This window comes from Nanorana parkeri, unplaced genomic scaffold (assembly GCF_000935625.1).
Source record: "Nanorana parkeri isolate BGI_ZX_2015 unplaced genomic scaffold, ASM93562v1 scaffold141, whole genome shotgun sequence".
NCBI classification, from domain to species: domain Eukaryota; kingdom Metazoa; phylum Chordata; class Amphibia; order Anura; family Dicroglossidae; genus Nanorana; species Nanorana parkeri.
Window position 1 is genome coordinate 648,250 of NW_017306409.1, and position 63,728 is coordinate 711,977.

Below are 63,728 nucleotides of genomic sequence, written 5' to 3' on the forward strand. Positions count from 1 at the left end.
CCCCCCCATGTTAATGTCAGCACTTACCTTAAATGATGTGTCTTAATCCGATCTTCTTCTTCTTTCCCAATGTTTTTATCTGTCCCTCCAGTGGTGCGGCGGCTCTCCAATCCAGCGCTGACTCCTCTCTGCTAGCAGGCACTTCTGATCCAGTGGTGTCTGCATGCGGGTGCATGCGTCCATAGACTTACCTTACGTCTCTGCTCGTCTCCCGGCCAAGAATCCAAACTGCGCATGCGCCCCCGCCCCAAGAGCCTTAGCGGCCGCACAAGCAGTTCCGGATTCTCGTTTTCATGAGCGCGCAGCGGTAATGAGGTAAGTTTAAACCGCTGTTAAAGCATTTTTTTAAAAACTTTTTGAATAATATCTACTGCTTGCTAGCAGTAGATATAGGCAAAAAAAACGGAGGCTTTAGAACCCCTTTAACCAGTTGACATCCGCGGTGTTAATGGCTCAATAGATCGGGAAGTGAGCGAACACTAGACATGTGCGATTCGTTTCGTTCCGAATCGAAATTCGGACGAATTTTCGTAAATTCGGACATTCGGATGTATCCGAATTCCGAATTACAGACATAACGAATGCAAACGAATACGAATTTCCATTTCCGAAATTCGGTAGCGTTCGTACGAACGTTCGTTTCGTTTTCGTTTCTTATTCGTTTCGTTCGTTGGAGCAAAGTGACATTAGAGAAGGAGAAAAATATTTTTCCCCCTATGTGATAGCATTTAGCTGGTGACAGGTTATTTTTAAGGAGACATTAGGGGCCTATTAGACCTCTAATGTCATGTTTGCTGTTCATTGAAGTTGATTAAGCACAGATCAAGCTTGATTGTGCTTGCTCAGCTTCTTCCTCAGAGTCTGTGGCTGGGGAATGACAGCCCAGAACCTGGAAGTGACCAAATTAACATAACTTCTGGCTTCACCCAGCAGGGAGATCATCAGAGAATGGATGTTCACTGGTCTCCCTCCCCTCTTTCAGCTGCTGCTATGTCAGTCCCGGGCACACAGGTGGGGCCGAATCACTTCCAATGTTTACACATTTAAACAGAAGCCGGGAGTCTGCTTACAGGGCCCTGCTGCTGCTGGCGTATGGCATACATCAGCGGCAGCAAAAGGGTTAGTACTCTTATGTGACCAATTGGATAGACACAATGCAAAAAAAACACAAAAAAACGTTTACACAATGTAACAATTTGCATTTAAAAAAAAGGTTTTAGTTGCATAACATTTGATATATGTAGAAGTGTAGTGCGCCCTTGATCTATCGAAAATGTTCCAACTCGTTGAGATCTCCAACGACCTGACTTCCGGTTTAGTTAGAAGTAAGCGCAAGAGGTAGCCATATTGAATGGGGCAACGCAGATTCCTGGATTAGTCTGACCCTAGTTCATTTTAATACTTTATTGTTGTGTACTACGTGTATAGGGAAATGGCGCGGGTGGCGCACGTGCAGTACAGCCTTCTTGGCCAAACCTCTTACTTCTAACTAAACCGGAATTCAGGTCGTTGGAGATCTTGATGAGTTGGAGTTTTTCGATAGATCACCCTAAGGCCTGGTTCACACCTGGGTGTTTTACAGCGCGTTCCTACGCGCTGTAAAACGCTCAACATGTGAAAACCAATAATTGCCTATGGGCATGGTTCCCACCTGGGCGTTTTACAGCACGTAGGAACACGCTGTAAAACGCCCTACGCCCAAAAAAGTACAGGAGCTTCTTTGGGGCGTATTTGGATACAACCGGATAGCCCTCGGAAACGTGCGTTTGTCGCGCGTTTCTTTTACCGCAAATCGTGGTAAAAACGTGCGGCAAACACGCATATTCCGTACGCCCAGGTGTGAGCCCAGCCTAATTCTAATCTATGAGAGCTGAACAAGACAAATCACTCGATTCTCCCATCCATGCTGTTGCGCAGGTGGAGGAAACTCCCCCGCTGCTTGGCCATAATCCGAGTTGTGTATGGCCAACTCCAGTATCTTTCATGGGTAGGCAGGCAACCCAGTAAAGTGGCAAAGAGAAAACCAGCATTTGTTGGCTTTAAAAGGGACTGGTGGTATCATTTAATAGCCTAAAGACATTTACATTATTGTCCAACTCGGCCAACAGCCAGATTGAGGGACAGTTAACCAATGTCACAAGTGTGAATGTTAATGAGAGATCCCCTTTGGAGCAGGTTAGAATAGCTGGGGAAACGTATTCGGCAATGGGTCCAACCTGAGCCAAGCTGAACTCCAGGCAGATTAGATAAGACACAAATTAATGCAACTCTGTGTTCATTAATACACTGTATTGTTTAAATTTCTAGGTGCATAGAGTGTACGTATCTGAATTTGGTACCAGCCTCTTCCAGTCCCTGTACACCAACATTCAGACTGGGAGAAGGAGAAGCAGCACAAGGAGTCAGTCAGGAGTGCTTCAATGCTCATGTGCTAACAAGGAACATGGTGGTAGGAGGAGATAACAGAGTGACAGAGAGATGAGCTCATCAGTCTGCTGCTTCTCCTTTTACTGTCCAGTCACAGATTGGGGGAGGGACAAGACCTGCAATAGTTACTTAACTGCAGCAGAGAAAAGTTGGATCTCCTCCCCTGCCAGACAGGGCTGTGCTGTGTGGTAGAGCTCTGTAAATCTTAGGACTGGATGGCCTAAAACACAAATTCCTTTTGGCAGGTAAAACAGCTCCCATATACATAAATTTCAGCTGTGTATTTGCCTGGATGTCAGCTTCGAATGGTCTGTCTCGTTGTCCTCTTTATTTTATGGGTGACCAGAAATCTCAATGATCTCTCATTTGTATTTATAAATAGTGTTAGTTTGAAAGTCATTTAAACATTTTCAAACTCCATACTTTTTATTGGAAAGATGGCTCTGCATCACAAAAATGCTTTAAAAACAGAAATCAAATTAAAGTTAATTGTCGCTGTGTGTTATTTGTTAAACTGGTAATTGCTGTACCTATATTGTCATTATTCAGGTAGTTTTCAGCAGCATTAATTTCTCCATGGATTAATTATATGAATGTGCAGTAATAGATAGAAACAAGGGATTTCTTTTTTACGATTATTATTCAAATCCTTATTGGGTTTACAACGTCTGACTATGTCAGGCAAAGGCATGAGGACTTCCAAAATTCTAAAATGTTATTTTGAACTATAATAGATCCCAATAAATATACATACATTAAATGACCACAATGGCCTAAATAAGTAATAATAATATTAGTTATTATTACTATTAGTGACAACTGAGTGAGTTTAAATTTAAAATTGAATATTATAATAATAACAATAATAAGAATCATTAATATTATTATATTATAATAATTATTAATATTACTGTATTCTTATTATTGTTCTTCTTCTTATTATTAATAACAACAACTGAGTGAGTTTAAATTTTGTGTAAAATTATCCTCATTCTCATACCATAAGGGTAAGGTGTTCTGTAGTCTAGCAAGGTAGAGCTCAGGCAGGGCTGACAGCGCTCTTTAGGATTTCATTGTATCAGATGCAGAGTTGCCAGCTGCCACAAATCCAGAAGCTCGCTGGATTTGTGGCAGAATCAACAGGGACAAAACATGAGTAAAAGTGAATTTATTGCAGAAATTTAAATATGTTTTTGTTTTGTTATGTTGCCCAGACAAATATATTTATGGCCTCTACAGGCATCATAGAACATTTCTTTTGATTCAGCTGTTTACAGTACGATCGGGTAACTTTATTATGTCTTGGCACTAATGCCTAATGGTACAGCAGAAAGGGGGTTCAGGGAGGATTCATTGACTTGATGGATTTTTACAGCCAATGGCTATTTATTACCCAATGGCAGCACCTGAAGTGCTCATCCTTCCTCTCATAGGTACAAACCTGCAAATTCAATGCATTTTTTAACTACATACTGGCAGCTCTTCTTATCTCATTGCTGATTATAAACAACATAATCTCTGCAGTAATCATTGGTATACAGCAGGGATAGCGAATTAAAATATAAGGAGGTCCAGGAAGTCACATTTTCATTGAGCCAAGGTCTAAATCGCAGTCCGGGCAGCACGGTCATTCAGTCCGTACCGCGGCCCACCATTTAGTCTGGATTCATGCTAGCAGCTGCACTACAACGCACAGCTGCTGGTATGTGTGCACAGGCACAGTACTAATGCATCAATCCAGGAACGTCACACTGTTTAATTTATTTTTTATGCTAGAACTCCCCCCTCCCCGTTTACATACACATGCATGCCTTACGTGCACATATTTATTCGATTCAGATGGTGGGGGCGGCAGGGTTGGTTTTCAGATTTTTTTATGTTTAATTTATTTTATTATTTTTGACTTTTGTACTTATCACCTTTTTTTTAAACATTTATTTAACTTAACGTTTGCTATCACAAAGCTCCTATGTGGAGGTGACAGGTTTTCTTAATAGAGACATCTGGGATCTATTAGAACCCTGATGTTTCCACTGTACCTCCAACATAGAGATGAAGCACAGGAATGTGCTTCGCCTTCTGTTTACCTGGAACTTCATCCGACTTCTGACTGCTGAAGCATTGAGGGCAGTGCTTCCTGCTTCAGTGATCACAGAGCGGATTCGGGAATGTTCCACGGTCTGCTCCCGATCTCCATCCTGACACTGTGCCATGGTCTTGGGGCCCCCAGAGGAGCGGTGGACCTAAAAACTTCAGCGGGGGGGGGCACCATAACAACCTAATACAAGTGATCTGGGTATATGTACAGCTGCCCAGATCACTTGTAATTGAAGAGCCGACCCTGTCTGCCTGACATAATTTCAGCGGTCCTAGCAAGCAATGACTGAAGCAGAGGGGAGGAGACCTGCACTGGGTTATGGCTGGCAGTGGAAACACTGGCCTTGGACATAACCTAGCGCAGGTAGGCGACTGCAGTCCACACAGAACCACAACATGTTCCATATCCGGCCCTCGGTCTGCCATTTAGTGACCCCAGATATACAGAAATCATGTGATCTTTGCTGCCTTGGCTGGGAATTAGGGATCTGCTGTTTCGAATTCATGGCAAGAAAGAGGGACTTTGTCACTCAAATACAAAATATATGTACTGTATAATAACAAAATGTCAAGTTATAAAAATCATTTGGTAGTGTTGGCCTGATTGATTTTGATATTGGTAATAAGTCCAATTTAGCTTTAAAAAAATACATAATAAAAATGAAGGAAAATATCGAATTTGATTTATTTCATAGGACAGAAATCAACAAACAAGCTTTAACATTTGAATATTACTTCTACATATTACAAACTATTTTTCTCATTGCAACCTGCAATTCCTTATTCCTTAAGCTGTATATGATAGGATTGAAAAAAGGAGTGACAATGATATACAGCAACGACAGGACTTTGTTGATGCCGGTGAAATGTCCTTTGGTAGGAACCATGTAGACTATAATGAGAGTCCCATAATACGTGCACACTACAATTAAATGGGAACTGCACGTAGAGAAGGCTTTCTGTCTTCCCGCCTTAGAGGGAATCTTCAGTATCGTCAGAAAAATGTTGACGTAGGTCATCATGATGAAGAAAAAGGGAAAGAGAATGATGGGTATTGAACACACAATTATTTCTGTTTCTACCATATAAACATCAGAACATGAAAGTTTAAGGAAAGGGGCCAGGTCACAGAAGAAATGGTCAATTGTGTTAGGACCACAGAACTCTAATGTGCTCACCAGAAGTCCTGGTATCAGTGTTAAGCAGAAACCTAAAAGCCAAGACCAAGCAACCAAATGGAGACGGAGATGGGCGCCCATGATCGAAAGGTAATGCAGAGGGTAACATATGGCCAAGTATCGATCATAGGACATCACCGTAAGCAGGAGCGATTCTGTAGACGTTGAGCAACCAAAAAGGTAGAATTGGAGAAGGCACTCTGCCACAGGCATGGGAACCACCTCTAACAGTAAAATATGTAGCATGTTTGGTATGATATTGGTAGTGCAAAACACATCACAGAGTGAGAGATGGCTCAGGAAGAAATACATAGGTGATCTGAGTTTTTGACTCAATAATACCAGCACCATGATTAGAAAATTCCCTAACAAGATAATAATGTAAATTATAAGAAAGAAGCAGAAGAGTGGAATCTTGAGACTTTGGGCATTCTGAAACCCTAGAAGCTGGAAATACAATACGGAAGATTGATTCTTCTGCATGGCCTGGAATTGTGAAAACAATGTTCATTATTAAAGCACAAATGATATGTACTTGATATCTGTACCTTTTAAATATAGTAATTTGGACTATACCACTTAAAGCAGGCACTGAAGAGTAGATTCCTTTATCAACACCAATTGGAGTTGTTGGCATAATTGCTTTGAAATCATGTACCTCTTGTCTTCATAAAACACTTACAGGGTTATTCATAAAAGGGTGAAGGATTTGGAGAAGACAGAGAAGTGAACAATCTAGGAGAACATAGCTGATTTTGAAAAGTTCTACAATTCAGCTCACTTTCCAGTTCAGCTATGTTGTCCTAGATTGTTCACTTCTCCTGCCTTCTCCAAACTCTTCACCCTTTAACGAATAACCCTTTTTAATTTTCTAAAGAGAAAATGAAAGAATACATAAAGCGTATGTAAACCCTAAAAATGCACCTCTCTTATTTGTTCCCTTTGAGTTAGTTAACTATAGTGTTGAAATAGTTTTGCTATATCTGTTTGATAAATGCAAATACAAATACCTGTTAGAAATTCAGAGTTGCCCTATGAGATGAGGAGAATCTCCAACAATAGGCAGATCGGCAGGGTTGACACCAAGGGCTCTGTTCTTAAAAATATTCACATAAATATCCATTTAGCAAAACTGCACATACATTGGCAGGGTGATTCACAAAAGGAAAACTAGAAAAAGATGGCAACCGCATGAATCTATAACCAGCCTTTATAGCAGGGCGCACATGGGAAGGCTTACAACAATGCAAAACACAAAAAGATCCCCAGCACACCTGCCAGCTAGCCTGCAACAAAACGAATTACCCTGTCAACAGTATGCGTTAAAAACAGAGGTTTTAGTGGCACAAACTTTTGGCCAAAAATCTAGGATAAAATAGCTGATTTGGAAACATTCTCCAATTCAGCTCACTTTCCAGTTCAGCTATGTTGTCCTAGATTGTTCACTTCTCCTGCCTTCTCCAAACTCTTCACCCTTTTGTAAAAAGCCCTATGGGTCTTTGAGAATTACCCAGCTGTTTGTGGGAATGGTGCACAAATAATGGTTCTTAAAGTGTATAATCTCTTTTGTAGCCAAATCGGGATTAAACCTACTTTATATTTCCTACATGTGCCCAATCACAGGAACCAGGTAACCCTTGCAGTGCGGGGTAGCCCCACTGCAAGGGTTAACTTTTTGATTGCCTGGAGTTCTTCTTTAAATATGGGTCTTTCACAATGCTCTTTGTTGACATTTCTATTGTGTGATCTCCTTCTCTGACAGCTATGTAGGGTGGGTAGAAAAAGAAAACATATACATTCAAACCTACTGAAACAATGAAGATATCAGCAGCCATAATGTTATAGGGAGTCTGGTGGACAGCTGCATAAAATGTGTATCAGGATGAAGATTTGGGCATCAAAGAAACAATCCCTGGTAGTGTCATATGACAAGCTTCTCTTCAAATAAAGGGTATTGGAATACAAGAATTGCTTTTTCTTTCTATCAATTCACTTACCAAAAATTGGAACCTGTTTTAATAATGTCCATAGAAAAGAGACATATATTTCCATTTATCAAACATAAGACAGAGACATAATCAATGAACAGAGGTACACCTATACCAAGACTATATCAGTGTTAATACCTGGATTGTATAACATGTTCTTACAATTTGTACTAATAGCTGCTTATATATTGGTGTTTTTCTACAGTCAATCAGGTAGTTCCAGGAAGATTTTCAGTCAGTCCTCTGAGAAATTAAAATGTTTACTAAAATTGTCTTATTACAGGGAATACATCAATTAGGTACAATAACAACTAATTATAAAGACTGCACAGGGAATAGGTGTGCTACATGTGTATCAAAAAAGATCAAATACATCAACTATAAAGTTTAAGGGAATGTGGTGTGACAGCAAACATATGTCTATATTGATCAGAATAAGAAATTACTATGCCAGTTTGCACGCTCATCAAAGGTTGCATGCAGAAAGAAAGATATACATGTACTAAAAGCACCCATGTATAGTAGAGACCCATAGATATTTATCAGGCTAATGTTAGCTGCTTTGTTGTAAAAAAAAAAAAAACTGTTTACAGAGCTCTATAGCTTAAGCTGAAATTAACACACAGAACTGAATAAGTCAATGGAAAGGCTCACACTCTACTCCATGTCTGCTCTGTACAGATCAAGCTATATGGAGTCACATGAGGTATAAACTGCAGCAGTAGTCTCTCCGTCATGGGTGCACTCTGTAATAAATGTTTATTTGTTAAATAAAGAGTTTATGTTAAAAAAAAATAGCAATATATAAAACAGCTTACAAAAATTGTAATCTTAAAAAATAAAATAGCTTTATTGCAAAACCATCATAGCTTGTAATTAAAAAGAGAGGTACATTTGGGGTAATGGTTTAAAGCTGATCTCCGGCCTACCCTCAGACCTGCACAGTTGTACCAGCTGAAAGCTGAATGTAAACAAAGGGGTTGGGAATGCTTGCTGACATCATTACCTAAATATGGCAATGCCCATATTTGGGTAATGACCCGCCCCTTTGTTCACATTCAGCTTTCAACTGCGGAATCTCCTGGCTGGCAGCTGAATGGGGAGAGGAATGCATCATTGGTTGCTAGGACACTGTTGGCTGTGCAAACAACAGCATCCTAGCAACCAATGATGCAGCTGAACATACTTATATGGCCAGTGGGCATTGCTGGATGGGTGATATCGAGAGACTAGTTCTTCATCAGGTACGCCTTCCTTGTGAGTAATTGATGTTGGAAGTGGGCCAATTGTATAGCTCCTAGACAGACTACTAGTGGCTATGGAATTTGCCTTCTGCTGTCCACTGTCAATCACAAGGAAGGCATAACTGATGCGGAACTAGTTTTTCAGTTCCCCATCAGGCTCTACCCACTGTAAAGTTAAGGGGAGGTGGACCTTATGGGTAACTAGTGTCTCGTAAACCAGTCTCTATGACACTTTTTATGAATTGCAGGGAATATGTGGTGGGATTAAGAGGAGAGAAGTCAGAAATTGTCCAACACCCTGCCCCAGCTTGCTATAGATTCAACAAGCAGTAATGTGAGTGTGACCTGAAGAGCAAAGGCACTGGTTGAACAGCAGAAAGCAGAAGGCACTGGTTGAAGAAGCTGAAGATGCAATGGTATCCAGTGGAAGCTAGAATCAAAACATAACTTGGTTAAATGAAGGTCTCTCATATGTGCCTACATTTGTTGTATAGTGACTTGTAAGCATCCCTTTGGTATAAGTAATGACAACATTTTTGTGAATACAGTATAGGTCCATTCAGTAGCATAAATGTGGAAACTGAAACTGTTTGAGTCCATAACAGGTACAAATATGCTAGTCCTAAAGTAATTAAAGCAAAGAACTTCAAAGCATTGCCGCTGTAGAGCCCTTTCATGGATGGTCCAGCCCTGGTCATCGCCATGGGAGTGCTCTGTAACTCATACTGCCTGAATCAGGGATATACTGTATATATGGTGGTGCTGGGTAGAGCAAGGTTGTTGCGCAGTAGAGGACTACAAGAAAAGAACATGGGCAAACAAATGTGAGTGTTTGGGGACTTGAGCTCCCCTTTAGGGTAGCGGGACTACTAGCCCCAACTAGTACGGGCAGGGGAGAGGAGTTAAGGTTTTATACTGAAGTATGGAGTTTAAGGATAGAGCAAGCAGCTGTGTGAGTACTAGCTGAAGTGGGGAGAGCATGTGACCCCTGTGCCAGTGGATAAATGTGAAGCAAGGGTTAACCTAGAAAGCCTTAGACTCCCAGTTTTGGGAAGTAGCTGTGGGGCCCAAAGCAATATGGATAATTTCTCCCCAGGACTTGATCAACAGGAGTCAGGCATTGTACAGAAGAGGTGTAAATCCCATCGTCTGAGCCAAAACTCCAAAAGGCAGCCAGCAGGGAGGTACTGTCCACCTCCTCCCAAGCACCCCTACATGTGAGGGGAGGGGGTGGACAATAAGTCCTTGTTGGCTGGCTTTCGCTCAGACAATAGGCTGGTCTGATGACCTTCTTTGGACATCTCCTTAATTACAGTATATCAGCATTTCTTCTGTATACATCAGATTCATCAAGAACCATTAGATACGTGTAAAGCCTCCATATACACAAAATCTGTGATGCATCCATTTATAGGGACCTTGGTGGTGAATTAAAGATTGGACAGGTCAAAAAATAGACAAAGACTATCACAGAGGGACCTTGCTTACCATCCCTAGAAACCTAAATCTGAATTGTATAAAAGATATAAGAGGAAGCTGAAACAATGTTCTGTTGTCCATAATGTTCTGTGGCATATTGTCTGAGAATAGTCTTGTTTTAAGTGAGCACATCAGTGTCATAGGAGTGTTCAATGTCTTTTTTATTATTATTGCTCTTGAAGAGGAAAAATGGAAGAAGAGATTTACAATTAAATTGTCACCAACATAAGAGTGCTTGGGCATACTACACGGTACTGTAGTTCATAAATCTGACTATGTATGATGTTTACTTAAGTACACAGCATGAATATAAAGGGGGTCTGTCCTGAGGAATTGCTGCCCTTATCTGAAAAAATGGTAGTTGCTTGGCTATCTCTGACTATAATGTATTCTGAGTCAATGACATGGAACAAGCACCCAGCCAGGGAAGCCAGAGTAATGTAAGAACTCAATATACATATTGTACTTATTCTGGGACAGTGGATCAGACAGCAGGATGTCCAAGTCCAGCATTGTCCATTTGTGACAAAGGTCCGAAACACCTCCAGGTAGAGGGACCATACTCAGGGACCCAGATATTGACGACTGCCAATTTTTCTCTCCTGGGATGTGCATGACGGACAAGAAAACATTAATATTCTCCCAAGCCAGGATCAGGTCGGCTTCTTTTTGAGCTGCATGGCTTCTTTTGGCTCTCTAATGGTCTATAAAAGCCGTGGCCATGGTGTTGTCAAACTGAATCCTGGTTGGCTGGCCCTTTAACTGAGGGATTCAGTATTGAAGGGACAACTGAATGGCCCTGAGCTCCAGGATGTTGATCAGGAGATGAGATTGCTCCGTAGCCATGAAGCCATAGACTGCCAGGCAACAGGTATAATAAGAAAGAGAGGTCGGACCCCCAGAAGCAGCTCTGCATTTATTAATACATCATTAAATGTATTTTCTTTAATGCAAGCACTGTAAGTATCTGAATTTGACCTGATATTGCAATCTACTGTATAGCAAAACTCAGAGAGAGGCACAGCACAAAAATCAATCAGTGGTGCGGCAGTGAAAGTAACACACTGATTGATGAAGAGAGCAGTGTGACTGAGTGATAAGTTCATCACTGTGTTGCTTCAGAAAAACATAACAAAATACAGCACAAAAGACCTCAAGGTCCTCTCTTCCCTATTGTGTGCCAAAACCCTGTAAATAAATGCCCTATATGGGTGCTTAGCCTTAGGGGGCTCTCTCAGCGCTTCTAATTCATCACACCCTGCTGTTTCTTTTAACCATAGGCTGACAAATTCACAATTTTTTTTTTTTTTTTACCCTTTTCTATTTTTTAAAGGCAGATGTCAGTAACAGTTCGGATTGAGAGTCAACAGCCATGCAAAGTGACCGCTGACGTCTCTCAAAGGGGGACGTTTATAAACATAAACTTAGCATAGGGCATTGTGCTGGGGAACACTGACAAACAGAGTGTAAGTGGAAAGGGGCTAAAGATGGCTGACAAACTGACATACCTTGAGGATCTATATAACGTATTACAAGAAAATAGGCAAAAGTGTTCTCTAGTGTTAGCCAATCAGCTGAATTTCCTTATTATTCTTTAAAAAACTTTTCACTGCTAATCCATTTGGTGCTTTTCAGTTCATCAACTGAAGAAGCCACTTGGACAAGAGGTAAAACCTTTATTTACATGATGACTAAAAACCTTCATAAAACAAACATTGTGTTTTTTATATTGCAGATTTATGGATTTGATCGACATGATGTCTGGAAAGAACTATACAAAAGTCTCAGAATTCATTCTTCTAGGATTTGGAAACCTTCACGGTTTAAATGTTCTATTCTTTATAGTCTTCCTAATCATCTTTGTATTCACCATTACAGGAAATCTTGTGATCATTGTATTAGTATCCATCACCCCAGCCCTTCAGTCCCCCATGTATTATCTCCTAGGTCATCTCTCATTGTCAGACCTTTTGATTTCCACCAACATTCTTCCAAACTTGCTTGGCAGTCTTCTTCTTGGGAAGGAAATAATGACGTACAGTGGCTGCATCACACAGTTTTATTTTTTCAGTGCTACAACCATCTCGGAATGTTTGATCCTCTCGGCCTATGATCGATTCCTTGCCATCTGTAACCCTTTGAGATATTCCAGTATCATGGACATGAAGTTTTGTGTCAATCTTTCAGCTTGGCCATGGCTGTTGGGTTTTACAGTAACTCTTTCAGGCGTTCTGCCTATATCTGAGTTTGACTTTTGTGCTGATAATGTCATTGACCATTTCTACTGTGACCTCTACCCTCTTCTGAAGCTCTCTTGCTCGGACACCTCTTTCGTTGAACTTGATAGTTTTGCCCTTTCCATGCCAATATTTATTTTTCCATGTGGTTTTATCATAGTGACGTACATCTACATCTTCCATACTATTTTCGGCATACCATCTACAACAGGCAAACAAAAAGCATTTTCAACCTGCAGTTCTCACCTTTTTGTGGTGGGGACATTTTACGGGACACTGGTAGCTAAATACATGATACCCTCTAATGGATACTCTTTGCTGCTCATTAAGATTGTATCTTTACTTCACACTGTGTTTACTCCTTTATTTAACCCTATTATATATAGTCTGAGGAACCAAGATATCAGGACAGCACTTCAGAAATCTATTCAGAAATAATCCCATTTAAAGGGTCAGTCCTGATAAACTGATATGATATCTGTTCTCAGGTTTAAACACCTGCTGTGCCCATTATGAGGGGTTCCCACTCTCCATGCTGGATTTCTGTTGATTCTATATTATGGACAATGTAACACAAGTAGCTGGGACACACAAATGAGGACAGAGAGCAACTACAGGAGTAATAGGGGCTGGGTGTAGAGCAACATTTGGGGCAGTGGTCAGCGGTGAAGTGGTAGATACCTTGTAACAAAATGGACATTTTGGGTTAGTAGAGGGAAAGTAGAAGGTGGCAGAAAGGTAGTACAGGAATTAAAGAAAAAGGCAAAGTGTGACAGTGTGGTGGTGTGACGGTAATAAGGTTGTAGCACCTGAATATTAATTTGAACATTCCTATTCTTCATATTTTCCTAAAGCTCCTAGTTTGAATCAAAACAGGCTACCCCGACACTGATGAGTTCAATTTTGTGTAGGCCATCTCAACATTTCAAAGAAAACAGATATCTGCTAATCTGGGCCTGTGATCTTTATAGTGCTTAGCCCTAATCACCTAAGTGAGGTACCAAGCATAATCTCATAAGTCTTTTATGGCTACCTTTAATGAAAAGTCAACAGCCAGCACTTGTCAAACTCAGCTAAAGATTGCCTGGCTTGATAACAAAAGAACCGACGTTTATTTAAAACTTTGGCCATAAAATGTGAGTCCCAATATCACCAAATATTCATGTTTTGGAACCTGGAGGAATTATCTGAACAATAACTGTTTAAATAGCTGTCTCTCGTCAAGAGAAATCTGCACATATCAATCATGGGTGGGCTACAATGGTCAGAGGCCTGACAAGTCACATTAACCCTCCTGGGCCAGCCATAATTCACCCACATGCCAAGTATGGGATTGATCTGAAGCTAATTTAATGACACACAAAATTTAGAGGTGATCAGACATTAATATGTAAGAATATTAAACTATGTTGATAGTTATGAAATTGACAGTTTGAGAGAAGCAGACTTCATAAAAGCTTAGCCCTCCTGCTTACCCTCCCCAGCCCTGGTTTAAGGGCCAGCTCCGTGACACCCACTAGAGAACTGACAAAAAGCTGCTGCAAGGGCAGCTGGGAGTCTCTAATAACATCAAGAAGTTTGTAACACCAAAGCTTGTAATATCAGAAGGAGATGCTCATGTAACATCCAAGAAGAGTTCCCCTTTAGCATCAAGAAAGAATCTTTGCAAGCCTTACTTGGAGAAAGAGCCATTCCGATCCATCTTCTGGGCATTGAACTGGATGCTGTCAGAACTTACAAATCCCAGGACTGTTAGTAATCTTAATTGTATTCCCCTTATTATTTTCACTGGTGTTATATATTTGTTTCTTCTTTTTTTTTAAACATCTTTTTCTGTATATTTTTTTCCAGCACCGTTTCTTTTATTAAAGGACAATCTTAAACATCGTAAAAGCTTATCTCTATGCTCTAAATAAGAACTTAAAGTATCTTTGTCTCCATAAGAGTGCTACTTATAGCCAGTGGCGTAACCAGACTTATTGGCGCCCGTGGCAGACATTTTTTTTCCGCCCCCCCACATTATATAAACATCCACTGGAACTGTACCCCACACATATATATCAGCTAAGGAACTACAAGTCCAAGCATGCTATCAAGTACAATGCCATTATAGAACTAAGAATAGAACATAAAATAAAACTTTTTTTTTCTTCTGAATACTCACCTGTATTCCTGGATCCACCAACAAGCGCAGCCTCCCATCTCCCACGCTGTACAAGTAGAGGGACAGCACGGGAGTTATTGGAGGTAGTAGAGCAGTAAAGGAGTGATGGTAATAAAAAGGTAGAGGGGCAGCACAACAGTTACTGGGAGGTAGCAGGGCAGTACAGGAGTTGCAAGGAGTGTTGGATGCCTGCATCCCCTGATGTACGCTGGTTTCTTTCTCTGACCCCTATGTCACTACAGGACCAAGCAATTACATCAGATTTGGATGAAAGAACAATGGCTCGCAGCAGGGGACACATGCAGCTAAAGAGGCTTTCTGTGGCTCTAGAGCTGAATAGGAAGAGGTAAAAGAAATTGCCCACTGGAGAGGTGAGTATAAAGTGGAGGAAATTTATCAAAACTGGAGCAGACAACATTCGGAGCAGTTGCCCAATTGTAACCAATCAGCTTCTAACTTCAGTTTGTTCAGTTAAGATTTGAAAATAAAATATAGAAGCTGATTGGTTGCCATGGACAGCTGTTGCAAATTTTGTCTGCTTCAGTTTTGATAAATTCCCCTAATTTTCTTTTATTGCAGATGAACGCAGAATTTAAGGGCTAACTCCATCTTTAATACCATGTCCCGTGTTACACCTATATTTAGTGGATACACACATCAAACAAAATCACATTAATAGAATAGAGCATTAGAATCTGTCAGGTTGTTATTACTTTTCTGGGTAGATTCCCTTCACTTCTTGGTTGATCACTGGACAGGAAGTAAGGGGCAAATAATCTCCATTTGGGACACAAACTGAGGTGAAAGCCTCCCAGAGGTTCTCCCCCTTTCCCTCGTGTGGCCAAATAAAAAAACAAATATTGTCTGGAATTGGACTAAATAGAGTCATATCTGCTCCTTAGCATGTACAAGTGAGAGATATTGTAGGGATGACTTGGGAGGCTCCCAGCCAAATGATGAAGGCAGTACTCACTCTAACAACTGCACAGACTGACAGTCTTAAGAGTTAATAAAATGTGAAGGACTCGTACCTCTGACACGCTCTACATTCTGCACAGCAGGCAGCTCTGGTCACTACATAAGGGGTGCTATACTTGGCGTTCTGCATGACTAAGTAAGATACAATTTCAACTTTTTATCTCACTGACAATGGTCAGCATTCCCAGCTGGGATACAGACAACAATAAAAAAACAGACAGAGGGTGTAACCCTTCCCCACTTTTTTCAATACGAAAAAACTTTTTTCCTTTGTGTACGCTTTGTGTAATCTGCAATAGTGTAATCTATTGCACTGATTCACCAGGTTTTTCACCGTTCTCCTCGACAGTACAGTTCTTCACGGTGTAATCTACTTCTCTGACAGCTACTTAGGGCCCATTCACACCAGATGGAATCCGTTCCCTTTTGGAGCTGCATCAAACGCGCAGCACAATGCTTTCCTATGGGATTCTGGTGTTATGTTCACACCAGACTAGTCTGTTCAGATGCAGCCAGAAAAAGTACTGCTTGCACTATTTTAGCTGCATCAGATCACGATGGAATGCATCAAAACTCATCAAAAACGCACGTAAACGCATGCAAATGCAACGGAACGCACTTGAAATCCTATTTTACACCAAAAAAAACCACCCCCAAAAAACGACAAAAAACACATCAATTGCTGTAAAATCGCAGAAAAACGCATCGCACCGCAGGTGTGCAAACACATGCGGGTCTGATGCCGTTCTGGTGTGAACTAGCCCTTAGGGTGGTTAGAAGAATGAAACATATATTTTTAAAGTTATTGAAATGAGAAAGATCTCGGCAACCATAATTTTAGAGGGAATAGGGTAGCCAACTGCACAAGATGTATAACAGGATGAAGAGATGAGCAACAAAGAAATAATACCTTGGTAATGTCTTGTGACATACTTCTCTTCAAATACAGTATATTAGAACACAAGCTATCCTCTTTGCTTTCCATTATTTCACTTGCCAAAGATTGTGACCTGTTTCAAAACCCATTTATTCAACATAAGCACCAGTTCATGCCTCCCCTATATGAAATGACCTCTGTTCGGGTATCTAAATGTTCATTATAAGGTAAGCCTCCCCATTCTGTGAAGTCTTGGGGAAGCAGGCTTCATTATCCTAGAGTCTCTGTGGCTGCCTCTTCCATCATGGTGTCACATTCAGGACACCAGTTCACTTCCTGGAGGGTTTTAGGGCTGCGTGTCTGTAGATGGACCTGGTCATGTGCAGTTAATGCGGCCCAGATTGTGGAAGCTATTGGTTCATGTCAACAGAGGACACATTAGTCATGGATGATGACGTGGCATACTTGAGCATGATGACGTAGGGGACCTCAATTGCCTGGCATAGCAGTGGGAAATATATTTTTCAAAATCCCACCATGCCACAGACACAAAGATTATCTAAATTCCAATTTCTTCAGTGCTTCCCCATCTGGGAATAATTGGCTCATGTTGCTGGACAGAGAGAGAAGAGAGAACCTCAGTAAGTTCATCAGAACATTATAGCAGATTTAAATAAGATGAGAATGAGAAAAAAAGGGAAGAGATATGTCACCTTTAAAAAGGCTGGATGCAGCCCAAACCATCAGCCCTCACCCCAATGAGTCACAAATAACCAGCAGTTTATGCCAGGCATTAAATGTCTGTGCACCAAGGGAGCCCACCTTCTACCTGGTTTACACAGGAGCTTCCCACCAGGAGAGGCTGAACCTGGCAGGTAGGGTAGAAAGAATCAAACAATCAAGGAGAAAAAAATGAACATGGGTGAGGAGTATTTTATGCCTTTAATGTACTAGTTAGTCCTTTGAGGGTCAGAGGGCAGAACTAACCTGTAGTGGGCTGACACAATAAATGCCAGGGGACATCTGTTGATCTTACCAGAAATGCAACGTCTTTGTCACTTCCTGTGAGCTGAAAGAAAAGAAAAGTAAAAACAATGCTATCTTGTGTAACTACTAATCCCTTCTAACTTATAATGGAAATGGACAAAGGCAGACACGTTTAAAGTCCAACCTGGGTGACAACTATGGCTCCCTCCATAGATACAGTGGTGATGAGTGTAGTAAACAATGGACAAGAAGTGTGTTCTTCACAGGATCAGCAGGTAAAGATAAAGCCTACACGAAAAAAGGTAAATCCGCAGCCGACAAGCATGGACGCCTGCTAGATCGGCTCCGCACCACCCGGGCGTGTGATCGTTAAAAAACCGATCACTTCACCTCCCATCCACTCCCCACCTTACCGCCTGACTCCCTGGACACTCTGACTCCAACATGGGGAAGAATCCGCTGCCGACCCGACCCCCAGCAGAAGACGCCGGTCCGCACGAAATCGCGGCCTGATCCCAAGATGGCGGCCGCTCCACCCTCGCCGGCTGGTCTCTCACCCGAGCTGCTGGAGCCAGCAAACGACTCCTCTAATGATGGCTTCTCCCCCAACCTCCAGAACCACACCAGGGGACCGAGGTCAGGGACGCAGCCCTCCTGGACAAGTTCAAGATCCTCCTGCAGAGGGAACTGAAGGCGGCAACAGACAAGCTGGCAACGCACTTATCCAAAGACATCAGGGAGCTGGGGACCAGGATCCACGACATTGAATATAAGGTAGATGACATTGTCACTGTGATTGACTCATATGAGGAAGACCTACACAATGTGAAATCTGACCTTTCCACTGCCCTGCTGAAACTTGAAGACCTGGAAAACAGAAATCGCAGGGGTAACCTTCGCATCAGGAGGGTGCCTGAACACGTGGACGACCTATCATCTACCGTCATGGCCATGTTCCAGGAACTACTCCCGGGCTTCCCACTGGAATGCCTTGAACTGGACCGTGTACATCGCGCCCTGGGCCTGAAGAGGGTTAATGGACCCCCCGCGACATTATACTCAAACCCACATTCTACAAAACGAAGGAGGCAATCACTCAGGCTGCATGGAAACAACGCACCCTACGCTTCCAGGACTTTGAATACCAGATATACGCTGACCTGGCCCCGCAGACCCTCCTGAAACAGAAGGCGTTAAGGCAGTTCCTCATCACCCTACAGGGTCACGCCATCAACTATAGATGGGGGTTCCCATTGAGGGCTACTTTCACCCTCGAGGGTAAGTCATACTCCTTCTCTTCCCCCGAGGAAGCGGGGCCACTCCTGGAACAGCTACACTTGTCACCCCCACTGGCCTCTGAAGTGCCCCCCCCCCGCTGACCTCCTCTCCCCCGACGGACATACGCCTAGCCCCTCTGTGGGAACGCAGACCCAGCGACAGCCAAGACGCCCCAGGGAAGCAGCGACCCTGAGACTGCCTGGATGACGGAGACTGACCCCCCCGGAGGCAATGTGTGCTGCCAGGTACGAAAGTGGAAGTGGGGGAGGCCCAGGCCACTGTCACGTTTATGTGTATGTAGAGTGAATCTGGACACCCTGGGACGTCCTGTGCTCCAGACGAATGAGACAACCTGGGCCTGGAACCTCTCGAGGTCCTTTTAGGGTACCGGTATGGGCAGAGTGCGAAAGAGGTATAGCAGCTTAGGGAGAATGGTCATTTTGACCGCGTTAATTTTGCCCATCCAGGAGAGTCTGTGTCGTGTCCAGGAGGACAGGAGGTCCCTTAGGGATATATATTGCCTTGCCAATCAGTCCGGTTGGAGAGCTGTTTTCCTCCTGTTTCCGAGACTCTCCCGCCCACGACTTTGACTCCACCCGTCTGGATCCCGTTTCCTGTGGTCCGTAAGTTGTGATGTTCCTCACTCACGGTTTTGGGATTACCCCACTCATAAACTGCCCAGATGTCCCTCGAAGCCACGGTGGAGGTTACCGATATTTTCCCGAACGTTTTTCTTGTTATTATGTTGTCAGTTGGCCCAGAGCCCCATCTACCCATGCCGGGACCCTGTCCCACCTCAGGTGCCCAACCCGTCACGACCCCCATGTCTGCGGTTGGAGGGCACGGACGGCTCTGGGGCTTGATGACCGGTGCTCGGTGCCGACCTGTTACCTGGCACTTCTTATTAGCCCATTTTGCAGACTTCATTTACCTCTGCCACTGTTGGCGCTGTTAATGTTTCACAGTTAATTTTTATAATGTGATGTTATTGGATTATTTCTGGGCCCATGTGCCACCTTGTGGGCCACACGCTGCTCCTCACTTCCATCTCGCGGCTGCCCACCCCATGGAGGTGTGGCAGCGGTGATTGCCCTGGGAGTGGGGACCGGGGTCGGCCTTGAGACCACGCTGTTGATTTTTTTTAAATGTATGCCTTAGTAGGAATGCATGTCTTAGATATTATCTTGTGAACTGCTGTGACAACCCCCTGGTTTCACTTCCCCCCCTCCCCGGCTCTATATAACCAAAAACCTCATCCATCGTATGCTCCCATGAAATAGCGGACCCCACGGGTAGATACTTGTTGTTAAACGGCACAATATTTCATGTGGAGGTGACCCTGCTCACATACTATGCTCCCAACACACACCAAACCTGCTTCTTTTCTCACTTATTGACAGTAGCCGATAAACATAGAAAGGGTCCCCTAATAGTGGCCGGAGACTCCAACCTGGTCCTTGACCCTAAACTGGACAAGTTGGGACCCACTATACCTTCTCCCCCCTCCCGGTCCACTCCAACTCTCTCCCCCCTCTTTCGCACACTCTTACAGGACCGTAACCTCATTGACGTCTGGAGGGACCGCCATCCAACCACCAGAGACTATACGTTTTACTCCCACCCCCACGCCAGCTCCTCCTGTATAGACCACATTTTTGTAATGCCCACTTTTCTCCCCTCTGTCCTGGACGCCCGCATCCTCTCTGCTTCCTGGTCGGACCACTCCCCTGTATCCCTCACCTGTAAATCCCTATTCCCTGCCTCCTCTCAATTCAGCTGGAGACTGAACGACTCCATTCTCTCTTTTGCCGACTCAGCCCAACATGTACAGCTGTACCTCTCCCGCTACTTTACAGAAAACGCACTGTCAGTCACCTCCCCGATCACTATCTGGGAAGCCCACAAAGCGACCATGCGTGGCGAGCTCATCAGTCTGGCTTCCCGACAAAAGAGAGAACGCACCAAAAGGGTGTCGGACCTTTCATCTACGCTGGAGGGGCTCGAGTCTGACTGGAACCTGGTCCCCTCAATCACCCTGTGGAAAAAGATTGATTCAGTTCGGCTGGAACTAAACCTCCTACTGAACGACTCGGCGGAAAAACAGCTCCACTGGGCCAAACGCACATTCTACGCTTGTGCTAACAAACTAGGCCCTCTATTGGCCAACATGCTCAATTCTAAACCGAAGGCCAGGCCCCCAGTCAGACTCCGACTCCCCAATGGCGCCACTACGGCGAACCCATCCACCATCCTCAACCGCTTCACCTCCATCCTTTCTAAATTGTATGGCAAGTCCTCCGCCTTCCAAACCCACAAGGCTGATGCACTGTTCACTGGGGTAGTCTTGCCGTCACTCACGAAGCACATGAGCACCCTTATGGCCCAGGACATTACCCCTGAGGAAGTCCTTCTGGCCATCAAGTCCCTCAAAACCTCCAAAACGCCTGGCCCGGACGGATTTTCGGCATTTTACTATAAGAAGTATTCAGACACTCTAGCCCCTCACCTGACAGCCATGTTCAACTCTCTAAAAGCCCACAACACTCTCCACCCGTCCTCCCTATTGGCCCACATTGTAATGATCCCCAAGCCTGATAAAGACGCCCTTGACCCCCACAATTACAGACCCATCTCCCTACTGAATATCGACGTCAAACTACTAGCAAAGATACTGGCCAATCGCATGAATAAGATCCTCCCTGACCTAATACACCGAGACCAAGTGAGCTTCGTCCCTTACAGGCAAGCGTCAGACAATACGTGGAAGATCATTCACCTCGTGCACCACATGCACTAACACCCCTGGCATGCTCCTTTCCCTAGACCTCCAGAAGGCGTTCGATTCCATTTCCTGGGACTACCTCTTCTACGCCCTCCACAAATGGGGTTTCCCGAACGACTTCCTCCTCTGGATTCGAGCCCTATACAGCACCCCAACAGCATCTGTCCGATACCTTAGCTACCTGTCACCAGCATTCCCTATCCTGGGTGGCACTCGTCAGGGATGCCCTCTCTCACCCCTCCTTTTCCTCCTGGCCATCGAACCCCTAGCACAACTAATCGGCACTAATCCCAATATCCATGGTATTGTCCGGGGAAATACTGACTACAAACTTCACATGTTCGCAGACGATATCTTGCTCACCCTCTCCCAACCCATTGTATCCCTTCCCAACCTGCTATCGCTTCTACACTCCTTTGCCTAAGTCTCAAACTTAACGCTGACAAATCCTGCGCCCTCAATATCTCCTTAACATCACAACAAGTAACTGCTCTTAGCCACAACTTCCACTTCAAATGGCACGCCTCACACTTAAAATATCTTGGAGTTAACATTTCCCGCACTTATGACACTTTATACTCTACTAACTACCCCCCACTTTTTAAATCCCTAAGGGACCTCCTGTTCTCCTGGACACGACACAGACTCTCCTGGATGGGCAAAATTAACGCGGTCAAAATGACCATTCTCCCTAAGCTGCTATACCTCTTTCGCACTCTGCCCATACCGGTACCCTAAAAGGACCTCGAGAGGTTCCAGGCCCAGGTTGTCTCATTCGTCTGGAGCACAGGACGTCCCAGGGTGTCCAGATTCACTCTACATACACATAAACGTGACAGTGGCCTGGGCCTCCCCCACTTCCACTTTCGTACCTGGCAGCACACATTGCCTCCATAGTCAGCTTTTTCCAATCCCCCAACAATCCACTCTGGGTTGACCTAGAGGCAACTTCGTGTAGCCCTTACTCATTGTGCTCCCTACCCTGGTTACCCCCCAACATGCGTCCTCATTCCATGAGCCCCATACTGAACCACACATCCTCCCTCTGGGATTCCACCAGATACTCCAGTAACTTCCAATCTCCACACCTCCCATTGCTCACCATACTGGGAAACCCGTTATTCCCCCCGGGGCTGGACTCCCCTCAGGCATTCAAATTGTGGTCCTCTAATGGGTTGGCACATTTGTATGACCTGCTGGACAACGGCTCGGTCCACAGATGGGAACATTTCCAGGACAAGAAGGGAGCCCCACCATCTGAATACTTCAGGTACCTCCAAATTCGCCACTGGGCCACTTCAACGCTCACATGGTCTTCTACTCGGGCGGGCCTAACGGTGTTTGAACACACCTGTAAACGCAACCCATACAGCCCTAAACTTGTTTCACAGATCTATACCCAACTTAACACATTAACCTCCCCAGACACTCATACGTAGGGAAATGGGAACGAGACCTAGGGGAACAGCAACCACTGGAGAATTGGCAGCAGATCTGGAACTTAATGGCCACGTGCTCAATCAATATTTCTTCCATGGAAACGACAGTAATGCGGAGTATGTACCTCATACGTTATATAGCCACACACTTTAAATCCAATTCTTCTAGTTCCAGCTGCAGAGCCCGGTCCTGTTTTTGCCTATAGCAGTGGTTCTCAACCTGTGGGTCGCTGTGCAAGGTGAGAGTCCTACTCAGCTCTCTCCTAGCGCAGCAATGTCAGTTCTCCTGCCACGCCTCCAGATGTCGCTGCAGCAGCCGCGTCATCCCTAAATTTTACCTTTGGGGGTCACCACATCTTGGCAAATGTTACCAAGGGGTCACGGCCCTAGAAAGGTTGAGAACCACTGCTTTAGAGGCTGCTCATTTCTGGGCGACGTCCTCCACACGTGGTGGTCTTGCCCCATGATTGCCAGACTTTGGTCGAGAGTTTTCCGTTTGCTGGACAGCCTATTCTCGGTAAAGCTTCGCAAGGACCCATGGATGGCCTTGTTGCACCTCAAATCTCCGCTCCTTGTGAAAATCCAACATCGTCTAGCCACGCATGTCCTACTGGCAGCTAAGCAAACTATCGCCTCTGCATGGAAAAAACAATTTGTATCTTTCGGGGAAGTTACACGGCGGATGGACTTTTTCTGCCTCAACGAGAAGTTGACTAGCATCCTCTCGGATACTAACAAATCTTTCGTGAAGATCTGGCAACCCTGGATAGACTATACCCACCCCTCTCTGGCCCCAGCTAGCCTATCAGCCCTTTAGGCTACCAAAATAAAAGAGCTCATTCCAGACAGACCCAGTGCCCTCCGTCCCACTCCTCCTTCCCCCCCTCTTTCTTCTTTACCCCCTTGCCACCTGGCATGCTGCCTTCCGGATTCCCTTATCCGGACAACCCTCTTTAAGCGGGATCAACTCCCGTCTTGAAGAAACTGGAGCAACTATGATCTCCATTACGACCCACTAGACAACAGCCAATGTCTCCGCGTTCCTGAACTACTTGCACCACTGTATTGATTGTTGTATTATGTACCCTACCTAATGTCAAAACTCAATAAAAACTTTAAAACAAAAAAAAAAAAAGATAAAGCCTACACTAATGCAGCCCCTGCATCTACAGACATGTAAATTACATGATATTTATTGGCTTAGATACACTTTAAGATTTAAGTTTTTTTTTTTAACTTTCACATAACTATCAAAATTGCAATGAAAACGATTTGCTTGTATACTGGGAATATATTTAATGAAGGTTGTAAAATAAACAATCACAGAGGGACCTTGCTCACAATCCCTAGAAACCTAAATGTGAATTGTAGAAAATATATAAGATGAAGCTGAAATAATGTTCTGTGACATACAGCCTGAGAAGAGTCTGGTCTGTAGTGAGCACATCAGTGTCATAGGAGTGTTATCATTGCTGTTATTTATTGCTATTATCGCTCTATTTATAGAAAGGAAAAAGATATTTAAAATTGATTTGTGACCAACATAAGACTGCTCAGACACACTGTGCTGTAGTTTACAAATCTGACAAGGTACGATGTTTCTTTAGTTACGCAGCATGAATATAAAGAGAACCTGTCTTGAGGAAAATATGGAAGCTGTTACTGCTGCCCTTCACAATTCTAATTGCCTGGCTGTCTCTGATTTTAATACATTCTGAGTCAATGATCTGGAAAATACAGAAGAGTCCTACCTCACTCCTTACTGGTATGTCCCTTGCGGTGGGTGCTGTAGTGACTGCGGATGGCGCCACTTCAGATTCAAGTAGTAAAGTATGTCACCGTCTTGTCACATAGCAACGTTTCGGGGCCACTCAGGGTCCCTTCATCAGGCATGCCCCGAAACGTTGCTATGTGACAAGATGTATGTGCATCAATTAAATGATCACTTCTTGAAGATTTAACCACGGTGTGCTAGTGAAATACTTTACTACTTGAATGATCTGGAAAAGGCACATAGCCAGTGGAGTCAGAGTAAAGTCAGAACCCATAATCTACATACTGTACGTATTCTAGGACAGCGGATGAAACAACAATGAAGCCATAGACAGCCAGGCAACAGGTACAGTAAATTCAGTACGAGGGGTCAGACCCCCTTCTACTTGCTTGGTAGTCTTTGGCTCCAATATTCTCTGTGTCCCTGACCTGGAACAAGCACTCAGATTAGACATTAGGAGGTAAAGCTGAACTCCAGACAGATATAACAGACACATATTAATGCAGCTCTGTGTTCAGTAATACATCATTAAATGTATTTTGTTTAATGCAAGCAGTAAACCTGAATGTGACCTGATATCAGCCTTTTGAAATCCACTGATAGGGAGAAACAACACTAAAACCAGTAATTGGTGCTGCAGTGAAAGGAACATGCTGATTGCTAGAGATAGCAGAGTGATGGAGAGATATGCTCATCACTGTGCTGGTTGAGAAAAACATAGCAAATGAAAGCAAAAGGCCAAAACTCTGTCAATAAAGGCTCCGCACATCCATGTTTCTTAATGGAGGATGTCAGTGACAGCCGGGATTGAGAGTCAACAGCCATGCAAAGTGACCGCTGACGTCTCTCAAAGGGGGACGTTTATAAACATAAACTTAGCTTAGGGCATCGTGCTGGGGAACACTAATAAACTGACTGTGAGTGGGAAGGGGCTAAAGATGGGTGACAAGCTGACATACCTTGAGGATCTATATAACGTATTACAAGAAAATAGGCAAAAATGTTCTCTAGTGTTAGCCACTCGACTGGATTTCCTTATTATTCCTAAAAAAAAAATTTCCCTGCTCATCCAAATGGTGCTTTTCAGTTCATCACCTAAAGAAGCCACTTGGATAAGAGGTAAAACCTTTAGTTACATGATGACTAAAAACCTTCATAAAACAAAAATTGTGTTTTTTATACTGCAGATTTATGGATTTGATCATCTTGATGTCTGGAAAAAACGATACAAAAGTCTCAGAATTCATTCTTCTAGGATTTGGAAGCCCTCACAGTTTAAATGTTGTATTCTTCATAGTCTTCCTAATCATCTTTGTATTCACCATCACAGGAAATCTTCTGATAATTATATTAGTATCTGTCACCCCAGCCCTTCAGTCCCCCATGTATTATCTCCTTAGTCATCTCTCATTGTCAGATCTCTTGATTTCCACCAACATTCTTCCATGCTTGCTTGGCAGTCTTCTACCTGGGAAGGAAATAATTACGTACAGTGGCTGCATTACACAGTTTTATTTTTTCAGTGCTACAACCATCACAGAATGTTTCCTCCTGTCAGTCATGTCCTACGATCGATTCCTTGCCATCTGTAACCCTTTGAGATATTCCAGTATCATGGACATTAAGTTTTGTGTCAATCTTTCGGCTTGGCCATGGCTGTTCGCTTTTACAGTAACTCTTTCAGGCGTTCTGCCTATATCTGAGTTTGACTTTTGTGCTGATAATCTCATTGACCATTTCTACTGTGACCTCTACCCTCTTCTGAAGCTCTCTTGCTCAGACACCTCTTCGGTTGAACTTGTAATTTTTGCCTTTTCCACGCCAATATTTATTTTTCCATGTGGTTTTATCATAGTGACGTACATCTACATCTTCCATACTATTTTCGGCATACCATCTACAACCGGCAAACAAAAAGCATTTTCAACCTGCAGTTCTCACCTTCTTGTGGTGGGTACATTTTACGGGACACTGATAGCTAAATACATGATACCCTCTAATGGATACTCTTTGCTGCTCATTAAGATTGTATCTTTACTTCACACTGTGTTTACTCCTTTATTTAACCCTATTATATATAGTCTGAGGAACCAAGATATCAGGACAGCACTTCAAAAACTTATTTAGAAATAATCCTATTTAAAGGGCCAGTCCTGATAAACTGATATGTTACCTGTTCTCAGGTCTGAACACCTGCTGTGCCCATTATGAGGGGTTCCCACTCTCCATGCTGGATTTCTGTTGATTCTATATTATGGACAATGTAACACAAGTAGCTGGGACACACAAATGAGGACAGAGAGCAACTACAGGAGTAATAGGGGCTGGGGTTAGAGCAACATAGGGGGCAGTGGTCAGCGGTGAAGTGGTAGGTACCTAGCGACAGAACAAATATTTTGGGTTAGTAGGGGGACAGTAGAAGGTGGCAGAAAGATAGTACAGGAATTACAGAAAATGGCAAAGTGTGACGTTGTGGGGGTGTGACGGGAATAAGGACGTAGCACCTGAATGTTAATTTGAACATTCCTATTCGCCATATTTTTCGAAAACTCTTAGTTTGAATCAACACAGGCTACCCCCACACTGATGAGTTCAATTTTGTTTAGGTAATCTCAACATTCCAAAGAAAACAGATATCTGCTAATCTGGACCTGTGATCTTCATAGTCCTTAGCCCTAATCACCTAAGTGAGGTACCAGGCATAACCTCATAAGCATTTTATGGCTACCCTTAATAAAAAGTCAACAGCCAGCACTTGTCAATCTCAGCTAGAGATTGCTTGGCTTGATAACGAACTAACTGACCTTTAGTTCAACTTCAGCCATAAAACGTGAGTACAAATATTACCAAATATTCATGTTTTGGAAACTGGAGGAATTGGCTGAACAATATTTGTATAAAGAGCTGCATCTCGTCAAGAAAAATCTGCACATATCAATCATGGGTGGACTACGATGGTCAGAGGCCTGACAAGCTCCATTAACCCTCCTGGGCCAGCCATAACTCACACACATGCCAAGAATGGGATTGACCTGAAGCTAATTTATTGACACACAAAATTTAGAGGTGCTCAGACAGTAAGAATATTAAACTTGATTGTTGATAGTTATGAAATTGACAGTTTGGGAGGAGCAGAGAAGGACATCGTAAAGGCTTAGCCCTCCAGCCTATGGGCCAGCTCTGTGACACCCCCTAGTGGACTGACAAAAAAGCTGCTGCAGGGGCAGCTAGGAGGCTCTAAAAACATCAAAAAGCTTGTAACACTGATGCATGTAACATCAGAAGGAGAAGCTCCAAGAAGAGTTTCCCTTTGGCATCAAGAAATAATCTTTGCAAGCCTTACTTGGAGAAAGAGCCATTCAAATCTATCTTCTGGGCATTGAACTGGACTCTGTTACAAAACCCAGGACTGTTAAGTAATTTTAATTGTATTCCCCTTTTTTTTTCGCTGCTGTTATATATTTGTTTCTTCTTTTTTTTGTAACATCTTTTTCTGTATATTTTTTCCTGCACCTTTTCTTTTATTAAACGACAATCTGAAAAAATCGTTAAGCTTATCTCTATGCTCTAAATAAGAACTTAAAGTATCTTTGTCTCCTTGAACAGTGCTACTTATAGCGAAACCTGTCATGTTCCTGTCTGAAAGGACAGCGGTATCATAGGCTTTCTTTAAGTTTTTAAATTGTTACAGCATTTGCTGAGAACGGTGCGTGTTTCCGTTAAAACATTTGGTGGCAGCTACTGTTCAGTGGCTAAAGGGTTAACTGCTGAGTTAACCAACCCAAGTGACGATTGCTCTCAGTCTGCTGGCCTGAGATTGGTGTCACACGAGCTGGGAAATCTCTGTCCAGGGTGAGGCTGGGAGTGGTATCGCCATGTCCTTGTGACAGCTCAGTCAGTTCAGAACTGCGTATAGTCACAGGTATTGATGTACAGTGTGTTTGGATTGACACCTACGTCACAGGGGGGCAAGTAGAGGGACAGCACGGGAGTTATAGGAGGTAGTACTGCAGTAAAGGAGTGATGGTAATAAAACGGAAGAGGGGCAACACAACAGTTACTGGGAGGTAGAAGGGCAGTACAGGAGTTGCAAGGAGTGTTGGATGCCTGCATCCCCTGATGTACGCTGGTTTCTTTCTCTGAGCCCTATGTCACTACAGGACCGAGCAGTGACATCAGAGTTGGCTAAAAGAACAATGGCTCGCAGCAGGGGACCCATGCAGCTATAGAGGCTTTCTGTGGCTGTAGAGCTGAATAGGAAGAGGTAGGAGAAATTGCCCACTGGAGAGGTGAGTATACATAGGGGGGCAATTGATCAAAACTGGAGCAGACAACATTTGGAGCAGTTGCCCAATTGTAACCAATCAGCTTCTAACTTCAGTTTGTTCCGTTAAGATTTGAAAATAAAATATAGAAGCTGATTGGTTGCCATGGACAGCTGTTCCAAATGTTGTCTGCTTCAGTTTTGATCAATTCCGCTCAGAATTTAAGAGCACAGGATTTAAAGGCTAACTCCATCTGTAATACCATGTCCCATGTTACACCTATATTTAAGGGATACACACATCAATGTAAACGCATAGAATTAGAGCATTAGAATCTGTCAGGTTGTTATTACTTTTCTGGGTAGATTCCCTTCACTTTATGGTTGATCACTGGACAGGAAAAAATGGGAAATAATCCCCAGTGGGGACACAAACAGTAGTGAAAGCCTCCCAGAGGTTCTCACCCTTTCCCATATCTGGCCAAAATAAAAAAATAAAAAATATTGTCTGGAATTGGACTAAATAGTGTTGTCATATCTGATCCTCCAACATGGACAAGTGAGAGATATTGTAGGGATGACTTGGGAGGCTCCCAGCCAAATGATGAAGGCAGTACTCACTCTAACAACTGCACATACTGACAGTCTTAAGAGTCAATAAAATGTGAAGGACTCGCTCAACATTCTGCACAGCAGGCAGCTCTAGTCACTGCATGGGGGGTGCTAGACTTGGTGTTTTGCGTGACTATGTAAGATACTATTTCACCTCTCCACCTCAGGGACAATGGTCATGCTGACAAAGAGTGACTATTCCCAGCTGGGACACAGACAACTATAAAAAACAGACAGAGTGTGTAACCCTTCCCCACTTTATTCAAAACTTTAAAAAAAAACATTTTTCCTTTGTGTACGCTTTAAATAATCTATTGCACTGATTCACCAGGTTTTTCACAGTTCTCCTGGGCAGTACTGCAGCTTAATGTTACAGTTCTTTACGGTGTAATCTCCTTCTCTGACAGCTACATAGGGTGGTTAGAAGAAGGAAATATATGCTTTTAAGGTTATTGAAATCAGAAAGATCTCAGCAACCAGAATTTTGAGAATGGGAATAGGGTAGCCAACTGCACAAGATGTATAGATGAGCAACAAATAAATAATACCCTGGTAATGTCTTGTGACATATTTACAGTATCTTTAAATACTGTATATTAGCACACAAGCCATCCTCTTTGCTTTCTATTATTTCACTTTCAAAAGATTGGGACGTGTTTTAAAAATATTGCGAGAATGGAGACTTATATTCCCATTTATTCAACATACAGTTCATGCCTCTCCTGTATGAAATGACCTCTGTTCGGGTATCTAAATGTGCATTATAAGGTAAGCCTCTCCATTCTGTGTAATCTTGGGGAAGCAGGCTTCATTATCCTAGGATCTCTGTTACTGCCTCCTCCATCATGGTGTCGCATTCAGGACACCAGTTCACTTCTGGGAGGTCTTAGGCCTGCATGTCTGTAGATGGATCTGGTCATGTGCTGTTGATCTGGCCCAGATTGCAGAAGCTATTGGTCCAGGTCAACAGAGGACACATTAGTCATGGATGAAGACGTGGCATACTTGGGCATGATGATGTGGTGGCTCAGCAATGCCTCATGTTCTCTGTTTGGTCAATTAAACAGAGGTGGTGGATCACACCAGTGCACAACATCGAAAAGCAGCCTGGAGGTTTGTTCCACCATTATGCCTGTTCAGAGGAGTGCACATATGGGCTAATGGATTGTAAAATCTTTCCAGCCCTCAAAAGCAGCACTGCTCCTCAAGAAATTGCTCGCTCTCACTGCCGTGACAGGTCCTCTTCAAACCAGAGAACTTGCTATGCAATTCCAGACCTGCTATCAAGGTGGGGCTAAAGGGAAGGCTTTGCATCATAAGGATTATCCAAACTTTAACCAGTGTTGGGCTTGTGGTCAGATGGCGCTACCTCATAAAATATTGTGCCAATTCTGGCTTTTAGAGGCTGCTAAAAACAAAGAAGCGGAGAAAATTGAAGTTTTTGTTCTTATTAGGAATACCATAACTCTATGCATGAATTGTCAGATACTAAACCTAACCATGGGGTGGCTACATTTGTAACTTGCACCCCACTGGTATTGAGGTACCGCAGCTGGTTAGAGAATCCTCACATGCATTCTTTCAGGAGATATTTCCCTGTCAGAGGATCCTCTTGGTTTAGGCTTTGACTTTGCTCTTCTTTAGCCCCTAGTCAAAGAAATTAAAGAAACTATTAATTAGAAGGAGTCGATGAAATCTTCAACCAAGGCAAAGTAGTAGTATCCTCATTCTTTCAGGAGATATGTCCGTGTCAGCGGACGCTCTTGGTTTAGGCTTTGACTTTGCTCTTGTTTGGCCACTAGTGAAAGGAATTAAAGAAACTATTAATTAGGAGTCCATGAATTCACCAACCAAGATAAAGTAGTAGTATCCTCGTCTTAGAAAAACTTTCCGACATTTCTCTAATTAAGTAAATTAGAGAAGTAATTTTTGAGAAGTGGAAGAGAGTGGAGAGAAAACTCTCACTGTCTAATAGTGTCAGGGGCCCGTCCGTAGAAAGGGTACGGTGGATCTCAGCTGCGGTTCTAACTAGCTGCGGAGAGTTTGGGATTGAGACATCATGAACCGCTAAATAATAGGTAATTAACAGAAGGTGAAGTTGCTTCAAGAATATTGAGTCATATTCCTCATTAGGTAATCACATCTAGTAATTGTAAGTTAAATGGATAAGGCAGTCTTTATGTCAAAACAGCAGTAGCACTTCAATTTAAAGAACTTAGGTAGATTAGTATTGCAGTAGGAATAGTTGATACTGTGAGGCTCCACCAGGTGGCAGCGTAATGGATCATCCAACACAAGTGCATAGAAGTCTTAAAGGAGAACTATGAGATGAGTGATTTCCACTCATCTCATAGTTCTAGCCGACCTGTGACAATGAGACTGTCACAGGTCGGCTCAGTAGATCAGGAGGTGAGCGAACACATACCGGGTTCGGTCACCTCTCGATCCTGTCACGGCTCTCTGCCGTGACATGGGGAGGGGCTGGATTCCCCTCTCCCCGCTCCGATCTGCCAGCGCTGACTGGCGGAACGGACGGGGGAGGGGGCGGGTACAGCTGGCTCTGCCTCTAGATAGGCAGAGCCAGCTGTCACTCACGCAGCTGGGCAGATCCCGACGTCTAAGTCGGGATCCACTCCGGCTGCGGCGTCTCAGTATACCGCGAGCTGTAGCTCGTGGTATATTGAGCTTAGGGTAACGGGAGGACGCTAGTTTGTGTCCTCCCGTTACCCTAAGGACAACTATGGGGAAAAACACTGACCCCATAGTTCTCCTTTAAGCAGATACTTGCGGTTTGGCTGTTCGCCAGAAGCGCTTTTGTTGTAAAGCCGACAGTCGGCTCTACAAGTTTAAACAGAGTCCCGGTGGCAAAAGTCGCCGGGAGTCTGTTCAAACAGCCCTGATGCTGGCGACGTACACTGTACGTCGTCAGTCACGAAGGGGTTAAGCAGATACTTGCGGTTTGGCTGTTGAAGCAAATAGCTCAATTGCAGAGGAGTCCACAGGAGGCTGGCTGCTGGGGAACAGTCGGGATCCGGTTCGGCGTATGTCCAGGGATTTGGAGAGATTCCTGGGGTGTATGGGCAATGATCCCAATACTCGAACACCCCACAGCATTCCCGGCAGGTTTAAATAGCCCGCGGCCGTGACATCACGCGGCCGCGGCGTACTTCCGCGTTCCAGGGTGGAACGCATAGTAGCTTCCGTCATGGGGAAGGAGGCCTGCGCCGGTCACCCCGGCCGATGCGTTCCAGCCTGGAACGCAGTCGGCGAGTGGCGCTAACCCGAGGGACATCACAGTACCCCCTCCTTAAGGGATGCCCTCCGGGTTCCACGAGGGTAACGGCTTGGAGGGATACCTGCTATGAAACCGTCTCTTCAGAAGTGGAGCATGTACATCTTGAGCACTCTCCCATGAATCCTCATGAGGACCATAACCCTTCCAGCGGATGAGGTATTGCAAGGTCCTGCCACGTCTTCTGGAGTCGAGGATCTGCTGGACCTCATACTCGATCTCTCCCTGTACCTCTACGGGGGGAGCAGGTTGAGGAGCCCTGTTTGGAAAAGGGTCGGCCCTGAAGGGTTTTAGTAAGGAAACATGGAACGACGGGTGGACCTGCAGTTCAGGGGGCAACACTAGACGCACTGCATTAGGGTTGATCACCTTTTCGATAACGTAAGGTCCGATTAAGTGCCTCCCTATTTTTTTAGAAGGAACCTTCAGCCTCAAGTTTCGGGTGGAGAGCCAGACCTTTTCACCCACCTGGTAAGTTGGAGGTGGACGTCGTCTTAGATCGTAAAAGTGGTGACATAATCTAGAATAGTGTCCTTCATGCGTGGCCACCAGAATTGCCTTTTGATTAAGTTGAGAGTCTTGATGTAACCAGGATGACCCGCTAGGGGAGCATCATGAAGTAAGCGTAAGACTGTGGATTGCATGGAGGGCGGAACGTACATCCTGGTATCTTTGTAAAGGAAACCTTCATCGTCCGTGGTGAGACCCGGAGGAAGGGAATCCGGGTTAGTAGGTAGGCTGTTTCTAATTTGTTCCTCGAAGGGTATGGTAGAACCGAGGAACTTGGAGGCCGAAATTATTGGAGTAGGTGAATGAGTTACAGGATCCTCTTCGTGAATCCGAGAAAGGGGATCAGCCTTGCCGTTACGTGTACCGGGACGATATGAAATGATGAAATCGAAACGATCGAAAAACAAACTCCATCTGACTTGTCTGCCCGAGAGGGTTTTGCAGGTCTTGAGATACTGAAGATTACGATGGTCAGTAAAGATGGTGAACGGGTATCTTGTTCCCTCGAGTAGGTGTCTCCAGGTCTTTAGCGCAACCTTAATTGCGAGGAGTTCTATGGGGGAGTTCGTTTCAGCGGTGGTGAGGGTTCTAGAGAAAAAGGCCACGGGGTGCAGCGGAGTATCCAGACCCTTACGCTGTGATAACACACCCCCAACAGCAACATGAGAGGCATCAACCTCCAGTACGTAATGGCACTCCGGGTTTGGCAACTGCAGGATTGGGGCTGAGGTGAAGTTTTCTTTCAGTATTGTGAAGGCCTTTTCGGCTTGGGGGGACCATGAGAAGTTGGTCTTGGAACCAGTGAGAGCAGTCAGAGGCTTGACAATAGAGGAGAAGTTTCGTATAAATTTCCTGTAATAGTTGGAGAAGCCGAGGAAGCGTTGTAGGGCCTTCCTGTTCCTTGGAACTGGCCACTTCACGATACAGTCTATTTTCGCTTGATCCATCTCTATGCCCAGGGGAGATATTACATACACCAGGAAGGATATAGTGCGTTGTTCGAAGACACATTTTGACAACTTAACGTATAGGGAGTGAGCCCTGAGTCAGGAGAGGATCCATCTGACATGTTTTCTGTGACTCTCTAGATCCTTGGAGTAGACTAGAATGTCGTCAAGATACACGACAACACAGACATCGAGAAGGTCTCTGAAGATGTCGTTTATCAGGTGTTGGAAGGTGGCAGGGGCGTTGCATAATACGAAGGGCATGACGGTGTATTCAAAAAGACCGTATCTTGTTTTGAAGGCTGTCTTCCATTCATCTCCCTGACGGACTCTAATGAGGTTATACGCCCCGCGTAGATCGAGTTTAGTAAAGATTCGGGCATCTTGTAGCCTATCGATAAGCTCGGGTATTAACGGAAGAGGGTAGCGATTTTTCACTGTGATTTTGTTGAGGGCTCTATAGTCGATAATAGGTCTAAGTGAGCCGTCCTTGTTCTTCACAAAGAACATTCCAGCACTGGCTGGTGAGGTGGAAGGTCTGATGAAACCCTTCCTAAGGTTGTCATCCAGGTACCCTTTGAGGTGGAGTAGCTCGGGTTCCGAGAGAGGGTTTATCCGGCCAGTGTGGATAGTGCTTCCCGGAAATCAGGTCTATAGGACAATCGTATGGCCTATGTGGTGGTAAGGACTCTGCCATGCGCACACTGAAGACCTCTGCGAAGTCCTTGTACTGGGGTGGGGCATCGTTGTTGGTGACGGACAGCAGAGGTGTTACGGGATAACACGTCTCCTTGCAATAGTTAGACCGTAGTCGGAGAGTCTGTTCCTCCCACAGGAAGGTAGGTTGATGGAGCTTGAGCCACGGTAGGCCGAGTACAATGGGGAAAACCAGAGAGGAGATGACCTCCAGTGAAAGGAATTCAGTATGGTTCTTGTCACAGGAAACAAGCAGGGGTTGTGTCTGGTAACAGATTGGACCTGAAGGAGCCTTGGACCCATCTAAGAAACTGACAGACAACGGAGTGGTTCGTTTAACTTGGGGTATTTTATTTTAATCAACAAGTTTTTGGTCGATGAAACTACCACATGCGCCTGTGTCGATCATAGCTTCAGAGACGATCCTCTCTTGATCCCACTGCAAGGTCAAAGAGAGAAATATACAGGTGAAACTCGAACAATTAGAATATCGTGCAAAGTTCATTTATTTCACTAATGCAACTTAAAAGGTGAAACTAATATATGAGAGAGACTCATTACATGCAAAGCAAGATAATTCAAGCCGTGATTTGTCATAATTGTGATGATTATGGCTTACAGCTCATGAAAACCCCAAGAATCCCAAATCCACAACCTCAAAAAAGTAGATTATTACATGCAATCAATAAAACAAGGATTGTACATAGAACAATATCGGACCTCTGAAAAGTACCAGCATGCATATGTACTCAGTACTTGGTTTGGGCCCCTTTTGCAGCACTTACTGCAATTACTTTTGCACGATATTCTAATTATTCGAGTTTAACCTGTATAAGCATGGGGTTGCGTAATGGTAGGAGTCAGCTTACAGATGGGGTGTAGGTTACCTTCGGCCTTGGGGTTAGCCTGAGGACAGCTAGCGACTGTATGCCTTGGGGAAGCGCAATAGAGGCAGAGATGCTTCTCCCTTCTTTGGTTTCTCTCCGACTGGGACAGGGGACCCCGGATGGCTCCAACCTCCATTGGCTCCTCCGCAGGGGGAGAACTCCTAAGATTGGGTGAGTGGTAGTAACCGAGACCCGTTCTGTTCTCCTCTCACGGAGTCTTCTGTCTATGGAGATGGCTAGTTGAATTATCTCCTCTAGGGTAGGGGGAAGATCTGCACGAGCGAGCTCGTCCTTCATCGCCTCTGAAAGTCCGAGACGGAACTGGTTTTGCAGACTTACGTCAGTCCACTCAGTCTCCCTGGACCATTTGGTGAATTCAGCGACGTAGTCTTCTACTGGTCTCCTTCCTTGTTTCAGCGCTCTAATGGCGGTTTCGGCTGTCAGCTGCTTTGTGGAGTCTTCATACAACCGTGACATGTTCTCCAGGAATGCAGGGAAAGAGTTAAGTATTTGATCCTCTTTCTCCACGTAGGTATCTGCCCAGGCTCTGGGCTCGCCTCTAACGTAAGAGATTAAAGTGAGAACTTTAACCTTGTCAGTAGGGTAAGTCCTGGGTTGCAGTTCAAACAATAACTTGTTGGCGTTAATGAACTCCCTGCATCTGCGTCGGTCACCAGTGAAGAGATCTGGAGGGCTAACCTTGGGTTCGGGCAGCTCTCTGTTGGGGACCGGACTGGCGGGGATTTGGGGGCGTAAGGTCTGGTTCTCATGGCGGACCGCTTGAAGAGTAAGCGTCAGCGCTTTGACCTTCTGGGCGAGGGCCAATACATAGGAGGTTAGTTCCGCTGGATCCATAATGTTTTAAGGTTTGAGTATTCTGTCAGGAGCCCTACATGGAAAGGGTACGGTGGATCTCAGCTGCGGTTTTAACTGTGGTTTTAGGCGGTTGCCAGGCTTAATCCCAGGCGGTTCTCTCAATCACAAGCGGAGAGTTTGGGATTGAGACATCATGAACCGCTAAATAATAGGTAATTAACAGAAGGTGAAGTTGCTTCAAGAATATTGAGTCATATTCCTCATTAGGTAATCACATCTAGTAATTGTAAGTTAAATGGATAAGGCAGTCTTTATGTCAAAACAGCAGTAGCACTTCAATTTAAAGAACTTAGGTAGATTAGTATTGCAGTAGGAATAGTTGATACCGTGAGGCTCCACCAGGTGGCAGCGTATAGGATCCAACACAAGTGCTTAGAAGTCTTAACCCCTTCATGACTGAGGCCTTTTTTTCATTTTTTGCACCCATGTTATATTCCACATTTTAGGCCTGAAAATTACTTAAAACCCCCACACATTAAGAACACCCCACATCATTCCCGGCAGGTTTAAATAGCCCGCGGCCGTGACGTCACGCGGCCGCGGCGTACTTCCGCGTTCCAGGGTGGAACGCATAGTAGCTTCCGTCATGGGGAAGGAGTCCTGCGCAGGTCACCCCGGCCGATGCGTTCCAGCCTGGAACGAAGTCGGCGAGCGGCGCTAACTCGAGGGACATCACAAATAGGCTTGCTCAGATGTACCAATATAAGGAAGATGAAGTGCATTGCTTAGATGCAGACCCTCTTTTTGATACAGCGGTCATCAGACTTTTTAGACATGTCACATTGCCCATGGAGGATGCAGTGCCTTTTAAATACACCCGGCCCAGGCAGAAAAATAGATTTGGTTCTTAAAGATTTGCATTACTTCAGGAAGCACCTGTAGACCAGCAATGGCCGTAACTCTAGAGACTATCAGTAGGTGTGCAGATAACGTATAAGCAGTGATATTTCTGTGGAATTGGGGACCCTTATGAAATTAAGATGTCCAGTGATTTGCTTAGTCATTGCAAGAGTGCTCTGCCATAAGCTATAGATGGCAGACACATCTTCAAAAATGAATTAATATAGGATACCATATAACGATTATTCACCATATGCGTGCACATGAATGTATGTCTGTCTGGAGGAGTGGAGATGTCTAGGCAGGCTGCATTTGCAAGCAGATTGCTCTTCGTAATGCCCACATTTGATGCTGAGTCTCCATGATTGAAATAGCTGAAATCCAATGAATGAAAGGGGCAGGACAGGGACAGTAAGGTGGGGGGGGGGAGGGGCGGGGGACACGGACGGTGCTAGATATTGCTGAATGCCCTCCAGCCAGGAAATGAGGCAGGCTCTATCTGGCCTGCTGTCGCTTCTAATGCTCACTGTAAGAACCTCACAATTTGCAGTGAAATCAGAGTAAGCAATTTATAGTACAGGAGAGGAACCTGTACTACCAAGCAAGAATGAAGGGAAGAATGAAGCTTTAACTAAACTTTCCAATGAACTGCAGGATTTTACCTAGTTTATGGATCTTCAAGGGTTAACTTTGATAGGATATGCCCTGAACGTCTGCACAGGTTCTCATGAACGCACAGCAGCTCCTACAAGCTTCTGTCACTCAATGAAAAAGGAGGATCCCGACAATATTGTCAGGATCGCTTCTCAGCACAGAGCTTAGCCCAACCCACAGTATATTACACTGAATTGTAAGCTTATGGTGCATTGCAAAATGTACTCCTGTATCATAAGGAAACTCAAAACTCAAAAAAAGGTGTACCCCACAGTTCTCATTTAAATGGAGGTATTTCATATCTGCCTACACTCATACTTTAGGTATAGTGCATTGTACAAATCACTTTGGCATCATAAGTGTTGACAACTTTATTGTGAAATCAATAAGTCCATACAGTAATAACAGTGAAATGTTGAAATTATTGGTGTGCATAAGAGCTATGCAGATGCTGGTCCTCAAGAGTGTCTTTATGGTTGAGTTGAAATATGCTTTTTTTCAGTGTTTCTTATGATTCAGTTAACAAATGATTAAATCTAAGCCCAAAAACGAAAATGTATTATATTGCAGCTTCCCAGTCCCTAAATAAAGGTGTGCAGTCACTTCAGATTCAGTACCAGCCAAAACCTTTCCTTTCTTACAAGAAAGATTGGCAAGTCGACAGATTTCCACTCCAGTTTCGAATTGGAACTACTGCCTCTAAATGCAAGAGATCTCCTATGTAGCATGTAGACATGCAAATATCTCCTGCTCCAATGGGATCTTGGTCTTGACATAGTATGGGTGAGGGGAATGCTTGAAAAACTATTTGGTAGTTTCTTCAAACAACATCTTGAACCCATCTGTCCATGATCTGCCCAGACTACCCTAAAGACCGCCCCTTGCCCCCACCAGAGTCATTGGGACAGGTGGGCCTCAGAAAGTCTTCTCTGAAGACTTCCCAGTCTGTGAGATTTTTTAAATTTTTCATTCTGGAGGAAGCATTCCCATGAGGATCTGAAGTACTCAAGTGCTGGTTGGCTTGCTTTTGCCCTTTTGCCTTCCTCTACTGCTCTCTCGGTCTTTGTTGGAGCTGATGTTTTTTTCTTGGCATATAAGAAAGTCTTCCCCTCCCTTTTTTTGGAAAAAGCATCTTTCCGATAATAGGTGTAGCGCCCTCTAAAATGTCGCTATTCAATTTAGAGATACCTGGACTGTAACCAGTCCAGATACTGATTATACAGAGCTCTGCATTCTATAGGTGTCCCTGAATCTGCTGGATTGATTGCTCCTCCTGTTGCTGAGGAAAAGGGAGCCTTAGCATACAGTGAGGGAGGATCCATCCTCAGGTTATGACTATGCACCTGACCCTAGCCAATCCCTGAGTAGGATGACTCAGAGGCATGGTTGAGGGCAGGTAATAAAAGGTCTGGGGACACTGTGCAGAGGTCTCTTCCCCCTAGGGGCCTCGCCCTAGGAGGTCTGTGGAGATGCAGGAAACTGGCCTGGGCCTCAGCACATGGCAGGTGCTGAGGGGCCTAGAGACCTAGGATACACTAATACTTTGCTGGGCCCATACACATGGCAGGTGATGGGTGCCTTGTTCTAAGAAGATACTACCACTAACCTGGAGTGCTCCTTGGCAGTTGCAGATGCTGAGGGCACAGAGATTCCAGATCCTGAAGAGGAAAATACCTGATGGAAGCTGGGTCGGAAGGAGAGTCTGCTTGTTGAAGGGTACCGCAGAGGAGCTGGTGCGAGCGTCCGTCTGGGACCCACAAGGGAGATCCCTCACCCTATTCCAGGTATCTGTTCACAGTATTGCTACTACTATTGGTCCCTGGGACCAGATCACAGTGATTTCAGCCTTAGCGGTTGCTAGGGGAGAAAGCTGTCCTCAGAAGATTCCAATGGCATACTACAGACCCTAAACCCTCTCTCTCCTAGAGAGCAAGGGAAGCTCCTTTTTATATTTGGATAATATTTTCGGAGCTTCTTTGGAGTTGACTCTGCCTCCCATTTGATTTAATAGAGTTGATAAATGGAGCCACTAAAGCAAAATCAAAAGAGTGGACTGCCACCACTTCCTCTGACTCAGAATCCCACAATAAATCTCTTCTCCAATTAGGGCCTGGTGAGGAACCTTAATCTGAAGACTTTGATCTCCATCTACTTGATAGCAAAGCCTTCATACAGGTACATACTATCTGCAACTTCTTGTTTTGGTGTATGAGTTCATTCTTATCCTGCACTGCTTTCTCAAAGCAGAATTTTTGCATCAGCTTTCCAGCTAGAGCTGGGGCTGCACATGCCCAAAAGACCTTCAGGGGCCAGTCACTTGGGAGAATGGCTTCAACTTGAGGAGTTCAATGGCCTGGCGTAGCATTGGGAAAGGTATCTTTCAAAAACACACCATGCCACCGACACAAATGCTCTCTATCTAAGTGCTTCCCCATCTGGGGATAATGGGCTCATATTGCTGGACAGAGAGAGAAGAGAGAACCTCAGTAAGTTCATCAGAACATTATGGCAGATTTAAATAAGACCAGAGAAAGAAAAGGAGCTTAAGGCAGACACCAAGGCTGGCTAGGCCAGAAGAGTAGAGCAGGCAGCAGGGTGGCAGAAACATAGGCCGGATGACAGCACAAACCATCAGCCCTCACCCACAATGAGTCACACATAACCAGCAGTTTATGCCAGGCATTAAATGTCTCCGCAGCAAGGAAGTCCACCTTCTACCTGGTATACACAGGGGCCTCCCACCAGGAGAGGCTGAACCTGGCAGGTAGGGTAGAAAGAATTAAACAATCAAGGAGAAAAAAATGAACATGGGATAGGAGTATTTTATGCCTTTATTGTACTAGTTAGTCCTTTGAGGGTCAGAGGGGAGGACTGACCCCTAGGGGGCTGACACGATAAATGCCAGGGAACATCTGTTGATCTTACCAGAAATGCAACGTCTTTGTCACTTCCTGTGAGCTGAAAACAAAAGTAAGAACAATGCTGTCTTTCTTGTGTAACTACTAACCATATCTAACTTGTAATGGAGATGAAGAAAAGCAGACATGTTTTATGTCTAGCATAGTCACCAACAGACAGGAAGTGTGTTCTTCACAGGATCAGCAGGTGAAGATAAAGCCGGCGTTCGCTCACCTCTCGATCCTGTCACGGCTCTCTGCCGTGACAGGGGAGGGGCTGGATTCCCTCCTCCCCGCTCCGATCCGCCAGCGCTGACTGGCGAAACGGACGGGCGGGTACAGCTGGCTCTGCGTCTAGATAGGCAGAGCCAGTTGTCAGTCACGCAGCTGGGCGGATCCCGGCATAATTGTCGGGATCCGCTTCAGCAGCGGCTTCTCAGTATACGACGAGCAGCAGCTCGCGGTATACTGCGGCATCTCAATATACCGCGAGCTATAGCTCGCGGTATACTGAGCCCAGGGTGACGGGAGGACGCTAGTTTGTGTCCTCCCGTTAACCCTAAGGAGAACTATGGGGAAAAGCCTTAACCCCATAGTTCTCCTTTAAGATTTAAGTTGTTTTTTTTACTTTCACATAACTATCAAAATTGCACTGAAAATTATTTGCTTGTATAATGAGAATATATTTAATGAAGGCTGAAAAATAAACAGACAATCACAGAGGGACCTTGCTTACAATCCCTAGAAACCTAAACCTGAAATGTAGAAAATATATAAGATGAAGCTGAAATGATGTTCTGTGACATACAGCCTGAGAAGAGTCTGGTCTGCAGTAAGCACATCAGTGTCATAGGAGTGTTATCATTGCTGTTATTTATTGCTAATATCACTCTTTACGGAAAGGAAGAAGATATTTTAAATTAATTTGTCACCAACATAAGACTGCTCAGACACACTGTGCTGTAGTTTATAAATCTGACAAGGTACAGTGTTTCTTTAATTACACAGCATGAATATGAAGAGAACCTAGCATGAGGGAAAATGTGGAAGCTGTTACTGCTGCCCTTCTCTGAAAATTCTAGTTGCCTGGCTGTCTCTGTTTCTAATACATTCTGAGTAAATGACCGGGAACAAGCACATAGCCAGTGAAATCATGGTAAAGTCAGAACCCATAATCTACATACTGTACTTATTCTAGGACTGTGGTTGAGACAACAATGAAGCCATAGACAGCCAGGCAACAGGTACAGTATATTCAGAACAAGAGGTCAGACCCCCTTCTACATGCTTGGTAGTCTTTGGCGTCAATATTCTCTGAGTCCCTGACCTGGAACAAGCACACAGATTAGACATTAAGAGGTAAAGTTGAACTCTGGGCAGATATAACAGACACACATTAATGCAGCTCTGTGTTCAGTAATACATCATTACATGTATTTTGTTTAATGCAAGCAGTAAACCTGAATATGACCTGATATCAGCCTCTTGAAATCTACTGCATAGCGGAACTCTGAGAGGGAGAAACAACACAAAAAACAATAAGTGGTGCTGCAGTGAAAAGAACGAGCTGATTGCTAGAGAGAGCAAAGTGACAGAGAGATAAGCTCATCACTGTGCTGGTTCAGAATAACCTAGAAAATGAAAACGAAATGCCAAAATCCTGTCAATAAATACTCCACACAAACACAAATGCACAAAAACTTTTACCGGGATTGAGAGTCAACAGCCATGCAAAGTGACCGCTGACGTCTCTCAAAGGGGGACGTTTATAAACATAAACTTAGCTTAGGGCATTGTGCTGGGGAACACTGACAAACAGACTGTGAGTGGGAAGGGGCTAAAGATGGCTGACAAGCTGACATACCTTGAGGATCTATATAACGTATTACAAGAAAATAAGCAAAAATGTTGTCTAGTGTTAGCCAATCGACTGGATTTACTTATTATTCCTAAAAAAACTTTTCGCTGCTAATCCATTTGGTGCTTTTCAGTTCATCACCTAAAGAAGCCACTTGGATAAGAGTTAAAACCTCTAGTTCAGGGGTGCCCACAAGGTCGATCGCGATCTACCAGTCGATCGCGTAGCGATCACTGGTAATTACATAATGACTAAAAACCTTCATAAAACAAAAAATGTTTTTTTTTATATTGCAGATTTATGGATTCAATCATCTTTATATCTGGAAAAAACTATACAAAAGTCTCAGAATTCATTCTTCTAGGATTTGGAAACCTTCACAGTTTAAGTGTTGTATTCTTTATAGTCTTCCTAATGGTCTTTTTATTCACCATCACAGGAAATCTTCTGATCATTGTATTAGTATCTGTCACCCCAGCCCTTCAGTCCCCCATGTATTATCTCCTTAGTCATCTCTCATTGTCAGACCTCTTGATTTCCACCAACATTCTTCCATGCTTGCTTGGCAGTCTTCTTCTTGGGAAGGAAATAATGACCTACAGTGGCTGCATCACACAGTTTTATTTTTTCAGTGCTACAACCATCTCGGAATGTTTGATCCTCTCGGTCATGTCCTACGATCGATTCCTTGCCATCTGTAACCCTTTGAGATATTCCAGTATCATGGACATGAAGTTTTGTGTCAATCTTTCGGCTTGGCCATGGCTGTTGGGTTTTACTGTCAGTTTGTCAGGCGTTCTGCCTATATCTGAGTTTGACTTTTGTGCTGATAATGTCATTGACCATTTCTACTGTGACCTCTACCCTCTTCTGAAGCTCTCTTGCTCGGACACCTCTTTCGTTGAACTTGATATTTTTGCCTTTTCCATGCCAGTATTTATTTTTCCATGTGGTTTTATCATAGTGACGTACATCTACATCTTCCATACTATTTTCAGCATACCGTCTACAACAGGCAAGCAAAAAGCATTTTCAACCTGCAGTTCTCACCTTCTTGTGGTGGGTACATTTTACGGGACACTGATAGCTAAATACATGATACCCTCTAATGGATACTCTTTGCTGCTCATTAAGATTGTATCTTTACTTCACACTGTGTTTACTCCTTTATTTAACCCTATTATATATAGTCTGAGGAACCAAGATATCAGGACAGCACTTCAAAAACTTATTTAGAATTAATCCCATTTAAAGGGTCAGTCCTGATAAACTGATATGATACCTATTCTCAGGTCTGAGCACCTGCTGTGCCCATTATGAGGGGTTCCCACTCTCCATGCTGGATTTCTGTTGATTTTATATTATGGACAATGTAACACGAGTAGCTGGGACACACAAATGAGGACAGAGAACAACAACAGGAGCAATAGGGGCTGGGTGTAGAGCAACATAGGGGGCAGTGGTCAGCGGTGAAGTGGTAATTACCGAGCAACAGAATGGACATTTTGGGGTGTATTCACAAAAGGGTGAAGAGTTTGGAGAAGGCAGGAGAAGTGAACAATCTAGGACAACATAGCTGAACTAGAAAGTGAGCTGAATTGGAGAATTTTTACAAATCATCTATTTTTGCCTAGATTGTTCACTTCTCCTGCCTTCTCCAAACTTTTCACCCTTTAGTGAATAGACCCCTTTGTGTTAGTAGAGGGAAAGTAGAAGGTGGCAGAAAGTTGTACAGAGAGGTGGCAGAAAGGTAGTACAGGAATTACAGAAAATGGCAAAGTGTGACAGTGTGGTGGTGTGACGGTAATAAGGTTGTAGCACCTGAATATTAATTTGAACATTCCTATTCTTCATATTTTCCTAAAGCTCCTAGTTTGAATCAAAACAGGCTACCCCGACACTGATGAGTTCAATTTTGTGTAGGCCATCTCAACATTTCAAAGAAAACAGATATCTGCTAATCTGGGCCTGTGATCTTTATAGTCATTAGCCCTAATCACCTAAGTGAGGTACCAAGCATAACCTCATAAGTCTTTTGTGGCTACCTTTAATGAAAAGTCAACAGCCAGCACTTGTCAAACTCAGCTAAAGATTGCCTGGCTTGATAACAAAAGAAGTGAAGTTTAGTTAAAACTTTGGCCATAAAATGTGAGTCCCAATATCACCAAATATTCATGTTTTGGAACCTGGAGGAATTATCTGAACAATAACTGTTTAAATAGCTGTCTCTCGTCAAGAGAAATCTGCACATATCAATCATGGGTGGGCTACAATGGTCAGAGGCCTGCCAAGTCACATTAACCCTCCTGGGCCAGCCATAATTGACCCACATGCCAAGTATGGGATTGATCTGAAGCTAATTCAATGACAAACAAAATTTAGCGGTGATCAGACATTAATATGTAAGAATATTAAACTATGTTGATAGTTATGAAATTGACAGTTTGAGAGAAGCAGACTTCATAAAAGCTTAGCCCTCCTGCTTACCCTCCCCAGCCCTGGTTTAAGGGCCAGCTCCATGACACCCACTAGAGGACTGACAAAAAGCTGCTACAAGGGCAGCTGGGAGTCTCTAATAACATCAAGAAGCTTGTAACACCAAAGCTTGTAATATCAGAAGGAGATGCTCATGTAACATCCAAGAAGAGTTCCCCTTTAGCATCAAGAAAGAATCTTTGCAAGCCTTACTTGGAGAAAGAGCCATTCAGATCCATCTTCTGGGCATTGAACTGGACGCTGTCAGAACTTACAAATCCCAGGACTGTTAAGTAATCTTAATTGTATTCCCCTTATTATTTTCACAGCTGTTATATATTTGTTTCTTCTTTTTTTTTTAAAACATCTTTTTCTGTATATTTTTTCCAGCACCGTTCTTTTATTAAAGGACAATCTTAAAAATCGTAAAAGCTTATCTCTATGCTCTAAATAAGAACTTAAAGTATCTTTGTCTCTGTGAAGAGTGCTACTTATAGCGAAACCTGTCATATTCCTGTCTGAAAGGACAGCGGTATCATAGGCTTTGTTTAAGCTTTTAAATTGTTACAACATTTGCTGAGAAAGGTGCGTGTTTCCGTTAAAACGTGGTGGCAGCTACTGTTTGGTGGGTAAAGGGTTAACTGCTGAGTTAACGGGGGGCGTGGCCTGCACCGCGAGGAGAATGGCCGCACACTAACTGAGCTCCGGCTACCCGAGACCTAAAAGAAGCTCCATCCGCGTTCTTCCACCCAAGATGGTGAAGATTGGGCAACAGCAGACTGCAGCCATCGAACCCCCGCCTCATATCACGCAGCTGAGTGGGCAAGTACCGGACATTTTCCGCACACAGCGGCCTGCCGCCACCGGAGAGAGGCCTCTCAAAATGGCTGCGGGACCGTCCACCGCCTTGTCCCTCCACATGCCCGCTTCCATCTCGGGCCCCGAACCGCCAGACTCCCACCCCTCCTCTTACCTCCAGCATCTGCAAACCCGAGCAGAGCTCCACTCAGTTGCCTCTGATATCAAGGAGGCCCTCTGCTCAGCGGTGTCAGAGCTGCGGAAGGATCTGCAGGACATGGGCTGCCGCATCAAAGCGGTGGAACGCACGGGCCGCAAGCAGAGTGAGGCAATTCAGGCCATTCACTCCCAGCAGGATCACACGGTTCGCAGCCTGATCGAGATGAGACGCCACCTGGAGGACCTGGATAATCGGGGGAGGAGGTCAAACATTAGAGTTCGGGGGGTGTTAGAGACCTACATGCCAGAGGCAATCCCCACCGTCCTCATGGCGGATCGCCCATAGACCTGGTGAGAGCACACAGAGCCTTGAAACCCCGGGCCCCGCAGGAAGAGACACCCCGAGATATCATCTGCTGCCTCCAGAGCTTTCCCCTGAAAGAGGTGATCCTGCTAAAGGCCAGACAAAGAAGTTCAGTCTTCCTGGATGGTAAGGAAGTGAAACTGTTCCAGGACCTCTCTGCCATTACATTGCATTAACGCCGAGCACTACGACCTTTACTGGACTGCCTCAGGGATCGCAACATCCTCTACAGGTGGCGTTTCCCCTTCAGCCTGACAGCCCCCACAGAGGAAACACAGCTACCCTACGCCTACCTGAAGACATCACCAACTTCTGCGCCAGATTGGAACTGCCTGAAGTCACCATCCCGGACTGGTACTCGGACCTGTACTCTTCCCCAGCCCACCCGAGGCTTCGCTGGTTCCGGCGACCCCAGAACATGCCCAGGGCCGCAAAGAGCAAAACCATCCAGGCGCTTCCAACCCACGCAGGCAGAAGAAGCAGAAAGCCCTTCCCATTGCTACCCCGGCTGGGGACTCCAGCAGCAATGACTCCTTCCCACAAAGTCCTCCGGGCCTGAGGCAATGAGCTAAGTATCGACACTGATGCTTCCACATTTTTCCACACCACACCCGCCCCTGTGTATCCCGTAATATTGGGACTGGCAATGTTCCAACTGTGTATACAGCACAACCTTCCTCATAAAGGACAGACCTAACGGCTTAGAGTGTATGTGAAGCCCCCAGGCAGCTCCGCAGGTCTTCCTAACAGTGGAATTGCTATACCAACTGCCACGGTGCCCCACCCATGCCTGCCTTCTTCACTATACCAGGAGTATATTTAACATGTCTTTCCTAGGCGGTGTTATGATTGTGCCCTGGAGGCATGACCATGGCTACCTGCCGGGGCGCTGTGGGTCTGAGGTCCAATTTGGGACGTCGACCCCCAGGGCCCCTTCACTTGTATAATACGAACAGCCCCACCAGCAATCATGGGCATATGTTATGTTTAGCAATTCATGTCTGTTGTAGATCCCTCAATGCCTCCCTTGTTGGGTCTCGGGTATAGCCCAAGCCCTACCCTAGTTACTGGAAAGACTCTACCCGATTTACCGCTTAGAACCTTATCCACTGTCTCATCTGATTGGTAGGATTTCCTCCCCCACCCTCGCTCAATCCACCCCCCAAAAAGTGACGTCTTGCACCTGGCACCTTTCGCCAGACGCAACGGACGCTTCACCTACTGTACCCCAGCACTTCTAGGTTAAGTTGTAACCTTACCACTGGTCGCGGACCGTCTCCCACTCTTAGGCAGACGACCCGCCTAAGGGGTAGTGTATATATTAGTTGGTGTCTCACCGAGTGTTTCATTTTGTGTTTTGTACTGTATTTTGTAATTTTTTGTTGTGTGTATTACTAGGTCTTGCCTAACCTTTTCCGCAGTGGACCAGCGCAGGGTCTGTTAGCCCCAGAGACCCTCCTTCTTTCCCCCCTTCTGCTGTCCATCTCGTCTCTCTTCTTTCGTCTTCCCTAAACCCTCTCACCCATCCGGCTGCCGACACCGTGCATGTGTTTACCTACCTAACCGACAACATGCGCAGTTTTTTGCAACATTTATGGCCAAATTGGCAGAGGTGTCGAGAGGCATGGTGGTCCTGGGGGGCGATTTTAATGTGGCACTAAACCCCTTGATAGACACATCGGACAAGAAGTCCTCCTTACCGTACCGGACGCTTAAATTCTTGAAGTCTAAACTTCAAGCCCTTAACCTCTTTGACACATGGCACACCGTGCACCCGGACGGTAAGGATTTCACTTACTACTCCCCTCTACACTCCAAATACTCCTGCATTGATTACATCTTCATCACACAACGAGACTTGCCAAGGGTGACACAATCCCAAATAGGTAACATTACCACATCTGACCATGCACCGGTCCTCACTACCCTCAACCTGCATCCCCCCCGCTTCCCTGACAATCCGTGTGGAGACTGAACTTTTCCCTTTTGGCGGACCCAAGTGTCGTTGCCACCATTGAGGCAGACCTGCACGCCTATTTTCAGCTGAACGTTGGTAGTGTCTCCTCTCCGATGTCGGTATGGGAAGCTCACAAATGTGTTGTGAGGGGACGTCTCATATCGATAGCGGCCAAATGGAAGAGGGAAAGATTAGAGCGTCTGCGGCTGCTGTGCGCCCGCGTCTCTAGGCTAGAATCCCACCACAAAGAGTCCCTGGCGACAGAGGCTTATGTTGAACTTCAGGAAGCGAGGAAAGAACTGTCTGATCTGCTGGAAACTAAAATCCGCAGAGCATTTACTCTTAGAAACGGTATATACTATGAGGGGGGCAATAAGTGCGGGAAGCTCTTGGCAAGGGCGACCCACACTCAGAACCTCCGCTCACATATTCAGGGCATCCGGAGGTCCGACACAGTGATAGCATCCTCGCCTCCAGACATTGCGGCATGCTTCCAAAATTACTACCAGACGCTATATAACCTAGACTCATCCTCGCCTGGAGACGCGGGGGCGCGGGAGGCATGGTTAGCGCTCATCAAAGCCTTTCTCACAAATCGCAAATGCCCACCCTAGAGGAACCAATCGCCCAATCCTTGGAGAAGCCCATTGTAGAAGAGGAGTTGGCTCTGGCCATTTCCCAAACCAAGCCTGGTAAAAGTCCAGGCCCGGACGGCTTCCTGGCACAATATTACAAGACCTTCCGAGAGATCCTTAGCACGCACTTCCTTTCTGCTTATAACGGTATCGATGGCCAATCGGTTCTCCCGGCCCAAACACTAGAAGCACACATAACCGTCATACCCAAAGAAGGGAAGGATCCGATGCTTTGTACCAGCTACAGGCCGATTTCACTGCTCAATGTGGACTTGAAGCTATTCACCAGGATCCTGTCAAACCGCCTTCTCCCGTTCTTGCCCTCCTTGATTGACCTTCATCAGGTAGGCTTTGTCCCTGGCCGCGAAGTTAGGGATAACACCATTAGAGCCATAGACTTAGTCTATTGGCTGGAAAAGCACCAAACGGGAGCAGTTTTGCTCTCCACGGACGCGGAGAAGGCGTTTGACAGGGTCGCTTGGGACTTTATGCTCATGGTTCTTCAGCATATCGGACTGGGCCACCACATGCTAGACTGGATCTGGTCGGTCTATTCCCAACCCTGGGCTAGGGTGCGTACGATGGGGTTCCTATCCCAACCTTTTCATATCACTAATGGGACACGTCAGTGGTGCCCCTTATCACCCACTATTTTTATCCTGACACTGGAGCCCTTCCTTAGACTGATACAAAATGACCCTCAGATACGTGGCATACGCATGGGTGGCAACGAACATAAAGTGGCGGCCTATGCGGATGACATGTTGTTCTTCCTGACTTATCCCATGACGTCCCTACGGAAGTTACGCTCCCTCTTCCTGGAATATCGTACACTGTCTAATCTTTCCATTAATTATACCAAATCTGAAGCACTTAACGTTGGTCTACCTCCTGAGATGGCTCTGGAGCTGAAGAGTGCCTTTGCCTACAGCTGGGCCTCATCGGCGGTCAAATACTTGGGTATCCACCTACCGGCGTCTTCAGCGGACTTATTCCGCCTGAACTTTATGCCCATGACCCAGACCATCACCCAGGACTTACACCGATGGTGATCTCTGACTTGCTCTTGGTTTGGCAGAGCGGCCATAATCAAAATTAACATCCTCCCAAGACTCCTGTATCTGTTTCAAGCGATCCCCCTCCACCTCTCCAGATCATATCTTAACACCCTGCAGTCGACATTTAAACGTTTCATCTGGCTGGACAAACACCCGAGAATCGCATGGTCCTTACTTAAAGGCCCCGAAGGGGTGCGGGGGCCTTGACGTGCCGGACATATCTGGTTACTACTTGGCCTCCCATTTATGCAGGATCATTGATGGGTCATGATGGACAAAAAACTGGGACACTACGCGCCCTGTGACGGCTCTCACATGGCTTCACCAACGGCATAGTCCTCCGCACATAACTTCTCACCCTCTGATTGGAGCGACCTTGAAAGAGTTCACCACCCAGCGTAGAAAAGGCGTTCTCACAACAAAGGACAGTCCAATGACCCCCTTGACACATAACCCAGACTTCGCCCCCAACTACACGACAGACTTTCTCTATCATTGGGCGCCCTTGACATTGTTGAGGGCACACTCATTCTATAACCAAGGCCGCTTCCTTGACAAAGCAGAGATAGATCCTCTCTCTGTGACAGGTCGGCTACCTTGGTGGAGCTATTTACAGGTGAGACACTACCTCACTTCCCCGGTGAAACGAGGAGGCTTTGCTCGATCCTTGACCAGCTTTGAGCAGGCATGTCTGGGCAAGGGACCCTCCCGCCACCTCATTTCCTGGACCTACAGCCTAATACGTCCATCTACCCCAGCCAGATCTGACACCCTGAGAGCTACCTGAGAGAGGGAACTAGACCAAGACATTCCGACAGACGAGTGGGAATCGATATGCACTGGGGCCCACAAAAGCTCAGTGAGTTGTAGGACCCAAGAAACCAACTTCAAAATCCTGTCCCGTTGGTACAGGACCCCGGTACTTCTCCACAAAATTGACCCTACAGTACCAGAGGCGTGTTGGAGATGCACTTCGGCAAAGGGCACACTCCTACACATTTTCTGGGAATGTACCCTTCTCCGACCTTTTTGGAAACAGGTCCACGAACTCGTCGGGCAAATAACAGGGGAACAACTTACATTTCATCCCGGGGTGTACTTGCTCCACCTCCGGGAAGAAGGAGCTGAGGGAGCTCACAAAACTCTCTTCAAACATCTGATTAATGCAGCTAGAGCACTGATACCCAGACTCTGGAGAGAGGTGAGGCCCCCATCTCTCACCGAATGGATTACACAGGTAAACTACATTGCTGAAATGGAGGAACTCCTTTTCACCAAACAAGACAAACTTACCAAATTCTCCAGACTATGGGCACCTTGGACCCATTTTTGCCAGGGAAAGAGGGAAAGACCTACGAGGAACTCATGCAGAAACCCACGTAGAAGACTGACGCACACGCTGATAACATACTACATTGTAGTGATTCCCCTTTGAAGGTGAGGGATGGCACGCCCCACGGGAGGGTACTCCGGTCGATGCACTTTAGGATCTTCCTCCAAGACACTGCATGCCCCTGCTGGCCCTGGAGCACCTGGGGGTTTCACCACTGGGGACTCCTCCCTCTGGTTTTTCGCCTCCACTTTCTCTATACTTCTCTGTGGCCTTTGTCTCGTAATGTTTAAGTTGCACCAATCCTTGTTGTTACTTACCTTATGTCAGGAGAGTTACCGTAGGCCGAGTTCTTAACCGGCTGATCACAGGCCATTGTCCTGAAAGACTGCTAATACTTCCAAGCCTACCTATCCTCTCTAATGTCCTGTGTGATATGCCAGATGTTATTGTGCAGCAATGGAACCGGATTATGCTGGAATTGCCATCTGTGAGAACCTTCCTGCAATGTTTAGTGGCTTAACCAAACAGCCTCATAGTTAGGAGGTTGCCCACTTGAAGATGTAAGGTGAAATATTTTTTTTTTTGTGATATGTTTGATCACATTGTATGTAATTTATTTGTTTGATTTGCTCAATAAAACAAAAAATTTAAATGGAAAAAAATAAAACTGCTGAGTTAACCAACCCTAGTGACAATTGCTCTCAGTCTGCTGGTCTGAGATTGTTGTCACGCAAACTGGGAAATCTCTGTCCAGGGTGAGGCTGGGAGTGGTATCGCCATGTCCTTGTGATGGCTCAAGCCAGTTCAGAACTGCGTATAATCACTGTTATTGATGTACAGTGTGTTTGGATTGACACCACCGTCACAGGGGGGCAAGTAGAGGGACAGCACGGGAGTTATAGGAGGTAGTAGTGCAGTAAAGGAGTGATGGTAATAAAAAGGAAGAGGGGCAACACAACAGTTACTGGGAGGTAGCAGGGCATTACAGGAGTTGCAAGGAGTGTTGGATGCCTGCGTCCCCTGATGTACGCTGGTTTCTTTCTCTGACCCCTATGTCACTACAGGACCAAGCAATTACATCAGATTTGGATGAAAGAACAATGGCTCGCAGCAGGGGACACATGCAGCTAAAGAGGCTTTCTGTGGCTCTAGAGCTGAATAGGAAGAGGTAAAAGAAATGGCCCACTGGAGAGGTGAGTATACAGTGGAGGCAATTTATTAAAACTGGAGCAGACAACATTCGGAGCAGTTGCCCAATTGTAACCAATCAGCTTCTAACTTCAGTTTGTTCAGTTAAGATTTGAAAATAAAATATAGAAGCTGATTTGTTGCCATGGACAACTGTTGCAAATTGTGTCTGCTTCAGTTTTGATAAATTCCCCTCATTTTTCTTTTATTGCAGATGAACGCAGAATTTAAGGGCTAACTCCATCTTTAATACCATGTCCCATGTTACACCTATATTTAGTGGATACACACATCAAACAAAATCACATTAATAGAATAGAGCATTAGAATCTGTCAGGTTGTTATTACTTTTCTGGGTAGATTCCCTTCACTTCTTGGTTGATCACTGGACAGGAAGTAAGGGGCAAATAATCTCCATTTGGGACACAAACTGAGGTGAAAGCCTCCCAGAGGTTCTCCCCCTTTCCCTCGTCTGGCCAAATAAAAAAACAAATATTGTCTGGAATTGGACTAAATAGAGTCATATCTGCTCCTTAGCATGTACAAGTGAGAGATATTGTAGGGATGACTTGGGAGGCTCCCAGCCAAATGATGGAGGTAGTACTCACTCTAACAACTGCCCAGACTGACAGTCTTAAGAGTTAATAAAATGTGAAGGACTCGTACCTCTGACACGCTCTACATTCTGCACAGCAGGCAGCTCTAGTCACTACATGGGGGGTGCTAGACTTGGCGTTCTGCATGACTAAGTAAGATATAATTTCAACTTTCTATCTCACTGACAATGGTCAGCATTCCCAGCTGGGACACAGACGACAATAAAAAACAGACAGAGGGTGTAACCCTTCCCCACTTTTTTCAAAACTAAAAAAACATTTTTCCTTTGTGTACGATTTAAATAATCTATTGCACTGATTCACCAGGTTTTTCACAGTTCTCCTGGACAGTACTGCAGCTTATTGTCACAGTTCCTCACTGTGTAATCTACTTCTCTGACAGCTACTTAGGGCCCATTCACACCAGATGGAATCCGTTCCCTTTTGGAGCTGCATCAAAAGCGCAGCACAATGCTTTCCTATGGGATTCTGGTGTTATGTTAACGCACGTAAACGCATGCAAATGAAACTTGAAATCCTATTTTACGCAAAAAAAAACCACCCCAAAAAACTACAAAAAACACATCAATTGCTGTAAAATCACAGCAAACCGCATCGCACCGCAGGTGTGCAAACACATACGGGTCTGATGCCGTTCTGGTGTGAACTAGCCCTTAGGGTGGTTAGAAGAATGAAACATATATTTTTAAAGTTATTGAAATGAGAAAGATCTCGGCAACCATAATTTTAGAGGGAATAGGGTAGCCAACTGCACAAGATGTATAACAGGATGAAGAGATGAGCAACAAAGAAATAATACCTTGGTAATGTCTTGTGACATACTTCTCTTCAAATACAGTATATTAGAACACAAGCTATCCTCTTTGCTTTCCATTATTTCACTTTCCAAAGATTGTGACCTGTTTTATAAAGGTTGCGAGAATAGAGACTTACAGTATATTCCCATTTATTCAACATAAGCACCAGTTCATGCCTCTCCTGTATGAAATGACCTCTGTTCGGGTATCTAAATGTGCATTATAAGGTAAGCCTCCCCATTCTGTGAAGTCTTGGGGAAGCAGGCTTCATTATCCTAGAGTCTCTGTGGCTGCCTCTTCCATCATGGTGTCACATTCAGGACACCAGTTCACTTCCTGGAGGGTTTTAGGGCTGCGTGTCTGTAGATGGACCTGGTCATGTGCAGTTAATGCGGCCCAGATTGTGGAAGCTATTGGTTCATGTCAACAGAGGACACATTAGTCATGGATGATGACGTGGCATACTTGAGCATGATGACGTAGGGGACCTCAATTGTCTGGCGTAGCAGTGGGAAATGTATTTTTCAAAATCCCACCATGCCACAGACACAAAGACTATCTAAATTCCAATTTCTTTAGTGCTTCCCCATCTGGGAATAATTGGCTCATGTTGCTGGACAGAGAGAGAAGAGAGAACCTCAGTAAGTTCATCAGAACATTATAGCAGATTTAAATAAGAGGAGAATGAGAAAAAAAGGGAAGAGATATGTCACCTTTAAAAAGGCTGGATGCAGCCCAAACCATCAGCCCTCACCCCAATGAGTCACAAATAACCAGCAGTTTATGCCAGGCATTAAATGTCTGTGCACCAAGGGAGCCCACCTTCTACCTGGTTTACACAGGAGCTTCCCACCAGGAGAGGCTGAACCTGGCAGGTAGGGTAGAAAGAATCAAACAATCAAGGAGAAAAAAATGAACATGGGTGAGGAGTATTTTATGCCTTTAATGTACTAGTTAGTCCTTTGAGGGTCAGAGGGCAGAACTAACCTGTAGTGGGCTGACACAATAAATGCCAGGGGACATCTGTTGATCTTACCAGAAATGCAACATCTTTGTCACTTCCTGTGAGCTGAAAGAAAAGAAAAGTAAGAACAATGCTATCTTTCTTCTGTAACTAGTAATCCCTTCTAACTTATAATGGAGATGAACAAAGGCAGACACGTTTAAAGTCCAGCCTGGGTGACAGCTATGGCTCCCTCCATAGATACAGTGGTGATGAGTGTAGTAAACAATGGACAGGAAGGAAGTGTGTTCTTCACAGGATCAGCAGGTAAAGATAAAGCCTACACCAGGGGTGCCCACAAGGTCGATCGCGATCTACCAGTCGATCGCGTAGCGATCACTGGTAGATCGCACTGTCCTCTCCTCCCGCCGCTTCTCTGGATATATTCTAGGACAGCGGATGAAACAACAATAGACAGCCAGGCAACAGGTACAGTAAATTCAGTACGAGAGGTCAGACCCCCTTCTACTTGCTTGGTAGTCTTTGGCTCCAATATTCTCTGTGTCCCTGACCTGGAACAAGCACACAGATTAGACATTCAGAGGTAGAGCTGAACTCCAGACAGATATAACAGACACATATTAATGCAGCTCTGTGTTCAGTAATACATCATTAAATGTATTTTGTTTAATGCAAGCAGTAAACCTGAATGTGACCTGATATCAGCCTTTTGGAATCCACTGTATAGCAGAACTCTGAGAGGGAGAAACAACTCAAAAAACAATAATTGGTGCTGCAGTGAAAGGAACATGCTGATTGCTAGAGATAGCAGAGTGATGGAGAGATATGCTCATCACTGTGCTGGTTGAGAAAAACATAGCAAATGAAAGCAAAAGGCCAAAACTCTGTCAATAAAGGCTCCGCACATCCATGTTTCTTAATGGAGGATGTCAGTGACAGCCGGGATTGAGAGTCAACAGCCATGCAAAGTGACCGCTGACGTCTCTCAAAGGGGGACGTTTATAAACATAAACTTAGCATAGGGCATTGTGCTGGGGAACACTGACAAACAGAGTGTAAGTGGAAAGGGGCTAAAGATGGCTGACAAACTGACATACCTTGAGGATCTATATAACGTATTACAAGAAAATAAGCAAAAATGTTCTCTAGTGTTAGCCAATTGACTGGATTTCCTTATTATTCCTAAAAAAAACTTTTCCCTGCTCATCCAAATGGTGCTTTTCAGTTCATCACCTAAAGAAGCCACTTGGATAAGAGGTAAAACCTTTAGTTACATGATGACTAAAAACCTTCATAAAACAAAAATTGTGTTTTTTATACCAGATTTTATACCAGATTTATGGATTTGATCATCATGATGTCTGGAAAAAACTATACAAAAGTCTCAGAATTCATTCTTCTGGGATTTGGAAACCTTCACAGTTTAAATGTTGTATTCTTTCTAGTCTTCCTAATCGTCTTTGTATTTACCATCACAGGAAATCTTCTGATCATTGTATTAGTATCTGTCACCCCAGCCCTTCAGTCCCCCATGTATTATCTCCTTAGTCATCTCTCATTGTCAGACCTTTTGATTTCCACCAACATTCTTCCACGCATGCTTGGCAGTCTTCTACCTGGGAAGGAAATAATTACGTACAGTGGCTGCATTACACAGTTTTATTTTTTCAGTGCTACAACCATCTCTGAATGTTTGATCCTCTCTGTCATGTCCTACGATCGATTCCTTGCCATCTGTAACCCTTTGAGATATTCCAGTATCATGGACAAAAATATCACCAAATATTCATGTTTTGGAAACTGGAGGAATTATCTGAACAATATTTGTATAAAGAGCTGCATCTCGTCAAGAGAAATGCGCACATATCAATCATGGGTGGACTACGATGGTCAGAGGCCTGACAAGCTCCATTAACCCTCCTGGGCCAGCCATAACTCACACACATGCCAAGAATGGGATTGACCTGAAGCTAATTTAATGACATACAAAATTTAGAGGCGCTCAGACAGTAAGAATATTAAACTTGATTGTTGATGTTGATAGTTATGAAATTGACAGTTTGGCAGGAGCAGAGAAGAACATCGTAAAGGCTTAGCCCTCCTGCTTATCCTCCCCAGCCTATGGGCCAGCTCTGTGACACCCCCTAGAGGACTGACAAAAAAGCTGCTGCAAGGGCAGCTGGGAGGCTCTAATAACATCAAGAAGCTTGTAACACCAATGCATGTAACATCAGAAGGAGAAGCTCCAAGAAGAGTTTCCCTTTAGCATCAAGAAAGAATCTTTGCAAGCCTTACTTGGAGAAAGAGCCATTCAAATCCATCTTCTGTGCATTGAACTGGACTCTGTCAGAACTTACAAAACCCAGGACAGTTAAGTAATCTTATTTGTATTCCCCTTTTTATTTTCGCTGCAATTGTATATTTGTTTCTTCTTTTTTTTGTAACATCTTTTTCTGTATATTTTTTCCTGCACCTTTTCTTTTATTAAAGGACAATCTTAAAAATCGTTAACCTTATCTCTATGCTCTAACTAAGAACATAAAGTATCTTTGTCTCCGTGAAGAGTGCCCACTTATAGCGAAACCTGTCATGTTGCTGTCTGAAAGGAAAGCAGTATCATAGGCTTTCTTTAAGTTTTGTTTTTTTTCAAACAAATTTTATTTGATTTTTTCATATAAAGCTACAAAAGAAAAAATGAAACAAACATACTATCAGCAGGTTACATAATTCTTTAAGTTTTTAAATTGTTACAGCACTTGCTGAGAACGGTGCGTGTTTCCGTTAAAACATGTGGTGGCAGCTACTGTTCAGTGGGTAAAGGGTTAACTGCTGAGTTAACCAACCCTAGTGACGATTGTTTTCAGTCTGCTGGCCTGAGATTGGTGTCACAGGAGCTGGGAAATCTCTGTCCAGGGTGAGGCTGGGAGTGGTTTTGCCATGTCCTTGTGACAGCTCAGTCAGTTCAGAACTGCGTATAGTCACTGTTATTGATGTACAGTGTGTTTGGATTGACACCTCCGTCACAGGGGGGTAAGTAGAGGGACAGCACGGGAGTTATAGGAGGTAGTAGATCAGGAAAGGAGTGATGGTAATAAAACGGAAGAGGGGCAGCACAACAGTTACTGGGAGGTAGCAGGGCAGTACAGGAGTTGCAAGGAGTGTTGGATGCCTGCATCCCCTGATGTACGCTGGTTTCTTTCTCTGAGCCCTATGTCACTACAGGACTGAGCAGTGACATCAGAGTTGGCAAAAAGAACAATGGCTCGCAGCAGGGGACACATGCAGCTAAAGAGGCTTTCTGTGGCTGTAGAGCTGAATAGGAAGAGGTAGGAGAAATTTCCCACTGGAGAGGTGAGTATACATAGGGGGGCAATTGATCAAAACTGGAGCAGACAACATTTGGAGCAGTTGCCCAATTGTAACCAATCAGCTTCTAACTTCAGTTTGTTCCGTTAAGATTTGAAAATAAAATATAGAAGCTGATTGGTTGCCATGGACAGCTGTTTCAAATTGTGTCTGCTCAGTTTTGATCAATTCCGCTCATTGTCTTTTATTGCAGGGGAGCATAGGATTTACAGGCTAACTCCATCTTTAATACCATGTCCGTGGTTACACCTATATTTAGGGGATACACACATCAATAAAATGCATAAATTAGAATAGAGCATTAGAATATGTCAGGTTGTTATTACTTTTCTGGGTAGATTCCCTTCACTTCTTGGTTGATCTCTGAACTGGAAATAAGGGGAAAATATCCCCAGTTGGGACACAAACAGCAGTGAAAGCCTCCCAGAGGTTCTCACCCTTTCCCACCTATGGCCAAAATTGAAAAAAAAAAAAATATTGTTTAATTCAGCTAAACAGTGTCATATCTGCTCCTCCAACATGTACAAGTGAGAGATATTGTAGGGATGACTTAGGGAGGTAGGGAGGTTTCCAGCCAAATGATGGAGGCAGTAGTCACTCTAACAAATGCACAGACTGACAGTTTTAAGCTCAAAAACTGTGGAACCAGCACACGATCATCTTCCAAAGAAATTCAAACTTTATTCCACATGCATTTATACAAGGCACAACCGCTGACGCATTTCTGCCTTACTCGGTCTTAAGGCAATACACTGAGGCAACAACTAGTTCACCCAAAAGACCCAACGCCAAAACACAAGATGAACAACATTGTGTATGCAGTCCAGTGCAGTGGGGAGTGCTCAGAATTGTATGTCGATGAAACAAAACAGCAGCTGCACCAGCGTATGGCACATCATAGAAGAGCCAAACCCTTTGGTCAGGATTCAGCAGTATACATACATCTAAAGAAAAAAGGTCACTTCTTTGAAGACAACCAAGTAAAGACACCATTTATTTAAAAATGGAGAAGCCAAGCTTGAATAAAGGTGGTGGTGGGGGTGGGGGGTTCAGACATTTTATTGTCTGCCACATACAATGCTGTTTTTTCACCTCTCTCTCTGGGCAGGCTAAGAACACCTCCTAGCTCCAATTATGCAAATACAATCAACACCTGGTTGTGCCTAACAGATTATGTGGATTGGTGCAACAGTCACCATATTTATACCCAGATAATTTTTGTACAGGTCATTCTGAATTGAGAAAGCTGGTTGGATGACCAGTGATACGTCTTCAAGAAAAATACAGGAAGTGCCATGACTTATTTTTTTTACAGATATACCATGAACTGGATGAATGAGAACCTTCACAGATATTCTTTCAGTATATATGTCCCTGTGATAGGACCCTTTTGGTTTAGGCTTTGACTTTGCTCTTGTTTGTCCCCTACGGAAAGGAATTAAAAAAACTATTAATTAGAAGGAGCCGATGAAATCACCAACCAAGACAAAGTAGTAGTATCCTCGTCTTTGAAAAATGTATTGAGTAAATTACAGAACTAATTTTTGACAAGTGGAAGAGAGTGGAGAGAACCTTCACTGTCTAATAGGCTTGCTTGGATGTACCCATTTAAGGAACAGAAGTTAATTGCATAGAAGAAGACCCTCTTTTTGATATAGCGGTCATCAGACTTGCTAGACATGTCACATTGCCCATGGATGATGTGGTGCCTTTTAAAGACACCCTTGACAGAAAAAAAGATTTGGTTCTAAAAGATTTACATTACCTCAGGAAGAACTTGTAGACCAGCAATGGCATTAACTCCAGAGACAATCCATATGTGGGCAGATAACGTGGAAGCTGATCTTTCAGCTAGCAGTGATGTTTCTGTGGAATTGGGGACCCTGTGTGAAATGAAGATGTCCAGCGATTTTGCTAGAGAGGCTGCCATAGACGCCTGCGTTACTCAGCTAGAACCATGTTGCATTTAGACATTGCAAGAAGAGTGCTCTGCCATAAGCTATGGACGGCCACATCTTCAAAAATGAATATACCTGATGGTGAATCCTTCTTTGAATACTGACGCATACTATCTGCAACTTTCTGTTTGATGTATGAGTTTACTGTTAACTTTTACTGCTTCCTTAAAGCAAGATTTTCACATCAGTTTTCCAACTTTCCAACAGTTTGCTTTAAAGGAGAACTATGGGGATAAGGCTTTTCCCCATAGTTCTCCTTAGGGTAACGGGAGGACACAAACTAGCATCCTCCCGTCACCCTAGGCTCAGTATACCGCGAGCTGTAGCTCGCGGTATACTAAGACGCCGCAGCTGAAGCGGATGCCAATAATTACTGACAGCTGGCTCTGCCTATCTAGAGGCAGAGCCAGCTGTCCCCGCCCCCTCCCCATCCGTTCCGCCAGTCAGCGCTGGCAGATCGGAGCGGGGAGAGGGGAATCCAGCCCCTCCCTTGTCACGGCAGAGAGCCGTGACAGGATCGAGAGGTGAACGAACGCTGGTATGTGTTCGCTCACCTTCCGATCTACTGAGCCGACCTGTGACAGTTTCATTGTCACAGGTCAGCTAGAACTATGAGGTGAGTGAAAAGCACTCACCTCATAGTTCTCCTTTTAGAAAGCAGTGCAGGATAAGAGTGACATCTCTACTGTCACTCTTATCCTGCACTGCTTTCTTAAAGCAAAAATTTTTCATTAACTTTCCAGCTAGAGCTGGGGCTGCACATGCTCAAAAGACCTCAGGGGCCGGTCACTTGAGAGAATGGCTTTTACTTGAGTAGCTCAATTGCCTGACGTAACCTTAGGGAAATGTATCTTTCAAAAGCACACCATGCCACCGAGACTCTCTATCTAAGTTCCAATTTCCTCAGTGTTTCCCCATCTGGGGATAATGGGCTCGTATTGCTGGACAGAGAGAGAAGAATGAACCTCAGTAAGTTAATCAGAACATTATGGCAGATTTTAAAAAGACCAGAGAAAGAAAGGGAAGACATATGTCACCTTTAAGGAGGTTAAGGCAGACAACAGGGCTGTCTAGGCCAGAAGAGTAGAGCAGGCAGCATGGTGGCAGAAACAAGGCTGGATGCCAGCCCAAACCATTAGCTCACCTTCAATGAGTAACAAATAACCAGCGGTTTATGCCAGACATTAAATGTCCCTGTACCAAGGAAGCCCACCTTCTATCTGGTTTACACAGGGGCTTCCCACCAGGAGCCACTGAACCTGGCAGGTAGGGTAGAAAGAATCAAACAATCAAGGAGAAAAAAATGAACATAGTGTAGGTGAGGAGTATTTTATGCCTTTAACCCCTTCATGACTGAGGCCCTTTTTTCAATTTTTGCACCCAAGAACGAATGTGGGTCCTGACTTACACAGGTTGAGAACCACTGCTTTAATGTACTAGCCCTTTGAGGGTCAGAGGGGAGGACTGACCCGTAGAGGGCAGACACGATATATACCAGGAAACACGTGTTTATCTTACTAGAACTGTAATGTCTTTGTCACTTCCTGTGAGCTGAGCAGAAAAGCAAGAACAATGTTATCCATCTTGTGTAAACTACTAATTCCATCCACATTGTAAGGGAGATTGAACAAAGTCGGACATGTTTAAGGTCCATTTCCACCTTTGTAAGTGATTGGAATTTATTGTGGTAATGAAGAGGTGCAGTGATGATGTATACATATGCCCATTTTCATGACTCACTTGTTAGGCTTTCCTCATTTTTTAATGAAAATGTTATTAGGCCTGATGCCTAATAACTCAAAATTTTCTCTACAGGAAATTAAGTCAGACACCAGGGTCGGATAGTAATTAGGATGTACACAGCTCTCCCCCTCCCTGTAATTAATTGTAACACGATCAGCAAACACCAGCTCTGCCTTTACACACAATACACTGTCCAGGGGAAGGGGGGAAGTGCCACAATGAATACTAATGAATATACTGTATGTATATTGTGGCAGCAGGCAGATAACAATGTTAGGGGTTAAGTGTAATACTGAAGTTCTTCATTTAGGGGGAAGTGCTGAGAGGGCTGGAGGCTTGGAGGTAACAAGCCTAGCTTAGGGCCTCTACAAGAACTCCCAGCCTCCTGAGAAAGGATCTCCACCCTGGAGCCAGTCTGTGTGTGCCCTATGGCCTGGGGACCAGATCGCCTTTGTGGTGAAGAGCAGCTTGTGTGGCAAGGGAACAAGAAACAGCCAGTGTGGCAAGCGTTTTGGATACAGCCTGTGTGGGAAAGGTTTTTATTAAAGAGACAACCTGAAGTTGATGAGACTTTGAAAATGTTATTTTTACTGAAGGAAAAAGCTGTACTTTATGTTTGAAAACCCCTGCTAGGGAAAACCTGTGTGGACTGTTGAGTTTGAATTAGGGATGCACCGATACCGGTATTTTGGTGCCGAGTACGAGTACCGATAATTTTTTTCCGGTACTCGCCGATACCAATTACCGAGTAACGGAAGTCCCATTCAGGAAGACAGGTGGCGATGAATCAATAAAAGTGGGCAGAGAAGCCCTTAAAAAGAAGTTGTAAGCGAGTGTAAGTGTCCTTAAAGGGTTTCTAAAGGCACCGCTGGAGGGACAGATGAAAACATCAGGAAAGAAGAAGACATTGGGGGGAGGGAATTTTTTTTTGACTTTAATGTCACTTTAATGCACTACCATTTAAAGGTAATTCTCACTATTATATAGAGCTTAGATACACTTTAAAATTTAAGTTTTTTTTTGGGGGGGGGGGGTTAACTTTCACATAACTATC

At 44.5% G+C, this 63,728-nt stretch overlaps 5 protein-coding genes across 5 annotated transcripts; 3 read left to right on the forward strand and 2 right to left on the reverse strand.

Moving 5' to 3' along the window:
* Positions 1-5,261: 5,261 nt before the first annotated feature.
* LOC108785062 (olfactory receptor 11A1-like) lies at positions 5,262-6,185 on the reverse strand. Its single transcript, XM_018554061.1, has one exon. It carries the CDS (start codon positions 6,183-6,185, stop codon positions 5,262-5,264), a length of 924 nt encoding a protein of 307 aa, XP_018409563.1.
* Positions 6,186-12,170: 5,985 nt separating this feature from the next.
* Positions 12,171-13,088, forward strand: LOC108785063 (olfactory receptor 6-like). Its single transcript, XM_018554062.1, has one exon. It carries the CDS (start codon positions 12,171-12,173, stop codon positions 13,086-13,088), a length of 918 nt encoding a protein of 305 aa, XP_018409564.1.
* Positions 13,089-26,138: 13,050 nt separating this feature from the next.
* Positions 26,139-27,056, forward strand: LOC108785064 (olfactory receptor 11H4-like). The gene has a single exon (XM_018554063.1). The coding sequence runs from the start codon at positions 26,139-26,141 to the stop codon at positions 27,054-27,056; it is 918 nt and encodes a 305-aa protein (XP_018409565.1).
* A 7,597-nt stretch (positions 27,057-34,653) lies between these two features.
* On the reverse strand, positions 34,654-35,064 carry LOC108785065 (RNA-directed DNA polymerase homolog). Its single transcript, XM_018554064.1, has one exon. The coding sequence runs from the start codon at positions 35,062-35,064 to the stop codon at positions 34,654-34,656; it is 411 nt and encodes a 136-aa protein (XP_018409566.1).
* Positions 35,065-43,598: 8,534 nt separating this feature from the next.
* On the forward strand, positions 43,599-44,498 carry LOC108785066 (olfactory receptor 1J4-like). Its single transcript, XM_018554065.1, has one exon. The coding sequence runs from the start codon at positions 43,677-43,679 to the stop codon at positions 44,496-44,498; it is 822 nt and encodes a 273-aa protein (XP_018409567.1). The 5' UTR covers positions 43,599-43,676.
* The last annotated feature ends 19,230 nt before the right edge of the window (positions 44,499-63,728 follow it).

What these genes read in the sequence shown, in the direction of transcription:
- LOC108785065 (XM_018554064.1), bottom strand. Translation starts at nt 35,064, where the DNA reads ATGTTCTTTGTGAAGAACAAGGACGGCTCACTTAGACCTATTATCGAC.
- LOC108785062 (XM_018554061.1), bottom strand. Translation starts at nt 6,185, where the DNA reads ATGCAGAAGAATCAATCTTCCGTATTGTATTTCCAGCTTCTAGGGTTT.
- LOC108785066 (XM_018554065.1), top strand. Translation starts at nt 43,677, where the DNA reads ATGGTCTTTTTATTCACCATCACAGGAAATCTTCTGATCATTGTATTA.
- LOC108785064 (XM_018554063.1), top strand. Translation starts at nt 26,139, where the DNA reads ATGTCTGGAAAAAACGATACAAAAGTCTCAGAATTCATTCTTCTAGGA.
- LOC108785063 (XM_018554062.1), top strand. Translation starts at nt 12,171, where the DNA reads ATGTCTGGAAAGAACTATACAAAAGTCTCAGAATTCATTCTTCTAGGA.